At 35.3% G+C, this 72,089-nt stretch overlaps 1 protein-coding gene across 7 annotated transcripts; it reads left to right on the forward strand.

Moving 5' to 3' along the window:
- Window positions 1–13,577: 13,577 nt before the first annotated feature.
- Window positions 13,578–54,522, forward strand: LOC128237055 (adhesion G-protein coupled receptor D1-like). Of its 7 annotated transcripts, none has more exons than XM_052952243.1 (15): window positions 13,578–13,634; window positions 26,552–26,612; window positions 27,131–27,290; window positions 27,623–27,748; window positions 30,242–30,315; window positions 40,897–40,998; window positions 41,300–41,388; window positions 43,253–43,435; window positions 43,562–43,633; window positions 44,131–44,239; window positions 44,542–44,658; window positions 45,409–45,484; window positions 45,736–45,833; window positions 46,282–46,328; window positions 47,299–47,391. In XM_052952243.1, the coding sequence occupies exons 2-13, from the start codon at window positions 26,564–26,566 to the stop codon at window positions 45,830–45,832; spliced, it is 1,254 nt and encodes a 417-aa protein (XP_052808203.1). In that variant the 5' UTR covers window positions 13,578–13,634; window positions 26,552–26,563; the 3' UTR covers window position 45,833; window positions 46,282–46,328; window positions 47,299–47,391. The 7 variants fall into 7 exon arrangements, 5 of the variants coding, with proteins under 5 accessions (XP_052808203.1, XP_052808204.1, XP_052808205.1 ...); XM_052952244.1 differs by having other exon boundaries at window positions 45,775–45,833; XM_052952247.1 differs by lacking the exons at window positions 13,578–13,634; window positions 26,552–26,612; window positions 27,131–27,290; ... (6 more) ...; window positions 44,131–44,239; window positions 44,542–44,658 and adding exons at window positions 45,071–45,088; window positions 47,560–47,663; window positions 47,865–47,967; ... (6 more) ...; window positions 53,081–53,160; window positions 53,346–54,522 and having other exon boundaries at window positions 45,775–45,833; window positions 47,299–47,431.
- Window positions 54,523–72,089: the final 17,567 nt, after the last annotated feature.

A 72,089-nucleotide genomic window follows, 5' to 3' on the forward strand; every position in this document is an offset into this window, starting at 1 on the left:
GTCCAATACGGTTTGGCTTTTCGGTTAAACTTACTTACAGGAAGTTGTGAGACGGCCTGTTTTAAAGCATTGCAAAGCCATGAGTTAATAAAATCAGGGGAGCATCCATCGGTGTTTTCGTTCGTGATGCTATTTAGTTCGCTACTTAGTTGGCTTTGGTAGTTCGATATGTGCCCCTGTGTGCAATTATTCCATGATATACATGTTCTATGCACTGTGGGTTGTGCATTTCTCCCTAGGTCGAGGTTTATAGAAAATAATATTGGCTCATGATCTGAGGTAAGTATGTCTCTTTCAGGTATAACCGAGAATGAGTGAAACATATCTAATGATGAGTTATGGGCTAAGACATGATCTATTGTCGACTTCGTCGGGTGGAAAGTATATTCGTTTGTATTTCCTATGTGCTCTTTCAGCGACGTAAGTTGGTGTTTAGCTACAAACTCTGTAAAAATACGGGATTTTTGGGTGGATGACTGTGTGCCGAATTGAGAGTTTATTTGCGCATTGAAATCTCCGGCCAATATTACATTTCCGATCCGGGAGTAGAAGTTAAAGAGAGCACAGACGTCTTTCAGGGTTTCCTTAAATAGTTCAATGTCGCTACAAGACGGAACCTTTTTGTGAGAAATAATCTCGACCGCTGATATTCTATCATTATATATGGCTGTAATTTACTTATTTTACAACCAATAGTGTTCTTAATCATAATTGCTGTCCCTCCCTTACCACATTTTAAGACGTTAAAGTGGCCTAGCGATTCATCGATAGTGTAATATGAGGTATAATTCGGATGAACGCTATCCAAAAATGCGCTGAGTGAGGTAACAACTTATGCTCAGTAAGAAGGGCGATATCAATTGTATCGTCATCGAGTAACTTAGAGAGAGAGTATGCTGATGACATGATCCCTCTAACATTCCATACTAAAATATTAAGTGACATAGGTACGATGAAAACAATAACAAAATGAGTCCAAAAGGAGTATGACATTATAAAATGATGCTTGTAAGACTGGATCTTGTCAGTTTGTTGTCACTAAATATAATTGTTAGTCCCTCGATGGGTCCCACTCATCAATATCGTGGTAGTCGTCTCTATCAGAGTACCATGGGCTGTTCCTGTCATTGTCACGTGAGCTGGTGTCTTCGACTCTGTGTTGTCGTTTGTTGTAAGAGTCATCGTATCGGTGGTAATGACGGTATGGCTGGTGCCTTAGGTTGTCATGACGTCGCTGACGGGACTCCCCCCGTTCGCGCTCCCACTCTTGTTTGCTGACCCACCGACGCCAAGTTACATTTTCGGGCGAAAATGATTTATCTTCAACTGTTTCTTCGTCTTCCGGATATATGTTTAGTCGTGCGGATGAACCATGACGTCCACGAAATAGTGTAAGACGTTTCACTCGAACTTTCATATCTGTCATGTAATCATGGATATCCTGTTTGACGACGTCTGGGTCAATATTCCCCAAAAAGTATGATGTAGTCTGGCGGTGTTTCACGGCGATAAATCGATTGTTCGAGTGGTGAGTTGTATCGCTTGGTTCCGGCGTAGGATGTTTTGTAAAGTTTGTTCTACATTCCTCGCTTCGATTTTCAGACCTTAGGCTTTGCTTTGAGCAAGAATTGGCAGTGTTTCTGTTATTTCCCGTTGTAGCGTAAGAAGTAGATTGCAAGGTGGTATGCTCTTTTGGAGCGATATGGGTTGGGTTTGCATTGCTATCGGCATTCGTTTTTATTTGTTCGGTAGAAATCGTTTCCATGCTGGGAGTTATAATGTGCGTTTGCATATGGTTTTGAGCTTTAGCATTCGAGTCGTTTGAAATTCGCACGGGAGATGGAGAACTAACGACCTCGCTGTACATTATTGGCTGATAGTCCTTTTTCGGTATACTGACGTTTGTATGCGTTACCTTGATTTGTGAGTCTACGAATCGCTTGTTTATAGTTGTGACTGCTGACTCAAGCTTGTCCATGTCACTTTGGAGTTTAGTTACAATTGCACTTCCGGCCGAAGGCAGAGAGGCAAGAATACTGTTTAACGTTGAAACCGGCGGAATGCTATCGCCATGTTGCAAACGTCTGTGTGCGTCTGCTGAATTATGACGGAATCTTCAGTTTGTTTGCGCGTTATGTCTTCAACACTCGACTGAATACTGAACAAAACTGCCTAGATATCTGGTTTAATAAAGTCATTTTCAGTGTCACATTCGATTACTTCGGCCTCCTGAGTTACTGTCGATGGACATGTAAAAACGTCATTTATTTCGCGTGACCGTTCGCCATCAATGAATGATTGAATAACGTAACAATCGTTAGCACATTTTTTACCTTGCTTGCAGCGGACGAATTTCTCCTGTTAACAAGTCTTGTTTCGGGACACCCTAGAGTTCCACGGGCCATCTCAGCGAGTCGCGATAGGCATTTATTTTGATGAAGTTTTGTTTGCAAATCTTCATTAATTCATCTACATATGATTCTTTTGGTAGATTAAACAAGTTATTATCTAGTTCCTGGTAGAAGCGTTGTGGCAGAATAGAGGGCTGTGATAATTCGACTTCGTTGTTGCATACTTCGTCGTAGTCGTAGTCATCGTCGTCGAGGCTCGAGTTCATTTTACTTTCGTTCATTTCTATTTTTGTTTTGATACGGAGTATGCTTGCATTTATTAAGCGCTTCGGGTCAGTTTCATCAGGATTGCTAGCCGACTGCATAACTGTTAATGATTAATCCCCTTAGGGAACGTTCGTATATATATATATATAGTTTGAGAGATCAAGCGAGTGGTTAGTTAATTGGGCATTTCCATTAACGGTAAATCAAACCAGTCATGCGTGACGATCCGATCTTCAGGGGTTTGTGAGCGTCGCTCACTCTCTCTGTGACAACTTTGACCTCTAAAACATAGCTTCTTATTCATATTTTGAAGACAAAGCGTATATAGTTTGATGTCAAGAAATCAATTTAGCCTTCAAAATTCTTCACGTAACTTGAGTTATATGTTTGTCTACTTACAATAGTCCTAATATCTTTTTTTCACTCAAGTTATAACTAGTTAAACACTATTAAATTCCAAAAACTGATCGGTGATTTAAAGTGCGACTTTATTCAACCGGAAGCGGAAGAAGAAAAAAATGATGAGTTTTATTAAATGATTTTTTAGGACTTTGTTATTTATTGGAATTATTTCAGATTGCTTCTTTTTTAACTAATAACAGTTAAGCAGTATAATGTACATTTCTTCTATCAACTTGCTTTTACATTGATTTTATTTATGTACAACGCCATTGAAAGTATGTAAAAAAGGGCGTTTCACCGAATCAAAATGTTAAAGTTTCATTAGCACTTTTTGACAATCAATACTTAGCTTATCATCATAAATATTTTCTCAGATCCAATTTCAATTAATGTCATGTTGATTGGCATTTTTGTAGCAAGACTAACCCAGAAAAAATAGAAAGGATTCAATACAGAGCTTTGGAAATGTTTTAAATGATTAAACCTCAATCAACTAATAAAAATCTTTTCCATAGAGTTCAATAGCCACAATTTTATCTTACATGGTAAGATGCATCGAAACTTAAAAATGTCTGTACGGTTTATCACCAATATATGTTCAAACGCGTCAGAAATGCAATTTTAATTCTATATATGAAAGCTGTGTATATGTGCCATCAGTAAGCACAATAACTCCTTCCGCTTTGAGGCCAGTTTGGTGTTGAACAACCTTCAAAACAAAATAAGGTTCTCTCAAAACTAACTTGAATTTAGAAGGCTCGTTCGCACCTGGAAATGTCCCTTTTGCAAATGCTCAATGCGCAAAAATCTATATTTATAAGTTATAAATGTGGAAGAATTATGATATGTGTTACTGAATAGTTTTTATTCTTTTTCTTAACGGTAAACTTTTTTTTTAATATGAATATTAATCATCAAAACTAAATATCAAGGGCTCAAGTTTATGTTTATTCTTATTGTATTAAATATTTATATCATTAACATTGATCGAACACATACTACTACTTGTGGGTGTTTTTTCAGCAAGATTGAATTAAAGTGTTACGATTTGGTAATTTCAATAACATTCTTATACAGTGGTAGGTGTTGATATTAAGCAAATTCTAGTAGTATTTAAAGTGACCCTCGTACTAAAAATCAATACATACACATGTAAACATTAATATTCAGTGATAAACCTTGACCTTCTTACTAAATAAGGGATTCATGGAAAATATGAAACACTGATAACAAAATTGTTACCGTGTATAAAGTAGCTGAAAACGCTTCAATATTAATGATTGGTGAGTCCTAACTGTGATCTACCATCGACACAGAACGTAGAAATACCGTGTTTTCTGCACCTTTCTAAAATAAAATAAAACTCGGTATTCTTCAAAAGAACCATTTTTTTACATTTATTCATCTTTTTTAGTAAGTTTAAAAGATTGTATTAATTGTGGTAAATCTTAAGAGTGCATCTAGAAATTACATGATAAAATAAGTACATCCTAGCATTTTTTCAAAATCTTTTATATTAACTAGCTTAAGTAAAAGTAAACTTTTCACGAACTTCACATTACTAGACCAAGCTGCTATTCCCATGATGGTAATGTTATTCTGTTTAAAATTGATATTATTATTATCCTTAATTGGCAAACTCGTATTGACTGGCCGTACAACCGGGTAAACTAGTTGATGTTATCATTGTATAGAGTGCTTTAATCCATCTTACGTTTTGTAATTGTGTGCATGTATATAATAAAAAAAAAAAATTAAAAACTTTTTCAATTATGCATTTAAAACTAGTTTTATTTACAGGTCACCAGTTTATGGCTATGTTTGTTTTGTTATGAATGTTCATTAGTCAGAAAACAGTTCATTGAGTAAAAGCTTCTTATTGGCATATACCCGGCTTTAAAAAAGATTCTTGTATTTCGCATACGGTATCTTGATTGGTTTCGTTATTTTATATATTTTACATGAGTATGCGATGACCTTGTTCGCTTATATACTAGGTATTGTTTCGTACCTGGGGGGAAATAATTGTATTCATTTTTTTCATTTCCCTTACTGTCTAACTTCGACGCAGCTCCAGTTACTATGTCCCCATGTTAATGGCCTGGTCTGATATTTATATTATTTTGTGTTTTGATAAATTACAAAACAAACAATTCATTTTTGCTCTTTATTATTATAATAATATTTTTTATGAAATAAGTTATAACTTGTCCCAGTGTTTCTGTTATATTTGCACCGTACATTGGTCCTGTTTAGATAGGTATTTAAAAATATAGTTCTTATATTTTAGTAACTATTCTTTGGAAAGGTACGAACTATTTTAAGTGTCAACTATTTGTACATTTTAACTTCAGCGAATGTTCAAAACAGCAATTCATATCGACATGAAGGATGTATTTTCTCGTTTTAAAAAAAAACTGTGTAAGTATCCTGCTAGGAACCTGAAACTCACTAACGTCCTTAAGAATTCAGTAAATATCGATATTGTCCGCCTGCAAATAAGATATGTTCATTGACTATTAAGTCAGCCAGGCTGCCGATTTCATTGTTTAGTTAAACATTTCAATACGTGGGTCTGTGTAAGCTTATTTATATTCGCACTCAGGTCTTGCCCATTCGGCGAGTGCTCCGATAAAATTGTTAGTCATTTTAGGTGTTTGGAGCATAGTGCACAGACAGAATGTAACCCTGGTTATAGCTACCCTAGTTCTTTAATGTGTACCTGTGTATGGCTCTGTCACACGGGACCCCCATTGTACGTCCCTCCCGGAAGACGATAATTATTTTAGTAGTGCGGCGGGGAATAGGACTTGCGACCCCTGGATTAACAGACCACTACCACTAGACCACGGATCCGCCGAAAGTCAATGATCATGTCGCGAAAGTATTAATACTTGTTAACGCGCATGCACCAGTTAGCCCACTAAAGGAAACTTTGGCGGACGTATTAATCAGTGTCTTTTAAGACGATTAAATATCAATCTGAAACTAGAAACGCTAGTAATCGTGTCATGCAATACGCCTTTAATTAATAATGTGATTGTTCTCGACGATTCCATCAAGGCTTTTGTATGTGCGTCTTTGAATGTCTAAAAGCGTGCGAAAAAAAGGTTTTAGTTCCCTCAAATGATTTCTAGAAAATCTTAAATTGAGTATCTCTATGACCGGTATCAGGTGCGACTTCTCAAGAGTTTATAACACTGATATAACACTGGACACTACATGCAACGGAACATGTTCATGTTACGTATTTGAATGTTCATGTTATGCACTTGATACATATTAAATTGCTACAAACTAATTAAAGGGCTATGAAACAAAACCACATACCTAAATATAGATCTAAATCAAAACGTGGATTTCTACTGTAATCAGAGACGTGTCCATATAGCAATTCAACGTGTTAAACCAAATTAAAGCGGGTTAACATTTTAACTATTCATATTTAGTCCGGAAGGCACGTGTGCAGTTTGTCACGGTCGTGACGTTTTGAATATTTCCCGCACCAGATGTGTTTTGTCTCACATCCCTGTTATAAAACACCTACTCTCATCTCATAATAATGAATGGTTTGCGAAGTAAATTACATATTATTCTAAAATGCAAGAAAGCGTTAACGGCATGAGCTGAGATTTTGTCACATGGCACAAGATTTATTTCTTTAATGACATCTGTGAGCTCGCTTCTGTTTGATCTATGTAATGGCCAACATCAGTTTTAGAAAACGCTGGAAACTTGGTGACCAAGTTTTCATATATAACCTTCAGTTGTTTTTGATGCCCCCAAAGGTGGGGGATATTAAAACCGAACCGTCCGTCAGTCCGTCCGTCTGGCTTTAACATTTCGTGTCCGGGCTATTACTTACTTATGCATGGATGTAATATAAATTACTTGGTACAAATGTTGTCCTCATTGAGACGATGTGCAGTGACCTTGACCCGGGTCCATACCTCAAAGGTCAAAGTCACAAGAGACATTTAAAGGTCAGAGTACACATGCTCGTGTCCGCGCTATAACTTACTTATGCATTGATGGATTACCATATTACTTGGTACAAATGTTGTCCTCATTAAGACAATGTGCAGTGACCTTGAACTAGGTTCATACCTCAAAAGTCAAGGTCACACGAGACACTTAATTGTCAGTATACGCATTCCCGTGTCCGCGCTAAAACTTACTTATGCATTGATGGATTACCATATTACTGGTTACAAATATTGTCCTCACTGAGACGATGTGCAGTGAACTTGACCCGGGTCCATACCTCAAAGGTCAAGGTCACACGAGACATTTTAAGGTTAGAGTACACATGCTCGTGGCCGCGCTATAACTTACTTATGCATTGATGGATTACCATATTACTTGGTACAAATGTTGTCCTCATTAAGACAATGTGCAGTGACCTTGAACTAGGTTCATATCTCAAAAGTCAAGGTCACACGAGACACTTAATTGTCAGTATACGCATTCCCGTGTCCGCGCTAAAACTTACTTATGCATTGATGGATTACCATATTACTGGTTACAAATATTGTCCTCACTGAGACGATGTGCAGTGAACTTGACCCGGGTCCATACCTCAAAGGTCAATGTCACACGAGACATTTTAAGGTTAGAGTACACATGCTCGTGGCCGTGCTATAACTTACTTATGTATTGATGGATAACCATATTTCTAGGTACAAATGTTGTCCTCATTGAGACGATGTGCAGTGACCTAAAACCGGGTCCATACCTCAAAAGTCAAGGTCACACGAGACATTTAAAAGTTAGAGTAAACATGCTCCTGCCAGCTCTATAACTTACTTATGCATGGATGGATTACCATATTTCTTGGGACTAATGCCGTCCAAATTGAGACAATGTGCAGAGACTTTGACCCGGGTCCAAACAACAAAGGTCAAGGTCACACGAGACATTTAAAGGTCAAAAAACACACGTTCGTGTCGCACTTTAACTTACTTATGCATGGATGGATTACTTGTTACAAATGTTCTCCTCACTGAGACGTTGTGCAGTGACCTTGACCCAGGTCCATTTCTCAAAGGTCAAGGCCACACGAGACATTTAAAGGTCATAATACACATGCTCGTGTCAGCGCTATAACTAACTTATGCATTGATGGATTACCATATTACTGACAACAACAATAACTGAATTGATCCAAGAACTCGAACCAATTGCAATTTGTGCCAGTAATTTATCATTAAGTTTTGGGTCCATATTATGACAATGCTTAATAGAGGATAAGATATAAATGTAATTGGAAGTGTTAAACAAGTTGCACAGATTGATACTTAGCGCACTCTATCAAACATTATCATTATGTGCAACAAGCTTAATATTTAAAAAAAAAAACAATGGACACAAATGTGATAGCATATTTATAACATGTATGTGTTTTCTCGTCAAAAGCAGTAAAACAATGTTATGACGTCACAACAATATATATATATATGTATCACTTTATCGAAAATACTTAAGACTTGCTATTTCATCGATGTTATAAATCAAGGACCCATTTTCCTTCCTATTTTTAGCCAAAATAACCTTGATATTAATCTTACCTACACTACACAAAATATGAAAAACTTTAACAAATATCCTTTTATTATATGTCCAAATATCCAAGAATATTTAGGTTACCGATAAAAAAAAACTTGTATTTACTATATTCCCACTCTTTACCAGTGGTTGTGTACAATTTTGGTCACATTTAACTGTACCAGACAGGTTGCGAGAAAAAACATAATACACTAAAAACACAACGGCGGGGGATATAGCTGTCCTTTGGACTGCCTTGTTATACTAGTTTATGGTGTTCAACAGTCCATATGACCTATTGATAATGAATTGTCCATATATCATAAATAATAAAATACATGTTTTGTGGCTCCAAAACTGTTCACATGTATTTACAATGATTTTGAAGTATCCTGTAAAAGTTTTATAGCATATATGATGGCAACATTTAGAGAAATCGCATTTGTCTTCGGTACTTTCGGACAAATTTGGTATATGTGAAGCAATATTTTTGGTCTCTGTTAAAATGTTAAAACTATTAAGACATATTTAACAAAATTTCATACACAGCACCTTGCTGTCATTGAACAGATAAAAACTATATTAATAAGGTATCATGGAGATGCTGTAGATGATAGACAAAAATATTTAATTTAGATTGTCATGATATAGAACACTGCATTATCACACAATACATCAATGAATTGCACGCAGCCGTTGTTATAAATGAGGGATGACAGCCAGACATTCCATTCATTAATGTGATAACAGCTGCATTGTGCAGGACAGATTGCAATTCTTGAAATAAATCAAATAATGCCATCTCACGACTTCTAAAAATAGACTGGAACTCTGATAAAGTGCAACCGGCCAAGCCTTGGTTGACAATTGACCTTTGACCTTACCTCAAAGTTTAAAGTCACACTTAGAAATTATAAACACACTTTTCATTCCTTTTTTGGCCTAAGCTGCAGTAAAATATTGCTTCTTTAAAATTGTATGATACCCTTGAATAGGACTTGACAAAGGCTATAGCTTCATCCAATAACATACACGCCATATCCCCCGGCGACGGGATAAATCTCCTGCAATTCCGACCCATCCCCTTGTCCTCTGCCAGGGAATCCATATCCCCTGGATTTGTTTTTAAAACTAGCTCAAGGTTGACAGTGGAAAGCAACCGTAATATAATGAGTGTGAAATTCCATTATGAAGTCCAAAAAATATTGTAATTAGAGTATGTTTCTGTATTTATTCTTATATCATAAATGTAGAAATTGCACTAAATTTTGCTTCAAAATTCGACTGGTGTAATATCAAAATCCCCTGGAAATCCGTCCCCTGGAAATCCGACCTAAATCCCCTGGGAAGCATCTCAGAAATATGGCATGTATGCAGTAAATATTTGCATATGCTTTTTGATTTGAGAGTTGAATATCATTAATGATACGATAAAAATGATTTTGTGCGAAATATATCACTGAAAAGAAGAATCAGATTTAATAATTCACTCTTTATGTTAGAGAGTTAGGTTCTGTTCAAATTCATCAAGTTATTGGTTAAATACCAGATGGTATTTACTGTTCAGAAAACATGCATGCATGTGTTTTTAACCTACCATTAAGTTTATATTACTCTTCATCACGTTCATCAAAGAATAAGAAAATACACTTCACTCAGTGAAATACAAAATGATTTCCAATATTTGAATTGGATAAAAAATTAACATGTAGAATCTTATGACTAGTGGAGGTAATTGGCATATCAGTGTAAAAATGGTAAAATCTAAGTTATTCATGCTTTTTAAGCGCACTAGCTGAATAGGAAAAATCAAAGTAATGTAGTTTGCAATAAGATAGCTCAGTAGCTCATAATTTAAGGGTCTGTGTTTCGAGCCCCGCACTTGACACATCTTTTTGTATGGTAAAAGATTTATTTATTATGACATGACATCCATTTGTATTTTGATGAACTGTTATAAGAATTCTGGTTTCTTGCAGGGACACTAAAAGTTATTTTTACTGCTTAATTGTGTTACTCTATGTAAAGGGTATCAAGAATTGGACAACAAATTTTAAGCTCACCAATTTGAGCAGGATGTGTAATCACATCAACCTTTTGAAACTTTATAAATGTTCTCGAAATTGCAAGGCCAAGACCCTTGATATTTGGCAAGCAGCATCATGTAGAAGTCCTTTCAAATTATGTCCCTGGGGTCAAAGCTGGGACCGCCTAGGTAGTTTCAGGTTTTGTTTATGCTTGTATAGTAAAAACTTTGAAAACCTTCTCTGATAACCCAAAGCCAAGATATTTTGTATTAGTATGTAGCCTCATGTAGTGGTCCTTTTCCAAGTTTATTCAAATTATATCCCAGGGGTAAAAGGTGCTCCAGCTCACTGGGTTTAAGGTTGTTTTAACATTTATTTAGTACATGTCTTTAAAAATCTTCATCTTTGAAACCAAAAGGCCAAGACTTTTGATTAGTGGTATTTAGCCCCATGAAGTGACCATGGTTGTTAAAACTTTGTTCATTGGATCAAAGTTTGCCCTGCCCCAGGATTTATATAATATATATATTTATGGTAAATTAAAAAAACAACTTCTTTTCTAAAACTGCAAATCACAGACCTTTGATATTTGGAATGTAACCTTATGTAGTGTTCCTTCATCAAAATTATTCAAATCATGCCGCTTGTGACAAAGCAGTCGACTTATAGAGAAAAGGTACTTCCAAAGTAACTATAGTGACTTCCTAAGCAAGCTCTTTCTTCTAAGCAACTAACTGAATTTCATAGCAATCCATGACTCCATTAGCTACTTATTACTTTCTAAGCAACCACTTACTCACTGAGCAACCAAAGGCTTCCACTGACGTCCTTGTCAACTACTGTCATCAATGGCAACTAACGACGTTCTAAGGAACTAATTATTTTCCTAGCAACCAATGATACCCTTATCGACCACCTCCAGCCATAGCAGCCTATGACTACTATTTTAATTAATGACTTCTTCAGAAACTTCTAATTACCTTAACCACCAACGCCTTTCCTAGCAACAAATGACTTTCTTAGCAACCAATGACTTCCTCAGCTACAAATGACAACCGGTGCAACTACCTACATTCATAGCACCTAATGACTTCCTTTGCAATAAATGACTTTTTTAGCAACCAAATATTACCTTTGGAGAAACTACTTTTATCGATTGCAAACAATGACTTCCTTTTCAACCAAGTACTTCCTTAGCAACACTTGACCAACTTAGCAACCACTTTCTTTCTTAGCAACCAATAACTACCTTAACCATCAATGACTGCTTTAGCTACCATTGGCGTCCATAGCAACAGAGGGCTTCAATGCCATTACATCCATTGTCCACCATCTGACATCGTTTCGACTATAAATCCCTAGAAATACTATTGATTTCCCTTTACAACTATCAACCATTGAATAACTTGACAACCACTTACCCTGTACTCGCTTAGCAAGCAGCAACATCCTTAATTACCACTGGCTTGTTAATCATTTTAATATGATCGTATGATAGGTCAAAATGGAACAATGACTCGTTCTATTGGCAAGGAACTTCAAGTTACGAGAGAGAGAGGTATGATGTACAACTGTAAATATAAGAAAACTGCATTCACTCTAGTGAAATAAGTATTTGAAGTACGCATTGATACACATGAAATTATAGTATACAAATCTCAAGCCATTAAGGGCAACTTGGATGTTGTAACGGGATACGAGTTGCTTTCAAACAGATCTCAAATGACGGTAGAACAGGTACATTGTATTCCATCTTTTAAGTTTCGACTGGTTGAGAAATCGTACAAAGATCTATTGCAGTTTTAGATAATCTTTGGTTATCGTGCGACTAATCTTATGAAGCCCTTTGGTGTTATAATGACTAGTTTACCTAGACTCCTATATCACTCTCAATGACTTTTATTACGAGTTGCCGCGATTTTATTACTTGCCTAGTCAGGAGCGAAAGGGAGAAGTACAAGGTTGATGTCGAATGAAGGTTAACTAATATTATTGTCGTACCTCAAATGCATGTATTGTTTGAAAAGACCCAGAATATTGTTCATTTTTCAGTTCAAGTCTTCAACGACAAAGAAGTTGCTGTTCAAATATCACAACTAACTCGTGCATTATCGTTCAACTGCTGTACACATATCCGTCTATTGCTGCATGCTATCGCATCATTTTAAGGTCAAAAACATGTTGCCGACTCATTACGAAAACACACTACAACAGGCAGATACTATGCGGCTTGTTACATAATGGAGTAAGGGCAAATCTACCACCACATGTATTTGAGTGTAGGCACTACTATTTACGGCGCTGTTTGCATAAATACGACGAGCTATATACATCTGAAGACCAAAATGAGAAATTTGCATTAAGGCGGCCATTTAATTTAGTCGCAGTGAGATGTTCATGCATAAAACACTTGAAACGACGAAATTCGCTTCAACGATAGATACGATTGTTAAAGGCATTCATGGATTTTCGACATCTGCAGCGGCGAGTAGTCTTATGATGTCGTAAGTAATGGATATGTATTTAGGGATTGGACGATGCAGACAATATGGCAAAGAGGACAAAGCATGTACATGTTTTTGAAACAGACCAAACAAGCACATTTTGGCAAAGCGGACACAGGAATTTAGAGTATAGTTTTGTATAATTCTTAAAACAAACAAATACGACATGGTCAAGAATGACTCGAAAACGTGCCATTGCACGTTAAGATAAGCACTGTAAGTATTCTGTAAGGTTTTGAATTTTAGTCAGCCTACATTGACTTTGGAGAACTAAACCAATGCATGCATTTTGCTTAAATATCGTAAGCATTGGTTTATAGTTGATCGCCTGTGTTATAATGTTTTACACATGAACCGAACTATATAAATGGAATGTCATTTTAAAAAGCTTTTTGACGGGTATTTCCTACTTACCTGTTCCATTGTATAGCTTCATCCAGATTTTATGACAAGATATCCTGTTTCGTTTACGGATACAGTTGTAGCGCTTAAGTGTGATCAAATGTTGATTGGCTTTCACAGATTTGGAAGGATAACTCGTGAGTTTGTTCTATTTCATTGTTTAATTTAAAGCTTAATCGGAATATGTGTATTAGTTCTGTTTTTCAATGACGTGATATTTGTCTTCTTTTACAAAATGTTTGTTTTATTTGTCTGAAAACATATTCAAAACATGCATTTTATTTTTGGAAACTCAGTGACACTTATAGGCATGCGCATTTGCTGATGATCTATTGCTGAATGTAAACCAAAATAAAACATACATAAATACAGTCTAGTAGAAAATTGATCAGTCAATATTTGAGCAAACATTTTGAGGGAAAACGAATAATTTGTCATTCATGAAGCTGTTGTGGCATACTTGGAAACAAGTAAGCTCGTAGAGGTGAAATAAAGACATAGTTTGAAAGAAATCGTGACAATAATCATTTGGCGACATGTTATATATACATATAGTGTTATACACAAATTTATTAATTGCTATATTCTATATTGCATTGATGTTCAATAAGTATTTATAATTCAATTCAAACATACTTTTAGGTCATATTTTAACGGCTGTAACGAATAAAGCTTATTTAATATGTTTGCATATAACAATATTATGACTAATCGATGTTCATCATGCACTGTCATATTTGCCAAAACGAAAGTAATTTCCGATCTGTTAGGCAATAAAGGTTTGTTTTTTATCAATCGTTGGCAACCTTTTTCGTCAAGTTTTTTTTCGTAATAACCACGCATCTACCACCAGTTAAGTAACTCGGAAATTCGCAGATTATTATATTAACACATTGTCATCTGTGAAGTTACTCAGAAATTGGCAGTTCGTATTACCAACGCCTTGTCACCGGTGTAATAACTCAGATGTTTGTAAAAAATATTAGCCACGCCTTGTCATCAGTGAAGAAACTGAGAAGTTGGCAATTCGCATTTCCACGCCTTATCACCTGACGAGTAGCTTAGACGTTGGCCGTGCGTATCATCCATGTCTGATCGCTAGTAAAGTCACTCGAATGTTGGCAGTTACGACTAATCACTAGTGAAATTACTTGAAAATTTACAGTTCTAGACTCGGAAGTTAGCATTAAGTATTGGACGCACCTCGACACCTGTAGAGTTCCTCGGAACGTGGCCTTTAGTAGTATACACGCTTTATCACCAGTGAAATATATCAGAAGCTTGCAGATCGTATAATCATCGCCTTAACAAAAGTGACGTAGCCTGGAAGTTAACTCTTTGTCTTATGCAAGTATTATCATTATTGAAAATACTCGGAAGTAGGAAGTTCGTATTATACACGTCTTGTCTGGGATGTTGACAGTTCGTAATATATTCGTCTTATTGTCAGAGTTCGTATTATCCATCCCTTACCACCAGCGAAGTAATTGTTATTAGGAAATTCGTATTATTCATGCCTTACCACCAGTGAACTAACTTAGCACTTCTCAGTAAGATAACTCGGAAGATGGCCGTTCGTATTATTCACGCTCTTTCACCGGTAAAGTAACGCGAAAATAGCCAATTCGTATTAACTACGCCTTATCAATATTGAAGGTTGAGGCTCGTATAATCAACGCATTATCACCAGTGAAGTAGCTCGAAAGTTGACAAATCATTTTACCAAAGCATTATCACCAGTGAAGTAGCTCGAAAGTTGACAGATCATTTTACCAAAGCATTATCACCAGTGAAGTAGCTCGAAAGTTGACAGATCATTTTACCAAAGCTTTTTCACCAGTGAAGTAGCTCGAAAGTTGACAGATCATTTTACCAAAGCTTTATCACCAGTGAAGTAGCTCGAAAGTTGACAGATCATTTTACCAAAGCTTTATCACCAGTGAAGTAACTCGAATGTTGGCCGCTTGTTTTACAATTACCATATGACCCGTGAAGGTTCACAGACGTTTGTATTTTGTTTTATCAGCTCCTTATTATCAATAAAATAAGTTGCAAGCTTGCAGTTCGTATAATCACCTTATTACAAGTTAAATCTAACGCAACTTTGCAGTATTATCTTTTACGCTTTATCATCAGTAAATCAACTTGGATGTAAGAAAATCGTAATGTTCAAGCCATATCAAATATTAAGTAACTCCAATGTTGGCATTTCGTTTGTTCGACGGAATATCTTAAGTGAAGTAACAATATTTGGCAGCTTGTATTATTTTCGCCTTACCACCATTAAAGACATTCGTATTATCCACGCACTATCATAACTAAATTAGCCCGAAAATTAGCCATTCATATTATTCACGCTAATCACCAATTAAGTAGCTCTGAAGTTGGCAGATTGTATAATTTACGCCTTACCACAAGTGAAATTGCTAGAAAGGATGCGTTTCGTATTATCTCTTATACCTATCACTGGTGAAGTATGACGGAAGTATTTAGTTCGTATTATTCACGCCTTATCACTAATGCAGTATGACGGAAGTTTTTAGTTCGTATTATTCACGCCTTATCACTAATGCAGTATGACGGAAATTTTTAGTTCGTATTATTCACGCCTTATCAATGGTGAAGTATGAGGGAAGTTTGCAGTTCGTATTATTCACGCCTTATCACTAATGCGGTATGAAGGAAGTTTGCAGTTCGTCTTATTCACGCCTTATCACTGGTGAAGTATGAGGGAAGTTTGCAGTTCGTATTATTCACGCCTTATCACTAGTGAAGTATGACGGAAGTTTGCAGTACGTATTATTCACGCCTTAGCACTAGTGAAGTATGACGGAAGTTTGCTGTTCGTAATATACACGCCTTAGCATTAGTGAAGTATGACGGAAGTTTGCAGTTCGTATTATTCACGCCTTATCACTAGTGAAATATGACGGAAGTTTGCAGTTCGTATTATTCACGCCTTAGCACTAGTGAAATATGACGGAAGTTTGCAGTTCGTATTATTCACGCCTTAGCACTAGTGAAGTATGACGGAAGTTTGCTGTTCGTAATATACACGCCTTAGCACTAGTGAAGTATGACGGAAGTTTGCAGTTCGTATTATTCACGCCTTATCACTAGTGAAATATGACGGAAGTTTGCAGTTCGTATCATTCACGCCTTAGCACTAGTGAAGTATGACGGAAGTTTGCAGTTCGTATTATTCACGCCTTAGCACTAGTGAAATATGACGGAAGTTTGCAGTTCGTATTATTCACGCCTTAGCACTAGTGAAGTATGACGGAAGTTTGCAGTTCGTATTATTCACGCCTTATCACTAGTGAAATATGACGGAAGTTTGGAGTTCGTATTATACACGCCTTAGCACTAGTGAAGTATGACGGAAGTTTGCAGTTCGTATTATTCACGCCTTAGCACTAGTGAAGTATGACGGAAGTTTGCTGTTCGTAATATACACGCCTTAGCATTAGTGAAGTATGACGGAAGTTTGCAGTTCGTATTATTCACGCCTTATCACTAGTGAAATATGACGGAAGTTTGCAGTTCGTATTATTCACGCCTTAGCACTAGTGAAATATGACGGAAGTTTGCAGTTCGTATTATTCACGCCTTAGCACTAGTGAAGTATGACGGAAGTTTGCTGTTCGTAATATACACGCCTTAGCACTAGTGAAGTATGACGGAAGTTTGCAGTTCGTATTATTCACGCCTTATCACTAGTGAAATATGACGGAAGTTTGCAGTTCGTATCATTCACGCCTTAGCACTAGTGAAGTATGACGGAAGTTTGCAGTTCGTATTATTCACGCCTTAGCACTAGTGAAATATGACGGAAGTTTGGAGTTCGTATTATACACGCCTTAGCACTAGTGAAGTATGACGGAAGTTTGCAGTTCGTATTATTCACGCCTTAGCACTAGTGAAGTATGGCGGAAGTTTGTTTTTCGTAATATACACGCCTTAGCACTAGTGAAATATGACGGAAGTCTGCAGTTCGTATTATTCACGCCTTATCACTAGTGCAGTATTACGGAAGTTTGCAGTTCGTATTATTCACGCCTTATCACTAATAGAATTGTTTCTATTTTGGTCATTTTGATTAAACAAACTTATATATTATTCAAGTACAGACACGCATTGAGGAAAGAGAAAAAATATAGCACAAATATAGCATATTCGCAAATATCTTTCTTTATAAAAAAATATGTTCTATCTAATTAATTTAGGGCGAACAAAATGATGCAACCATTTTTTATGTAATGCATTATTATGTTTATCTCGTTTGACTTTAATGATCAAAACCAAAAAGCATATATTTTGTTTACAGATAAAAATATAAGCCTTTATAAACGTTTTTTACTATTGTTTTGCTCCAACCTATGGTGTGCTACTTTAAAACTTATAAATGCAATACGGAGCGAGACAAGTTAAATAACTTAACTGAAAGACTTCCTTTATAAAATAACGTAATATTGTATGTTTTCTGTTTATGCTTTATAGTTGACGTTGTTTTGCATAGGTGTTGATTACGAATAGCTAAATCGCAATCATAAATATGTCTGTCTGTCTGTCATAAAGGATGCAGGTGCTGTATAGCGATAAATATAGTATTACATTTCATAACAAAGTATCTTAAATTGTGTAAATGAGTACACTCAAAAACAGATGTAGGTTACTAGTAGGCTGTCAAGGTGGTTATATATCGGTCATACAGGATAACATGATATTTTTTCCATTGGATGATATACTTGCTCGCGGAAATAAAACTAAAACTATACATATTAAGGCAGTCCATGTCTTTCTTGTCAGAGTTAAGAACAATCTTTTACAATAAAAATCTAGCATTTTTTAAAAATAATCCGTTTCGAAGTTACAGGGACAAACCAAATAGCCAAAAACTACATTGTACATGCTTAAAAGAAATTTGAGGAATATAAAGATATTTTAGGATGAGAAATTATAAATAGGACCTGAATTCAAAATATATAAAATCTTAACTAGCAATCATGGCATTTCAATTACGGTCCTTTGGCTATAAAAGCAGGTTGTTTTTTTTATGATAAAAAATAACTATATATAATTTTGCATCTAAATTTTGTGGTATAGGTATAGCAATATTAACCCTCGCATATAAAGATGGAATTTACTAATATACGACTTTGATAAATACAATGTCATTAAAACATGTCATCTAATATCTACCAAACACATTTGCATTGTAAAGCCTGACTGGCTGTTTTCAAAAGATTAACTGCTACTGAGACGGGATAATATGCATCCTTTTAATGCAGTTGATACCAAGATCATTATACTCGCTTGTTCATTTAAATAGTTGACAGGGGAAAAAGCATACATTAAGTGTAAGCCACCTGTTTGTTTCACTGTTCATTTTTCAAACGCTAGCCATGTAGATGAATAAATTTGGAAAACAACATTTTTTTAAGTTAATGGTTTAATTACGAATTGAAGAGCAAAGCAATCTGTAGGATTGGAGCTTTTCAAAAAGATTGGTTATAGAAGACAATGACAATGCAAATATGTCAAATAAAAATATAAAATATGCAAATAAAACTTTAGGGATACGTGATAACAATTGTCCTGTATAAAGGACAAACCGACACATATGGAGATACAACAATGAATCAATATATGTTTTACAACGCGACATGTTTTACATTCGTTTAAATTGGACAAAGAGTAAAATGATTCGTTCAGTTAAACAAACGCGTAGCCTGCCAGTGATTCGGTCACTGTGCATTAAAACTTGTTTATATTAAGTAAATAGTTGACATTATTGCATTTTTAAACTTCGTAAACGCTATTGCATGGAACTAAAAGGAAATCCTGAGTTAAGGTAATGAGAAAAAAGTTTTTTTGCAAATGAAAATGATAAGATCAACTGGTTATATTTATAAAAAAATCCGTCAAGGATAGTGATTTTTTCAGTAAATATAAATTATGCTTTCATCAATAGCTCCTGATTCACTATGTTCTTGGCACAAACATATGAATTACCTTAAAAAACAACAGTCTGTGTATCATATCACTTAATGACAACTTGGACAACTGACAGTATCTGCTTTTTATGTTAAAGGTTTGACTATCTAATTTAATTCGAACCATATCTTTAGCATACTGTTTATTGCATTTAAATCGGTTATAAATTTTAACAGAATAATTTGATTACATGACACTAATCAAAAGCAAGCCAGTTGGGGCTATTATTCTATGCAATCATGCTTAAATGGACCCGTAGTCACCAATTCACCTGCAATAGGTGTACAAGTAGTAATTCGTTTAAACCAAATATGTACAAAAAAGTTGGTTCAAAATAGGTTCATTGTGAATAGTAGGTCAGCTGGTTGCCTTTTCTCATAGATAAACAGTTTAACAATGAAAACAATATTACAAGCGATACACAATGTTGTTAACTTCTTACTTTGTAAATTAAACATAATATATAAAGTGCTAATTTTCAGTTATCTTTCATCATCAATATCAAGTTTTAATATTAAATGTGTGTGAGTTTTCTTGGCGATCAAAAACGACGACCATGAAGGAGTTCAATTTGTATTTACATTATTTTGTTTTAATTTATTTTCCAGTTTGTATTATAATTTCATTAATGTTAACTTAATGATTAAAAATGAATGCAGCTTTACTACGATATTATTTTATGTAAAATGCATCATGCAGCACTCATATTTACATTATTGTATTTACTTTCACTAGCTTTGTGTGATTGAGCTGCTACTTGACTTGTCAACAGTATATTATTAAATAATTTTGCAAAACATTTTGCGATCAAAGAACAAACCTCTTAAGTTTGCACTACTACGCAGTCATACAAGATACAGTACAACACAGACATACCGTAAACAGAACAACAGAGACATAGCATATACAAAACAAAACAGACATATTACATACAGAACAACATAGACCACATACTAAACGAAAAAGGCATATCACATACAGAACAACATAGATAGACCACATGCTAAACAAAACTGACATACCACATACAGAACAACATAGATAGACCACATACTAAACGAAAAAGGCATATCACATACAGCACAACATAGATAGACCACATGCTGAACGAAAAAGGCATATCACATATATAACAACATAGATAGACCACATACTAAACGAAAAAGGCATATCACATACAGAACAACATAGATAGACCACATGCTAAACAAAACAGGCATACCACATACAGAACAACATAGATAGACCACAAAGTAAACGAAACAGACATATTACATACAGAACAACAAAGATAGACCATTAAACGAAAAGACATATCACATACAGAACAACATAGATAGACCACATGCTAAGCAAAAAAGACATACCATATACAGAACAACATAGACAGACCACATACTAAACAAAACAGACATACCACATTCAACACAACACAGTCATACCATATTATAAACAACACATACATGCCACATTCAACACAACACAAACATACCACATTTTAAACAACACATACATACAACATTCCAAACAACACATACATACCACATTCTAAACAACACAGATATACCACAGTCTAAACAACACAGACATACCACATACTAAACAACACAGACATACCACAGTCTAAATAACACATACATACCACATTCTAAACAACACAGACATACCACATTCAATTCAACAGATATACCACATTCTAAACGACAAAGTCATACCTCAAACTAAACAGCACAGACATAAAACATACAAACTAACACACATATATAAAATACTTAGCAACACAGACGTACAACATACAAAACAACACAGACATACCACATACAGAACAGCACATACAGAACAGCACAGACATAACACATACAGAAATACACAGATATAACACATACAGAACAGCACAAACATACCACATACAGAACAACACATACATACAACATACAGAACAGCACAAACATACCACATCTAAAACAACACGGGCATACCATATCATAACCAAGCAGACATTTAACATTAAAACAATAACGACATGCATCACATGCATAGTGATTCATCAAATACATCATTAAATTCGATTAAAACTTTTTATTGATTGATCTATGATTCTTTAATAATTGTTAAACAACGCTGGATTTAAATCTTATGATTTACATGGAATACTAACGTTTTTTTCTTATTCAACACCTGCAAAGTGTGTCAAAACAGTTTGAATATTTGTTTAAACTGTGAAGAAGTCAAAAACAATGTCTAAGCCATATTTATGCAACAAGCTACAGAAGCAAGCTCAGTAACATTTTTTTTAAACATAGACCCGGTTTAGTGGCACTGGGTAAACGCCAAAGACATAGAACATAAAATCACAAACAAGAAACATAGAAGAACAGCACAAAACTCCACAAACAGCTCAGTGCATACATACTATATATAAAAAATAGGTATGTTTATCAAGAATTGTTAGGTACCGCCTTGGAATTGTCAGTAAAATGTAAATTTAATGGGGGTTTAAACCAGTTTATGTGCACAAAACTCACTCTTATCCCAACAATCCTTAATAAAGATTAAACGCAACAGGTAAATCTTATCAAAGTATGCATTAACTTGAGGAAACTTATCAATAAAACAAATAATAATAAACGTATAAGTAAACCCCAAGTACTTCTATGATTAGAGATTCCAACTCTATCTGCAGACGGAGGGATACAATTCAGAGCACCTAATACAAAAACTTTTCAAAGATATGATGCAGTCATTGTTTGAAACTATAAACATCACACACAGTCTGCCTTATAAAATAAAAGGTTTAAACTGTGTGATCATAGAGATTCATAATAAAAAACATCATTGTACTAAAACTGGGAACAAATAAGGAAAACATTTTTAAAAATAAAATCGACCTGTATTAGCTAATCTTTCCTTCCAAATAATTTGAAAATGTAAAATATTTGAAGAAAATGGAGTTACATGCCAAAACACTCCGAGTCAGCCAAAAATGTGTTCGCCAAATACGGTTTTAAAGATAATATGAATTAGCAAAATCTTCATAAAAATCAAAGAACTGAAAGTTTAGGTATGAAAGAATGCTATATTCAACCCTATATTTTGTTTCAGGTATTCATTTGCAAAAACTAGAAGGCAAGTGCTCTTCAAAATATTGCCTTTATATCCACGATTTAAATAAAATCCAAGTTATTCATTAAGTCTATCTGCCAAACTACCTGCTGGAAACATTTTAATTTTACGATTTTTTCTTTAAAACATCACCATAAAAATCGGGATGATCAATACTATTAGCACTCAGCGATTTAATACTACTATTGATCTTTGATATAAGATAATAATGACCATTAACAAATTTTGAGAAAGTTTTCCTTAACTTATAATATCTGAAACCCTGTTTTAGAAATTCTTGCGACATTAGTTTTGTGTGACAGCTGATTTTTTTTACATCTGTACATATTCTAGCAAATCTTATCAACTGTGCAATATAAACACCATATGATGGTGAACTAGAACATCACCATCTAAAGAAGGGTAATTAATTATTTTGAAATTAAAATCATCACGTTTATTATATAGATTGATACTCAATATATCTTCTTTCACTTCGAGTTGCAGATCTAAATAAGATGTTTTTAAAACGAATGTATTAGATTTATTAAGTTGCAATTGTGAAGGGTATATCGAATGAATGTTATATGTAAACACAGGATTATCTAAACTTAGAATATCATCAATATATCTAAAAGTGCTATTAAATTTATCAACAAGAGCTATATCTCAAGACTTCGATAATTTCAACATATATTCACTTTCATAGCAGTATAAAAGAGGTCTGCAAGAAAAAGTGCATAATTGGTACCCATTGGAATTCCAATCGTTTGCTTATATAATCATAAGAAAAGAAGCCATAAAACATTTTTCGAACGGAGATATGAATATCTGCGATCTGATCTTTTGTAAGCAGTCTTATATCATTGGTTAACAGAAATTTACCCAAAAATTACTCTTTCAAAGACCAAAACTAAAAAAGTTGTAAAACGGTATATCCGTGAGAGTGCAGCTTTAAGTGAAAACATCAACCCCAAGTAATCTGGGATCCAAAAGTCGCCAGCGGATTTTAGTGGTCCCTTGTTTTTCGTTTACATAATTTTAGCCCATTTTGAAGGATTTACCTACTAAGAATTGTTTCAGGAACAATAGAATCCCACAAATAAGTTCTTCATATGAACAATATATTAATATTTGCAGTCGGACACGTGTAGGAGAGACATTGTGAAACGAATGAGTATGTCTGGAAAACTCAAGTTCGATTTGTAATTAAAATAGTTTATGAAAAGTAGCACAACAGGTAAAGGATTCTCTTCATTAAGTATTTATTAAATTGATGGGAAAACTATGTAAGAACCATTTTTGAACAAATAAAAAAATATAGATTCCTTCTGATACATATTTAAACGAATCTTTGAATCTCAAACGCAATGTTTAAAATAGCTTATGTTTGTTATACATCATCTATCCCCCTTTATGTGTGTTATGCCAAAGTTAAAAAAACAACTATGTATTGAAGTGATTTGCTGTTGAATACACCACGGTTTGTTTTCGGATTCTACTCAAATAATGTCTCGTGCCGTATAATTTTTAATAATGTAATTTCCTTATAAGGGGCGTAGGTTAGAAATGGAACTATCGAAAAGAGGGCAAACCTATGACCTTTATTAGCCACAAAGAATTCGACACAAAGCAGAAGTTGTGCGTCCGCATAAACGATGGAATCAAGAAAAACGGTGTGTGGTCTCGTGACGCTCTGTTCAAATCGGGTCCATGATACGCGGAGAGATGATGTAAAGACATTCTTGGGCTCGAGCCGAGACCTACCGCCTTGAGCGATTGCTGTAGCTTCTTGTCTTTCAGGGCCGCTTTTGCATTTTCTTCCCTATTGTTATCGCTTTTATACCGTATCAAATATTATTGGCAAGTGCAAGTGCACTTTTAAATCCTCTGTTTGGAGTGATAATCTGCACTACATTAATTCAAAAAAATATTTTTCTTAGTGTAATATAAACGTATGGTTTCTGGTGGTTGTTTCTGAAGTGAAATGATACGTTACTGATTTGCTTCGGAGTCATTAATTTCTGAGAAAAACGCCTGACATAATTAAATCCGATGGTTTAACAATCAAACCGATACGAGTGCGACTTAATCAAAATTAGTATGTATTATACATGTTCATAGCATTTCAGCTTTTCAAATTGAAAACATAAAGAGTTTACAATGTATAAGATTTCACTCTTTTTTTAGTTCAAAAATGATTTTGAGAAACGCTCGTGCACTTCGTGTGTCACTTATACTTAACAGAATGCCATAAAGGCAAAGTGTGGTTTCTATTTGTTATTTAAAGAACAGGAACAGCGGGTTCGCAACGACACGTCTGTAAGTACAAAAGAGGAAAACGTATGAAATCGCAGACGACATTTCGGCAGAGACATAGATAAAATCCAATCTCCAATTATTTCTCCAAATATAGGACCATCGGTGTCTGCCCCTCAATCAGACACTCTCTTGTTTGGCATTGGCATAACAGGATTAGGACATCATACACAACAATTTCAAATTTTCGTTTTAAACTATTACTTAAGAGTCGTTCAGACAGCAATTTGTATGTAGTTCTTATAACCTGTTATTTTTATACCCGTTTTATAATTGTAAATGTACTTCCAGCACACGGAAACGTCATAGTTGCAAACAATGCTGATTTTGTTACAAGAGTGATGAAATAATGGAAATGATGGCGTTGTAGCATGTCATTGTACAAACAAAATGTATGTGGTTTGTTAAAAATGGCATAGATTTTGTTGTTATTGTTTATAAAAGTCCATAAACCTTCGTCTAAGTGTGAAATCACAAACTTGCGCGACTTAAAATCAAAATTAGCTTCCAATGTAGTCATGAACACGGCAAACAACTGACCTCTTAATGTTGTCAATAAGGCATTAAGTTAACCGATATTTACCTCTTTAATTCGATCAGGGTCTGCAAGACAATCAGACCGCTCTACAGACTGAGCTAAGCAGGCAAATTGCAATATATATCATATTGAACCTTTGGCGACATCTACAGTACAACCTTTACACTTCTCCCAAAGGTTTTACTTTTTCATGAACAACCGCCGCTTAACCTTTAGGCGACAGTCAACAATTGTATATTCTCGATGGCTAGTATTTTTGTAAAAAAAAACAGCATTAATAATGCTTGATTACATTTATTAATGCATATTTAATTAAGGAATATGCAAAGGATATATTATTATAGGATATATAGCATGTTAATGATATTGTCTTCCAAATGTTGTTCAAACAAGCAATGTATCCCAAAGGTTGAATTTGTATATATTATATATACCAATGGCGACAACGACAATGAAGGGAATGGTAATGAGGCAACGACGACAATAAAACGATTTTGATGACAACGATGCGTTGTTGTTGTTGGCGATTAATGATGAGTATGATGATGATGATGATGATGATGATGATGATGATGATGATGATGATGATGATGAGGATAAGGATGATGATGATGATGATGATGATGATGATGATGATGATGTTGATGACGATTAAGTTATGGAGTAAAGTTAACTTTTTCATGCACTTTAACCAATACTGTAACTGAGTGGTATTGGTCACGTGCTGAACCCATATTTTTCCATATTGGGCAACAAATTTATATCGTACCAAAATGGCGTCTATTTTCCGATTCCAATGAATAAATAAAGCATTTAAACATGTAAACAGGTTGTCGACGTGATATATACGATACGGGGTTAGTAGGTGACCCGATATGGGATATACGGGGCGCAGGAAACCATATCCGGGTTTGAGCTTCGCTTTTACCCGATATGGTTTCTTTTGCACCGTATATCCTATATTGGGTCACCTACTAACCCCGTTATTTATAATCTATTATGGCGTGTTGCTTAAATGTAGACTATAATGAGTAATTATATAATTTTGTCGTTTGTTTTCTGATAGTTCATATCTTCATGTTCTTTATCTTTATGCAGCATTTTCCCAAAATGAAAAGGCTTGGTTGCTGTCACGTACTCATTGTTCTGCTTATTATTTGTAAGTATCAAGCCAGACCATTGAAAAACATCTGTGTTGTATCTAAATAAAAAAAGAACTCATGAGTATTTTATTATCTTGCAAATATATTATTTTGTGGTATCTAGAATAACATTTAATAACTTATCGCATGGTTTCTGCCACTTTTTACAACGCTAGACTTGTTCTGTACTTTTATAAACCAACTTCTAGGAAAAATAACACTGTATCAAATTAGAATTCGAATTAAATATGTAATCAACCATTGACCTTGCCATATGTATGTTGTAAGTATGCGGTTTAGCTGTAGTGGCTAAGTACTGTCTACTGTGTTTCTTCTGCTGTAGACTGAAATAGGAAGACCCGTCAGATGCCAAAATTAAATATTGTTAACGCCGTGGAATAGTGAAATTAATTCGGGCTGTCTAAGATTATCTTCCCGATTCCAAACCTGCGAAGTCATCATATATACTCGTATATTACAACATTTTGTTGAGAAATTGTTTTAAATTAATGAATTGTTGCGGTGTCTTTTACAGTGACCATTGGAATAGATGAAAGTGAGGAAGTCTCCTTCGTCGTCGAAGATAGGGATGGAAATTATGGCACTACAGCCACCGTGGATGTTGACGTTTCAACAGACTGTGATAAGGTCTTCCTTATGGTTGTGACTGGATCAGGACAGTTCTATTACGATGTGTATGTTGTTATTTTAATGAAGAATGTATTAATCACCTTTATACCAATGTGGTATATGTTTATTCATTATTATTGAATGTTATATAAGAAAGTATTTATTTTCATCGAACATATTTATATGTACTGTTTGGGCGGGAAAACACACACTCACACACACAAACACATGTACAGACGCCCTTTTCTCTCTCTCCCCCCCCCCCTCCCCACATATACCTTATTTTATATAATTGTCATTATATTGCCAATACGATTTATCTTCTTTAATAGATGCATTAATCGAACTTTAAAGATATGCTTGCCTAAATGTCTTATTATGTATGTTGTTTTTCTAGAGCTACTGGCAATACAGGTGGTGCCTTTACCACTGCCGTAGATCCGGATAGCGGTGATGAGAAACTACAGTGTAACATGGCAACTATTAGAACCAATGCGATAACGTCGTACAATTTGTCAATAACGTAAGATCTTATTTAGTTATATAAATCATCAGTCAATTACACGACACTGGTTGTAAGTCAGCCATTTGAGTGACAATAAAGGTGCTAAGTATTATATTGAAATATGATCAAGGTTCTAAGTATTTCATTTCGTTAGCTCACTGTTGTATACTCCAATGGTTTCGCTATTTGTTTTCAAACCTGGCATTCTTCGTATTTATGTCTGACATGTGCAAAGGGTCATTTAAGGCAGTGTATTTAACGTACTAAAAGTATTAGCTCTGCTTTCCTTTTAACCCGTTTCAATGTGTCATGTAGATAGTAGTAAAACATTGAATGGTGCGATGTGAGGCTTATAAGCGGGCAGGGTCCAACAAACAGACATGATTCCATCAATAGGATCTGTTTATTTATAGACATTTTCCCTAAGACGAGCATGTTATAAAAATAGATTTACACAAAAGGACATATTTCAACAGTACACAGATTGCGTATGCATAGGATAATAATTTAGTACTAATGCGGATTCTCATAATGAAGATGATATTTTAATGCGAAATAACAGATTGACTTGATTGGATTATTTCGATTCTGATTTTGTTTTTAAATAATTGACTATGCTGCTTAATTTAACCAAAAACAGAGCCCGGCACACTACTTCGTCCACATGTTTAGACATTTTCTAAACTTTATAGTAAAAATGTCGAAGGCTGTAAACAGCGATATTTTGTGCAATCGGAGACATTCCATGCATGCTTCCATTGCTATCATCATATTTATCAATTGTCATTTATAATACATGAAAAGAATAAGAGCAGAATAAGGAACACTACGTATATTTTTGTTTTTGAGTAAAATCTAAACTCTCATAAAACCATTAGCAATGATACGTTTTCACGAGCACAATAATTACGGTATCGGAAATACGTCATTGTATTTGGTCCCCTGCTTTGTCTGTGTAAACGTTTGTTTATAACTGATTCAGTGGGTATCACGGAGATGCGCTTTATGAAGATCAGGTGAAAACCAAACCCTTTCTCGCTCATTATAATTGGACAAAAATAGAACAAAACATGCTCGTTTGTGTGAATCTATATTTGAACATGCCTATGTGTAAGGCTTTAGACCCAAACCATTCCGTTTGTGGAATCATTCGCGTTTGTGGGACCCTACCCGTTTCTATGTCTTACATTGAATAAGTTACGTTTATTTAAGGCCATATACTCACGTACCTTCATGCCAATGAGTACAGTTATCAATATAATGCAGTCCACACTCCCCCTCCTCCTGCCAAGGAGAGAGATCAATAATATGCGGTAACCATATGTAATGTATGAAGACTCTGCATTAAATTCGTGCCAAGGAGAGTAATTAATAAAACGCTGTAATACCCCCCAAAATCACACACACACACACACGCACGCACGCACGCACACACACACACACACACACGCACAAGTTTATCAAGTTAATGTGCTCATGGGGAAGACATTACTAATGTTGTTAAAACTTGTGTCCAACCTATTTGCTTTTTGTATACTCTATATTATTGTTGTAAATACCGATAATGTTGAAAGAAAAAAGGCAATATAATATGTTTAAATCAACACACGCACACAAATCGTGCGAAAAAGATTCATCAATAAAAAAACAAGCTATTTCGATCCACCCACAATATAAGTATATTAAGTAACATCGTGCCGATGAGTGTAATTCATGTAATTCTGAATTATTTTGTTACACCCACATTATTAATATATAAATGTCTTACTCTCCCAATACATGAAGCCAACGAGAGAACTATAATGCTTTTCTATCATGTCAACCACACAACATAGATATATGAAATCTCACAAAATCGTGCTTAAGAGAATTGCCCACATAATGGTGATATATATTGTTTCCCAATAACAACATTAATATAACATTTTATGAATAACTCTTACCATCGTGCCAACGAGAGGTATTCATAAAATGATATAATATCTCTTTTCCCTTAAATACACTCCAGGCTCACAATATAGGTTGATGCAAAAACAATTGTTGTTGTTGTTTTTAGATGGTAATGCACTATCGTGTTTAACGTAAATCATATGTTTTTGTTGTTGTTGTTTCTTTATACATTAAAGCCACATGACAATGAATTTAAATTTAAAACATATCGGGCCCTCACGGATGTTTGGCGCTCAGGGATATTGTGCCCTCGTTGATATTGGGCCCTCATGGATATTGGGCCCTCGTTAACATGTTACTTAAGTTCACAAGGATATTGAGGCCAGAATGGGTATTGTGCTCTCATGAATAGTAAGACATCATGAATAGTGGGGCCTCATGGATATTGTGATCTTATGAATCTCATCAATATTTTGACCTAATGAATATTGAGACTTATGCATAGTTGGCACTCATGGACATTGGCTGCGCATGACCGACTGGACAGGTTTTCAATAAATCGACAAGAGAAAGATTAGTATATTTATTTTCCCATCTTCACATTTCTCGCTATTGTTCCAGTGTCACTGATACTGGCGACTCAACGGCAACCACCAAAAATGTTACCGTGACTGTTGAAAACCTCGTTATACCAAGTAAGTAGATCCTTACATTTTATTTTAGTGCAAATATCCAGCTATTTGGGAAACCACAATGTCTAAGTTTGATGTATGATTATGTATTTCTACATCTGTCTTATATTGTGATTTCTCATGTCAAAGTGTTTAGCTGTCATGTTGTTTTGTCTAACTGACTTGTTATAATGTCAAGCAAACAACATGTTAGTATGTCTAAATGTATAAAAAGTTGTCTTGTGTGATTGATATGTAAACGTGTTATTTGACATGTTATTGTGTCAATTAAAATATTATCAAGTCCAATTGATATGGCAATATTTCTACCAGACGACTTATCCACAGGTCCCTTAATCTTGTTAATACACAGTGGAAGCATGACAAATATTCGTTATTTTGTTGATTTAGTTATTTATAACATGTACGAACAACACTAATTATTTGTAGATAAATATTATATTTACATGATGACCTCTCCTCATACTCTTTTTTTAAAAAAGAAAACATATACAACATAGATTGCAGGGGCAGTATGGGATGGTAATTAAAAGTTAGGTCGACGATATCACATTGTAAAGGTCAAAACTAACAATGAGTCAGTTTAACATAATAGCATAATCAGACATCATAACATGCCACGTGGGCATCATAACAAGCTATGTGGGCATCATCACATGCAATGTAGACATCATAACAAGCCATGTAGACATCATAACATGACATGTATACATCATAACAAGCCTTCTAGACATTATAACATGACATGTAGACATCATAACAAGCCATGTAGACATTATAACATGCCACGTGGGCATCATAACAAGCCATGTAGACATCATAACAAGCCATGTAGACATCATAACATGACATGTAGACATCATAACAAGCCATGTAGACATCATAACTTACCATGTAGACATCATAACATGCCACGTGGGCATCATAACAAGATATGTAGACATCATAAAAAGCCATGTAGACATCATAACATGACATGTAGACATCATAACAAGCCATGTAGACATTATAACATGCCACGTGGGCATCATAACAAGATATGTGGGCATCATAACAAGCCATGTAGACATCATGACAAGCCATGTAGACATCATAACATGACATGTAGACATCATAACAAGCCATGTAGACATCATAACTTGCCACGTGGGCATCATAACAAGATAAGTGGGCATCATCACATGCAATGTAGACATCATAACAAGCCATGTAGACATCATAACTAACATGTAGACATCATAACAAGCCATGTAGACATCATAACATACCATGTAGACATCATCACATGCAATGTAGACATCATAACATGACATGTAGACATCATAACAAGCCATGTAGACATCATAACATACCATGTAGACATCATAACATGATCTTAGAAAATCATAACATGCCATGCAGACATCATAACATGCCATGTACACATCATAATATGACCTTAGGACATCATAACATGTCATGTAGACATCATAAAATACCATGTAGACATCATAACATACCATGTTGACATCATAACATGCCACGTGGGCATCATAACATACCATGTAGACATCATAACATGACATGTGGACATCATAACAAGCCATGTATACATCATAACATGACATGTGGACATCATAACAAGCCATGTAGACATCATCACATGCAATGTAGACATCATAACATGCCACGTGGGCATCATAACAAGATATGTGGGCATCATCACATGCAATGTAGACACCATAACAAGCCATGTAGACATCATAACATACCATGTGGACATCATAACAAGCCATGTAGACATCATAACATACCATGTAAATATCACAACAAGCCATGTAGACATCATAACATGACATGTAGACATCATAACAAGCCATGTAGACATCATAACATGCCATGTAGACATCATAACATGACCTTAGGATATCATAACATGTCATATAGACATCATAACATACCATGTAGACATCATAACATACCATGTTGACATCATAACATGCCACGTGGGCATTATAACATACCATGTAGACATCATAACATGCCACGTGGGCATCATATCATGCAATGAAGACATCATATCATTCCATGTAGACATCATAACATGCCACGTGGGCATCAAAACATGCCACGTGGGCATCATAACATACCATGTAGATATCATACCATGCCACGTGGGCATCATATCATGCAATGTAGACATCATGACATACCATGTAGACATCATAACATGCCAGGTGGGCATCATTACATACTATGTAGACATAATAACATGCCATGTAGACATCATTACATGCCATGTAGACATCATTACATACCATGTAGACATCATAACATACCATGACATCATAACATACCATGTAGACATCATAACATGACATGTAGACATCATCATATGACGTGTAGACATCATAACATTCCATGTAGACATCATAACAAACTATGTAGACATCATAACATGCCATGTAGACATCATAACATACGTAGACATCATAACATACAATGTAGACATCATTACATACTATTTAGACATCATAACAGGCCATGTAGACATCATAACATGCCATGTAGACATCATTACATACCATGTTGACATCATAACATACCATGTAGACATCATAACATGACCTTAGGACATCAAAACATGCCATGTAGACATCATATCATGCCATGTAGGCATCATATCATGCCATGTAGACATCATTACATACCATGTAGACATCATTACATACCATGTAGACATCATAACATACCATGTAGACATCATAACATGACATTAGGACATCAAAACATACCATGTGGGCATCATTACATACTATGTAGACATAATAACATGCCATGTAGACATCATTACATGCCATGTAGACATCATTACATACCATGTAGACATCATAACATACCATGACATCATAACATACCATGTAGACATCATAACATGACATGTAGACATCATCACATGACGAGTAGACATCATAACATTCCATGTAGACATCATAACAAACTATGTAGACATCATAACATGCCATGTAGACATCATAACATACGTAGACATCATAACATACAATGTAGACATCATTACATACTATTTAGACATCATAACAGGCCATGTAGACATCATAACATGCCATGTAGACATCATTACATACCATGTAGACATCATAACATACCATGTAGACATCATAACATGACCTTAGGACATCAAAACATGCAATGTAGACATCATATCATGCCATGTAGGCATCATATCATGCCATGTAGACATCATTACATACCATGTAGACATCATTACATACCATGTAGATATCATAACATACCATGTAGACATCATAACATGACATTAGGACATCAAAACATACCATGTGGACATCATAACATGCAATGTAGACATCATAACATGCCATGTAGACATCATAACATGCCATGTAGACATCATTACATACCATGTAGACATCATAACATACCATGTGGGCATCATAACATACGATGTAGACATCATAACATACCATGTAGACATCATAACATGACCTTAGGAAATCATAACCTGACCTAAGGACATCACTACATGCCATGTAGACATCATAACATACCATGTAGACATCATAACATGACCTTAGGACATCATCACATGCCATATGGGCATCATAACATACCATGTAGACATCATAGCATAGCCTTAGGACATCATAACATGTCATGTGGGCATCATAACATACCATGTAGACATCATAAGATGCCATGTAGACATCATAACATGACCTTAGGACATCATAACATGCCATGTAGATATCATAACTTACCGTGTAGACATCATAACATGCCATGTAGACATCATAACATGACCTTAGGACATCATAACATGTAGATATCATAACATGCCATGTAGACATCATAACATGCTATGTAGACATCATAGCATGCCATGTAGACATCATAACATGACCTTAGGACATCATAACATGCCATGTCGACATCATAACATGCCATGTAGACATCATAACATACCATGTGGACTTCATAACATGCCATGTAGACATCTTAACATGACTTTAGGACATCATAACATGACATGTAGACATCATAACATACCATGTAGACATCATAACATGTCATGTAGACATCATTACATGACCTTAGGATATCATAACATGCCATGTAGATATCATAACATGCCATGTAGACATCATAACATGCTATGTAGACATCTAAACATGACCTTAGGACATCATAACATGACTTTAGGACATCATAACATGCCATGTAAACATCATAACATGCCATGTGGACATCATACCATGCTATTTGGACATCATAATATGACGTTTGTACTTCAAAACATGTCATTTGGACATAATAAAATGGCATGTAGACATCATAACATGCCATGTAGACATTTTAACAGGCCATGTAGACATGTAAGTAAGTGACTGTTCACCCGATTGGCACCAAAAAAGTTTTTTTTTCTTTAACGAATCTAAGGACAATTGTTTAATAAACTATTTTACTCTTTGATATCGTTATTGTAAATAAAATACCAAAATGTAAAAAAATGCAGTGCAGTGTCGAATCCACTATGCTATTCAGACTTACTCTTACTGGGTGGAATTTCCAGATATATACCTTATACTCGCTTAAATCACGTAATAACATCAACGGCAGATTACACATAAGGAATGAATTATACTCGGTAGACATACAATGTACCTAGTTATCTTTTTTAATGGAAAGTCACGAAATAACTGCTATTAATAAATCATTTGTGCATCATGACCTTAGGACATCATAACATGCCATGTGGACATAATAAATTGGCATGTAGACATCATAACATGACATAAAGACATCAAATCATACCATGTAGACATCATAACATGACATAGGGATATCAAAACATGCCATGAAGACATCATAACTTAAATAAGGACATCAAAACATGCCATGTGCCATCAAAACATGCCATGTGTAGAAATAAAATGGCATGTAGACATGATAATATAACATAAAGACATCAAAAACACCATGTAGACATCATTACATGACATAAGGACATCAAGACTTGCCACGTGGACATAAACACATGACATGTGGACATCATGAAATGCCATGTAGACATTAAAACATGCCATCGGTAAGACATGTTGGGATTTCAGGTGTACATTATAAAATATGTGGTATGACATTACAAGATGTTAGACAAACATAATAACATACCAATTGTACATACGGACATAGATGTTGGACAACATATTATATCAGTTAGACATAATCACATACACTGTTACAACATTTTATAGTTGTGGCATTCCGCACATTTGACCAAATGCATTGTTTTATTACAACTAAGTTACAATACCGATTGCAACATGTCAATAAGCTACTGGAAGATATCAGTACTGTCAACATTTCGTATGACCAAAGCGACAGTCCAAAATACTGTCAATTGGTACAGAAATACACGGAGAATACCAGTGTCAGTGCGCATGCGCACTCATCGATATATCAGTACTAACGAACATTTCCTTCTTTAGACAATGAGAAAGCCAGTTCAAGATTCACATTATCTCGAGTAATATTGTAATTCTTTGTGGTGTTTAACTAATAAGTGAACAATTAAACGCAAACAATTTCTTGTAAGGGAAATGTAACCTTCACACGAGTCATTTCACATTTTTCGATATTGTTTTATGTTTTGGGTCGTCAAAGGAATGCCTGGGGATAAAAGAAAAACACCCCTTAATACCATGCACTAAAATATTTCTAAACATTTAATCGATTTTGTACAGTAGATCATATACATATGAAGCACCGAAATGTGATTCACTGTTCGCTCTGAAGTCATACAGTTAAGTCATTGTATGACCAAACACTGCCAAATCAACGTTTTCGTACAACTACCATGGCAAACCTGACATTTGAGATTTATGTGATATTTTCTTTTAAAATATGAAAAAATAGTACCCATGTAATTTAATGTTATGAACTGTTCATTGATACTTTTCGATTCAATGATCGAAATAAGCACAAGCCGGCACGCCTCAAATATACAGGGGCTTGTACAAAAAACTTCTTTAAAGTGGCTGTTTCATTGTATTTAAATGTTTTTATTAGCATTCAAATTTGTTTTATGGATAATATAATAAATACTAGATAGCTGATGAGGTAATAGTAGAATTGTCAACTTCTGGAAATACTGTCAACGTTTGCAAATCAGATATCTAATATTTATAAAATGTAATTTGAAAATATATATACAGGATGTAAATAGTTGTCTTTAAAAGTTGAAAAGTCTCAAGTATGTATATTAGTACTCGCACAAACCAAATTGTACATGCCTTCCATGGCTTGTATGTAAACTCATATGATTGTTCGATTCATAAATTCGCCTTCTCTTTCGTACTGCATTTAGAGAAATGTTTAACAATTCTTTTATAACAAACATTACAAATGATGAAAGTTTAAAACGAAATGTGATAAACAATAGCAATTAATTAACAATCAGTTATTTACTTTTAACAGTTTTATGGAAATCGAAATTTTATAGCCCATATTTGATCCAATGATTCGTCGAATTTGATACTTGTATTAATCAAAACACGCCCAAAACAATCTTGCGAAAATGCAACTGCTCGATATATATATATATATTTATCAATCAACTATTACGTATTTGGCGAGATACAGACAATTGCGGTACCAATACCAGACAATTGAAGACAATATATGCAAGAACTCGCTCAATATCGACCAGACTCGGCCAAAATCAACAAAACTCGTCTAATGTGAGTTTCCTCCGTTTTGATTGGCAAAAAATCTCGCCTAATATTGGGTTTGAGAAATGGGCCATTTTCATTGGCTGTCGAAACTCACCTTATATGAGAAATATGCCGGAAATTATTTTTAAAGGTAGCCATTTTGTTTTTCGTTTTCCGACTGTTTTGAACAATTTCAGGGCTCAGGGAAATGCAGCTAACCTCGGACAAATAACTAGGCCAATATGAAAATACCTAATTAATAACATTATAATATATATATATATATATATATATATATATATATATATATATATATATATATATATATATATATATATATATATATATATATATATATATATATATATATATATATATATATATATATATATATATATATATATATATACACTTAAAATATATTTCGAGAAGTTGCATTTTCGCAAGATTGTTTTTTTTACTTATCTTTGGTACAATGTAAAACACGCTTTGTTAAGTTTTCGCTTTCGAGCTAGATTAACTTTTAGAAGTGTGTGGACATTCTTATGGATTAATCGTTTCCACATACATTACAAGTCCACTTCTACGAATTATTAAAGAAGGACGCTCATATTGTATTGGTACAGTTCAATACAGGTTCTCTAAATACATATAAGGTATGTCGTGCAGACACATTTATAAAATGTTGACGTATTTATGTACTTTGTATAACCTTTGTATATCAAAGTATTATAATATGTATATACATGTAAGTATATCGATAACAGACATGTACCCTGAGTAAATCGCCATAGTTTTGTTGAAATGTTTTTGTTTTTCTTATTTTGATGAGAAATGTTTATTATTCCAGCAAAATTGCAAGGGTCATTCAAGCACATATTCTTATAAAACTGTTCCTAGGCCTGATCGACCCTAGCTGTGCTCACATATTGAATAGAACATCAAAATCATCTGTTGAAAACAAGAAATATTTGAAGAACGGATTATTGCTAACAAATTGCGTAAACACGTAAAAAGGTTATCTATTGAAATTGCACATAACTCGTTATTTTCAATAGCTAATGCCATTTATTACCAATTTTGTTATATCTCATTTCCTCTACCGTTCAGACTTTATGCTTATCAAATCCTGTAGTGTATAATATAATGGGCTATACTGCTCAAAGCTGTAATTTCCAAAACCGGGTCAAATGAAAAACAAATGACAAAACATGTTTTATATAGGAAAAGCCTCGGTATTTTTCTACCAACTGAGGCAATTATCAACCAAAACCTATGGTCAACAATGTATTATTCTATAAAAAAAGTCGGGTATTGTTTTACCATAAGCACCACATAAATAACAATACTGTTAAATAATAAATACTAAGTGCAACGGTAATACATTTTTAAATATGATAGCAGATAAATAAGTACATAATAAAAACATTTTAAAGAAACGGCTTATTATAGAATTAAACAGGGGTCTTTTAGTTTGAAAAAAAACACTAAAATAATACATATCGCAATATACCGACGAAAGCCGCCATGAGGTGTTTATTGAAACCGATAAAATAATATTTAAAAAGATATATATCAAATTTCATTTGTCATTCATTTCCAAACGATTTTTTTAACTTTACAACTAATTCATGGCGCCCTAAAATGCTTTGCGTCAATGGTCTTTCTTGTACATCAATGTAACTCCACATTTTAAAAGCTAGGTATGTTTAGGTTTTAATTTTTGTCTACTTATCTTCAGACATCAGCACACCATGTATGGTGACATCAGACTGCAACACGACAACAGTTTTAATGAAATATATGTTATGTAACTGTGCTGTTTTGTAATGTTGTGTGACTCGTTGAGTATATGCTATAGTGTGCCTCTCAACTGGTTTCACAATGCTTGCCGTGACAGTCGCGACGGCTTCGAAGATGTATATTTGTACCATTCTCTAACACGCAAACCACACCCGATACTTTGTTATCCGATACAGAGAATTGGGAGAAAATGAAAAAAACATTCAGGAAAAAATATTCTTCGGAAACTCAAACTACATTCAAATTTAAAAAACTATTTTTTGGAATGTGTACCCCCACGGCCGAGTTTAAGGCGTCCAACACGGTACTTAAGTGGTATAAATGCGATTTGTGTGAACAGCAATTTACGTCCAAGAAAACTGTCGCAAACCACAAGGGTGTACGTCATATGCCGCATAAGACTTGTCAAGTCTGCCACCACCCATGCCAGCAAGTTACGATTTTAAACTAAATCTATAAGAGAAGATATTTGAATAAAAAGGTTTGATCGGTCTTACATTGCCAATGTTTTGAGATTGGACGTTTATTGCACACTTATTGTTGGACTATCCTTTGAATATGAAATGAATGCAATGAAAACTGCAGGGACATGCACATTTGTCAGAAAATCAAATACAAACCCTGTCTGTGGCACAAGGTAATGGCCTAATGGATTCGTGTTACAGCTCCTTTGACATAAACCTAATACGAATATTTTTTAAGTTTGAAGGATAAATCACTTTGTTTACCAGTATACCATGTATAATTATGTAAATTTATCGTAAGACATGATACTATGAACATACTGTCTGAAAGAAGTATGCATGTGAACTATTGTATGGTTCAACGGTATTTTCCATAGTCATATTTAAAATGTCTATATATGATGGAAACTAAATTAATGTTACAAACATACTTCACAGTTTTGCTTTAAATACATAGAGAATGTCTTTCAATATTGTTTATTTTGTCATTCATTGTTTGATATTTTCGTGATAATTAAAATTATCCGTGGTAATCGTTTTTGTAAATAACCTTAGAGTTGTATATATATGTGTGTGTGTTTGTGTGTGTGTGTGTTTTATTACAACGGTCCAAATACCTTCTATTTAAACATATCCGTACAGGAAACAACTGATATCATAATGTTTATTAGTGAAATATTACAAACATTATCAAAGTAAACAGGTTAGCAGTTGAAAATATTATGGTGAACGTAGTAAGAAAATGATATATGTAAACGCAAATGCACAGGACAGCTGTAGTGAACGAAAGTAACAATATCATGTATGCACTAATGTTTTAACAAATCACAAATCATTTCATTTATCTCTTCTCTTTCCTGTTTAATTTGAGGTATTTTCTCTTTTTTGTTGCATTCTACATTTCTGGAGAATTGAAGTCAAGTCCTAATCCACCGAACGCCTCTCTATTCCTACATATATACAGTTAACATTTGTTTGTTTACCGTGTTGTAGTTTTTAGAGAACAGTCAAACACAAAGTTTGAATCGACTGTATAACCAACCACAAATCTTGCAATTCATGTTAATTATTTGCAAATAAACGATATCCAAACCCTATACCTCAATTCCTAGAGAAAAGAAAATAGTTAGGTTGAATATGTCATTTAATATAATTGTTTTCTTCAAAATATTGTTCTGAAACGCATTATGCGAGCGACCACACAAGAACACTGATGTCGAAGACCAGAATTTATTCTCTATATTATATTACCGTATTCATCTTGGTTTCAGATCACAAGAAAGTAGTGGTAGCATTTCATAGTCGAAACGCAGATACTCATATATAATCACATTAGTGCAGTTTTGATGTTGCTTATTGCGCGAATAACATACTTTAAGAATCAACGAACTTCTGAATCAGATATGTTTTTTTAAGTTAGTTTACAGTAAAGTCTTAAGCAATTACAAACATTGTTATGCTCAATTCTTGCACGACATATTTGTGTCGGACTTTGTAAGATGTTAAAAGTTCTTGTTTACCACCGTTCTTTGTAGCCGATGAGAATTGATCATATGCTTTAATTAACCATTTCTCAACGATTTATTCAGGACCAATCGCTTGCGCTGCATCCACCGAAAATGGAATTGTCTGGCCAGAGGCACCTGATGGACATATATCTCGTAACAAATCATGTCAAAAGGGATACCAAGGTATGAACTTTTGATCCTGGTATAATTAGGGAGTGAATGTTTGTTGTTTACTATTTGAATTGATGTTTTATGCATGATTTTGAAGATGCTCAATAACTGATATTAGTCGCTCTTAATTCTGTTCCATTTGTACTGATGTACTTTTTGAACCCACAACAGGGTTTACTTAATCCAAATGACAACTCTTATTGTCTCGAATGTTTTAAATACAGTAGTTTGGAAAGAATCTTACAAGTATATCTGAATATCTCATATGTTACAATTTCACGTGACAATAAGTACTAGGACAATTGTATTTAAGGCGATATTTATCGTCGTTGTGAGGATGGCATTTATCTGAACCCCGTTAACAATTGTACAAGGAGGGCCATACAGGATTTGCACGCTCAGGTACGCAGAATAATTTTAATTATATCGACATTGTAAGTTGTTATAACTTGCACTTTGTGTGATAATATATATTTAATAACCAATAAATGACATTGTAGGAGTAATTAAAGGTAAACTTTCTCTAAAACAATGAACATTATTTACGGGTAAGATGTTAAATAAAAATGTTCTCTTCATGTAAAGATTAAACAAAGATATAGAGGTGTTGAAAATAATATAAATGATTTCATCGACACCAGAGTGAACTAAGTAACTCTAGATAGCGACATATCCCTTTTGCCAATATGAACAAATATTATACTTTTATACATCCTATACTGGTTGACTGTCCAAACCCGAACTCAAATCCCCAAAGTCTGTTACAACACGCTGTTATCTAGCGTAAACAATTATTCCATGATCTAGATCAATACCGGCGCTTGCGCTTGCCTTAGTGACATGTTTCGTCTTGTTTTTTTGAGTATTTTTCCAAAAAAATGCCGTTCATTGTTCTAACCCGCTTAAAGGTCAAAATGAAGCCCATTAGGGCTGAACGTCACATCTTTGAAACCTCTCAGTTATGTTGACCTAGATTTAACATATTTATTAAAAGAAATCACGCTTGACATTTGCGAATCTTGTGTTTGGATACTATCCTAAACTAAAATATACGTTGGCAGATAAGTAGTAAATAAAGATAGTATACTTGTGAATAAGAATGTGAGATTGTCATGTACATGTTTTATCGCGAGGTTGAAATTTGGCCAATCATGTTTTAGACGTTAATTTATTTTCATTACAGTTTAAACTAAAAACACTCTTCTGTTACTACATTAATTGTCAGTAAAGGTGGTGTATTATTTGTCGATTTTTGCAAGGGTCATGAGCTTGTCATAACAAATGGTAGATCTTCATTTGATAAAGATATAGGCAAATTCACATGTAAAAATGCATCCGTTGTAGACTATACTATAATTTTTAAATGTGCTATTAGTATTTTTTCTGAGTTTGAAGTTTTAGAATGTTGTCCCCTACTCTCTGATGTGCATTGCGCAATAAGATTTAAAAGTAGAGGTTTGCTTAGGTTGAAATACTCCCAGTGTGAATATTGATGATGATAACCTAGATGTGTATCTTAAACTTGTTGTACTTTTATATGCTGATGATACAGTTATCTTTGCAAAAAAAAAACGATTTTATATTGTCAATGGAAAACTTTGTTAACTATAGCAAAATGTGGAAGTTAGATATAAATGTAGATAAAACGAAGATATTAGTATTTGGTGATAGAGCTGGAACGGATAGATACTTTACAGTGTTAGATCAAAGGTTTGAAGTTATAGGAACTTTTAAATACCTTGGTGTTATATTTTCAAAGAATAGAAGATTTGCAAATGCCAGAAAACATGTTGTTGATCAAGCGAGAAAAGCTTTATTTAGTATGTTTGTTAAAATAAGAAATTTAGATTTTCCAATTGATTGCCAATTGAAATTGTTTGATAATACTGTTGCACCAATTTTGTTATGTGGCTGTGAAGTGTGGGGATTTGGAGAACTTAGCACAATTGAAAAAAATCAAACTGATTGTATGAAGCATATTTCAAAAGGAAAGAAAGGCACACCTCATGTTATGCTGTATGGCAACTTAGGTAGATTCCCACTCAGTATTGTTATTAAGAAACGGATTATAGGATTTTGGTATAAACTTACTCACAATAACTACACTTTATCGTCGATATTGTATACACTACTTTATAATGAGTCAATTAAAAACAAGGCATTATAGGTGGCTAGACAATGTTAAGAACATTTTTTATGAATGTGGACTTAGTTTTATATGGCAAAATATGATTATATCGTCACTACCGTTTTTTTCTATCTGTAGGTGTTTAATGGCTCCCTCAACCCCACAGAGGCTTTATCAAAGCTTAAACAGGAAACAAATAACTGGACAGCAGCTAACGAGAATTTGCCAACAACGGGCGATCTACAGACTCTTAACCAAATCCTTGATAAAGTCATTGACGACATCGAACTTAATTCTACCACAGTCGAGAACGTCGCCAACGTATGTGTATTTCATTGCAAGTTACATTTTCTCCCTCGTACACATCATGAATACATTAGAATAACTACGAAACTGTGCGTTTTTATCTGTTTTGTTAATGATGACATAATACCTCATTCGTTTCAGAGTTTCTTTGAAGTTTCGAATAATTTACTGGATGAAAGTTCGACATCGTCATGGAAAAGTTTAATTAATGACGTACGTATGTTTTCTGCCATTGACATGTCAATGAAAGTATGTTAAAATGTTACTATACTTAAATTATATACATAAGGACAATCAGCTCTTTTCCATACTTAATTCTTTTTTTCCACGACTTTTGTCTGATAAATGTACAAAGAGGAGCGCAGCACAAAAACGCCGCGAAAATCATTGTTTGATTTATTATATTACTTATATTTACTCCTTCACACAAAGTTTCATATTTGCTTCATTAAGAAGTCATCTCGTAAGCAGCTGTCAAACATTATAATGACCAATGTTACTTTAATAAACTTAGGCAAAAATTGCCTCCGAACCAATATTTGACTTTTAAGTGACCATTACTAGGAGTGAAGCTAAGCTGCTCAAGCTTACATTGATTAAAGAAGCAGAAAGACTCCCTTTACCTTCCATCCCTCGATTTGCTCTAAGGCATAAGCTCGGTTATTATAAAGCTTGGCTGATAAAGCATTTACATTGTTTCCGAACAACAGAAGGGAGTTGGTGCCGACTCAGTAATAACCACAATCGACCGGTTTATTTCGAAAGTTGTCAACTCGTCTGCTACGGTTTTGAACATGACGTTCGACATGCCAAACTTGTGTAAGATGTTTGTTAAGTAATTAGAAATAGTGCATTTCATATATATCAAACATAAACATGTCCTTATTTTTGTCCTCCTTGAACTCAAAATAATGGACCGGACACTGGTAAAGGTTTCGATACAGGAAAGATCAGATATACATCGCTGTTATAAGCTTACATACTCTGCATATATATGTTACTTATATCTAAAATCTAATCAGAATTGCAGTTAAAATTTATTCGTAAGTTTAACACGACTTTATGTATGAATGTATCTGCTTTGCAAAACGGAACATATAGTATATTTTTTATAATTGTAGTTGCAGAAATTGGGCAAGTGGACAGGTGTGAACACATTATGTTTCCGTCCACTACCAGTAAAGCTAAAAAGGCCAATAACAGTATGGAAGATCTGATCGTCGTTGGCTGTGGACTAGGTTACCCATCCTGTTTAATAATTGGTCAACGTTATTTAAGTTACTATGATTTATAAGATAATTTTATAACGCATGAAATGTTGCGCAAGAGGAAGGAACATTTTGGCAATCTCGGCCGTACGACGAGACTCGGATGTAAAAGTAGTTCTTAGTGAAGTTTACTATGGCATAAATCAATAAGATTCCTAAGATAAAAGTCTCTAGGCTTCATCGCTAAATTGAAATTACTCCGCGATCTACTTACAGCGTAGATAAATGTTAAGAATGATATATTCATCCGAGGTTGTTTCGAAGGAAAATGGCCGATGAGTTTCGGTTCGGAAACGGAGCTCCTGGAATAAAAAAGCACTTGTCCGACATGGTGACCAATCTCATATACGCCCTGGCAAGGAATCGGATACAGTACGCATTGGTGGGAAGTAAGAGCACGGTGTATTATTTTTAATGAGTGTAACTTAACAAATGATCATGACTCAACTGACAATTGGATATTTCATAATCGGTTTGTCAAAGTCGCACTGATTTAAGTTACTTCAATATTTGCGTTCAGTAAATGTGTTCGCGGCGAACGTTTGCTATTTGGTTCCCGCTTGCAGTGTATGCGTTGCGATGCAACGTGGATACAGTCAGTTTGCTAACGTGAGCGGCTGTTAGCTTAACTGAAAACAGGACTAGCAGATGTATTTGTTGCGAATATATTCGCACACTTTCAAATGCTAAAAAATCAGTTATGTTTATATTGATATTTAGGTAAACAAGTATTTAGTGGCGGCTTATTTAAAAACGTGTCGGGAATGCTGCCTTCCACTTCAAAAGATATTGACTCGTACGTATAATTATATTTGTTTATTTTTACGTTTAAAAACATAAATAAATGAACAAAATCAAAGAAATATGTTTAAACCTTGTATGTAGTCAACTTTAAAAAGGGATTGTTACAAAAGAAAAGTTCCACAATGACGTTCCATAATAACTTCCATCCATATCACCACTCAAAGTTAGCCGCTGTTATGCGCTGCCTTGTATGAGGTAGGATATACCATCATCTGCAAATGTTCTAGATTATTTGATTGCCAGATCAGATAGTTCAATCAACGGGCCGGTATTGTCCTTCAGTTTTCACAGACAAGCAATCGAAACAGTGGACGTCAGAATAACCTTCCATGTTTTTTGATGTAGGTTTTCTTTTTAAATACCGACATTCGAAATTTAATCCTTTGAGTAAATTGTGTTTGTTATCTTACGACTTAGTTTATGTTTAACATTCTTGTGCCTTTCAACAATATTGTAGAATTGACTGTTGGACTCGTACTTGTAGTTTCCATTGTATTATTGTATAATTTTGAGTTCATAATTGGTTATCACTGACCTAAGAAATAACGATATGTTTACATTTATGAATGTATATATTTGCGTTTGCTATGACCAGATATATCTCTCGTTTAGTGTTTGTTTGTCCTTGACTATTGTGCCTTTTATTTTGATTTGGTTAATTACCTTGCGCGATGTTAGCACCTTTAGTCATTTGATTTTACATTTTATGTGTGCTCGTTTACAGTGATTGGTCCAACTTTTGCATAGAAATAAACTGATGCACGTCTGATAGTTGTTTATTTCTTTCAGAGAAAGCTAACTGATCCCTCCTGTTCATACTGGGAAACAAATCAAAGGTATATCCTTAAATGTTTGCTTCGGTGATAAATTTTCTTAAGAGAGTAAAACTAAAATCATAGGGCTCACTTCATCTATAAAATTGAATTATTCCATAACAAATTTATTTAAAGTGTATGAACTAGTTTGGGACGTAGTCATTTGGGTCCATATAGTGTGCTCAGTACAATGCAAGGCTATGAATCACCGCAGTACAAAGGTGGCTCTGAATGGCAGACACACAAACCTTTCAAAACGTCAGGGTTCGTGTAATGTTTTTTAAGAACAATACAGTTATTGTTTCGTGCATGTATATGTTTCCTTTGGGGCAGAGAACAGCATTTAGTTCTGAACGCAATTGCATTGATACTCACAAGTGTCACGCGAATAGGAATGTTGGGTGTTTGGAGTCAACAATAAAGAAAACAATAACTGTGCCATTTTGACAATTTTGTATTTTAAGAAAGTTGCTTACTACATTTTTCGTCCTTTCTTATATAAAAATGTATCGTCAAGTGACGCTAATGCTTTGTTGATATGGTAGTGGTAGATAATTTCTAAAGCTCATATTTATATTTGCTAGATAAATGTTCATTTTGATTTTAAAGCTTTTAAACTGTAAGAACATTTTCCATTGTTTCATTTTCTCGAAGTCTTAACACACGGACCATAGAGCAATAGGTGAACGTTTTACCCATGCAAAAGGTTGTACCACAAATTTAAATGAAAATTAAAGTTCCAAAAGTGGTGACATTTTTTGCTTTAACCACTCACTATGTTATTAATGAAAAGCTTAAGTAAGCACTATAAATATGTTGTTACTCCTTGAAGTATATTTTGTTCCGCGCTGACGTTCGATTTAGTAGTGAGATCGCGCTAAACAAATCAAAACAGTGAAATGCCATTTATATTTCACTTATCAATCTCTATAAACCACCGGATAGCATATAATAAATAATTAGCAACCGTAATATGTTGTGTCTTTTGTAGCGGGAAAGGCCATTGGTCCACTGACGGATGCATTTTAGAACAATTTGACGGAGAAAAGGGAACCGTGACCTGCCATTGTAACCATCTGACAAACTTTGCTGTTCTCATGAGCCCCACCAGTATCACTGAAACGGTTGTTATATATTCTTTGAAAATATTTAAATGTGTTTAACAAATTCCCGAAATAGTCTTTCTGAGTGGACGATTTGTAAATTTACTAAAATCATACGTTACTGAATGAAATTTAGATTTTCTACTTAGAAAACTGTTCACCAACGCCGCCTTGGAGTTTTGTCAATCGTGGGATGCAGTATATCTATAATTGGCTTGGTTCTTACCATTACGACCATCGTGTTCTTCTGGAAGTAAGTTGTGTATTGTATAGACATTATATGTGATTGATTTGACAGATGTTTGGAGACAATTCGTGTACATAACTTACACTGGCGAAATTGAACAATGAACTTTTTGAAGTTATCCCAATAAAGTTAAGTATTACAATAATTAACTTTAAAAAATGATCAGTATGTCGCAGAAGAGTTAATTGAGATTGTATAACCGTACAGGGCTTTACGTTCGAGGAGGTCAATTTTGCTGCTAAACTTATGTTCGGTTCTTCTTTTGGCGTATGTCATCTTTCTGGCAGGGGTAGATAAAACTTCACAACACGTAAGTGCATATGTTGTATTACGTTCGAAGAAAACTATAACAAATATATTAAAAGGCCTATAATGTTGGTCTGAATGAATGGCATCAAGACGTTATTCATACACGTTATGTTAACGTTTTATAAATTCGTATTCTAGGTTATGCACCTGTTAAAAATATCAGTGTTTGAGAAACATGTTTAAGCATTTTTTTCTGGATAAAATAAACAGACATGACTGTAATCCTTATCTGACAGGCCGTGTGCACTTCCATTGCTGTTCTCCTCCACTACATATTTTTGACTGCCTTTTTCTTGATGCTCTCAGAAGGATGTATTATTGCGCAAGTGGTGCTTAGACCCTTCGACAAAAGGAACTCTTTGCCAGCACTGCTTGGAACTTCCTACGGTATTTTAGCATTCTTATTAACTGATACACAACAGTTCCAGAAATATTAACGCCCAATGGTTTATTAGAAGGAAATACCTAAATAGTTTATTTAGTGTTTACATCCCAAAAGTAAGTTTGTTAAAACAAAATTTGTAAATGTGATACCTTGTGATCCACTGTAGTAGTGATCTCATTTGAAAACGAGTCGTTCGTTGAAATATTTTATTTATTTAATGTCTATTAAATTGCCGTCTATAATATTGCATGATTTAAACATTAATATGAATAAAGGGACATACTTTTCTAAACCCGTTTCAAACAACTGCATTTTGCGCATGCGCAAATCCTCATCCACAATACTACTACATAGTACAAAGACTGTCAGTCAAATGTGTAGATCTTTAAAAAATACTTAAAAAATACGTCGGATGATCTGTAGGAAAGTATCACTTTTCATTGCTTGCGTAAAGAAACATCGCACTGGAATTGCAGTCTCGTGCGTCATTTTATTTTACCTAAGCAACTGAAAGTGGTACAATCACGCAGATCAGCCGAATAACACGATATTCCCTTGTGTTCGATACACTAACTGGCCACAGATCTGTTAATTACTGCAGGCAATATATCCCCTCCCTTAAACCGTTAGTTATGATGACGATTTCCACTGAATAAAATTGCTTTTGTTTTAACAACGACTGATACCTTTGGCCCTGCACTTCTGTAGCAGTTCCGAGAGGAGATCCACTTTGACCGCCAAACCTTTTGGTTAAGGATCTATGTCATCCAAAAATAGACGTATGAAAAAATATTGCTACATAACCATCATTTATGATATTCACATAAGTCGATTCGTTTAAAAATCAATACATCATGACTGAAAACTATTATATTCATCTGAATCAACAAAACAACAGTTAACTTATTTACTAGTACTGGTAATGTCAACATGAGCTGAATTATTCATCTCTTGCTATGCAGCCATGACTCAGCGATGCGGCATTTTATAACTGTACATGTAGCATTTGTATATGCCGCTTTTAATATCTTTATAATAATTGTATATGTCTGGCGATACCACCACGAACCAGAGATATATATAGCTGTATAACATTTGTATATATTTTTGTAAACAAATCGATTTCTGATAGTATTGATCCTTTAATCTATTTGCGTACGTAAGTAAAACTAATATAGCATTTTAAACATATAGACTCAACCTTATGTTGGCTAAGCCATTTGTTTATAAACTTTCCTAGACAGAAGTCAACAAATTACAAAAACCAATGTTATGCAATATACAAACATATTAGAACACATTTAGGATATCTAGTATTTGGCATATGGAGATGACGTTTGCAGTATTTAATACAGCGCTTTGATGAGTATATATACATGGAGAAATGTCCTAGGTCACCAAGAACATCATCACTACAAGCATTCTGACGAACGTTTAAGGATCTATTGCTGCCTAACATATCTACATTTTAGATTAAAACATCATTGATCAATCCCAAAAAGTATTAGCCATAAAAATAATTTGAATACGTTTTGCATCAATTATATGGTATATAAATATAGTTTTAAAAACAAACTACATTGCAACCTTCAGTATCTCAAATGTTCCATGCATAACACGTTAAATACAGATAGAAAACTATAAATATCATAATTAGAAAGCTTAGATTTCAGTCTTTCTTATTCTAAGATATAAGTTAATGAACGTGTTGGGCTTTGGCCATCATGCTATATATCATTTTGAACTGTTAAAAAAGAAACCAATAATAATAAATGTATCCAAAAAAAGTGTCAAAACAATTATAAGGTATTGAAGCGCATAAGTAACATACGCAATGAATGGTGGTATGAAAGGCATTAAATTGGAGATCATATGCTACCAGTATACTTGTGTTCTATTATTTATCGCCTTCTTATAACAATATAATTAAAGCGCCGGTACACTGACCGGATCGAAGCCTATTAATGAATGATTGTTAAGCTATACAATTAAGCACATGGTGTAGGGATCGGTTAGAATTTGCGCCTATCCCCTAGCCAAATAAGCTAACTATAAGCATTCAACGACATAGTTTTATCTCTATCAAATCCCCAAAACATATGGTTGTGAGTCCCTTCTGGTCAAATGATTATTATATTGCTCAATATTGAAGCCAACATTCTATGTGGTGGGTAAGCAGGCAACAGTATTTCACACATTGTCAGATACTCACTTGCTACCCAGATGCATCGAGTGTAACGGAATCGCACAGTCGTGGGTATCCGACGATGTATTTACGTTCTGAACATTTTCAGGAATTCCCTTGGTCGTTGTGTCCATTTCTGCTGCAGCATCGAAGCTGAATGGTTATGGAAATGATAAATTGTATGTACGCCTGTAGTTTCATTGTATTATAGAGATAAAAGAGTATTAAAATCACTTAAATAACAAATTCAAACTCATGTTTTGCTACAATTTGTTGATTTAAGATGTGTGAAATTTTGATGCCTGGTGATCCAATATTTTTTTGGCATCATTTCAAAAAGTTTTATGTTCTGAAATCAAAAAGTGTAAACATTAGACAGAAACTAATATAACAAACACGCTTTTGGGCCGTGAGCAAAAGCCGATAGGTCTAATCACGTCTGATTTCACTTGAAATGAAGATGAAATATACAAACTGTAATAGAATTTAGAACGATGTACTTGCTCTCATTTATTTAACATACTAGTATTCAGCGAGCAATACCCATCTAAATGATATTAAACTTAAATGGGTCACCATACCAAAAGAGCATTTTGTTTAAAGGGGCTATCAGAGAACTAGGGTTGTGTGGGCCAGATTCCTTAAATTATAAGAAATCAGCATTCTAAAGTGTTTCTTTTCTAGCTGCTGGCTTAGCGTTGATTCGGGACTTTTCTGGGCTTTTGCTGGACCGGCGTTGACAGTCATATTTGTAAGTTATTTCTGTATTAGGTGATTGAACACATCCGTGATTGTACCGTTAAAACCTTTCAACATAATATGTGAAAGGCAACCCTCTCTAAATTCTTGTTGTTGTGGAAACCGTTTAATAATTAATTTAGTGTTTGAGTATATGGAAAAGGATAAATATAAAAACAACGCTCTTAATACGTCACATTCTTTTGAACTGTTTTGTTAGTTATGTGTAATTGCTGTTAGTGATGCGGTATATGTTGATGATTTTACTCATTTGACTTTTGATGTTGTTTTTTTGTGTTACAGGTGAACACAATCATCTCGGTCGCTGTCATCAAAACGATGTTTGGAACTTCCGCTATCTCGAAACGAGGAGACGCTGACAAGATCAAGAGAGTGTCTTTTTTATCGCTACCTTACGTATTATGATTCCACAAACTTAAACACAACTATTTACACCGTCAGTCGAAACATAGTTAACAATCATGCATAGAAACGTTTCACAAAAGTTTTGTTTATTTGCTTTAAAATTTACGGGATGAATGTTTTCAAATTATGGTTATTATCTCTTCTGATCTGTCACAGGACTGGGCTAAGGAGCGTGTGTGTCCTGCTGCCAGTGTTTGGAATCACGTGGCTGTTCGGTGTGTTTGCTGTCAACAGGGATGCTATGGTTTTCCAGTACCTCTTTGTCATCTTCAACAGTCTACAGGTACACGTTTAATATTCTGCATGCACATGTGCAACAACCTGTAGGTACACGTACAACAGCCTTCATGTACACCTACAACACTGTGACGGTACACGGACAATATTATGTAGGTACACGGATAATGTTATGTATGTACACTTGCAAGAATCTAACTGAGCACGAACAACAGCCTACAGGTTCTCATACAGCAGTATGCAGGTACACGTAAAGCAGTTTGTAGGTACACGTGCAACAGTACAAACGTATGCATGGAAACGTACAATAGCTTATAGGCGTGGCAGTCAGCATGTAAACGTAGAAAACGTCTGTAGGTTAACGTACAAACATTAAAATGTTTTTCTCTGAACGAAACATTGCTCAACCTAGTGTGTTAAACAGTTTTGGTAAAGAATACCATAACATAACGGATACTAAATGCTCGTACATTAAAGAGCTTAACTCTTTTTCTTTTTTCAGGGGGTTCTTATCTTCATATTTCAGTGCATTCTGGATTGGAAAGTATGTATGATTACTCACTTTTTCTAAATTAATCCAACAATGCTCACTGGATGTGCAAAGATAAGCACGTGTATTTCTTCAATCGAGAGTTCTTTTGAACTACATGTCCACCTTAAAGCTGCACTCTAACAGATTGAACGTTATGATAACTTTTTAATTTTTTGCCTTGGAACGAGCCAATTTTTGCCAAAATCCATGGAAACCAGTTATATAAGACTGCTGAGAAAAAATCAGATCGCAGATTTTTATACATAAGTTCAAAAATTGATATTTTATGCATTTTTCTTAAACCGTTAGTAACGGTTGAGGCCATAAAACGTTAATTTTCGAACGGAAATATATAAATCTACGATCTGATTTTTGTCTGCAATCTTATATCATTGGTTTGTTGATATTTACGCAAAAATTTGCTCTTTCCAAGACGAAAAATAAAAAAAAAGTTGTTAAAATGGTCAACCTGTGAGAGTGCAGCTTTAAACGTGTATATTACAACATTAAAAATGTATACCAACGTCCATCAACCACACGCATGATAAGGTCGGTGATCACATTGTCTATTGAAGGTTTAAACCATGTTTCTTTTCTTTCTTTTTACTAAGGTGCAGGAGGCGTTCAAAGCCAGGCGAACCTGGTTGTTTGCAACAGAGGTGTCGTTCATTGCTACCGAAATGAAAGCGCGGTAATACATTGTTTTATAGTTTAAAACTATCTTTCTTTTTGTTTACGCTGCTTGGATTTCGAAGCGATATGTTTTCTATTACAACTGATAGATCTGTGGTCATTTAAGTAGTCTTACGAAATTGATTAAATCCAAATAATGGTTCCAGGTTATTAATGTATTGTCCTCTCTGCTTCTTATTCCAGTTTGTAAATAACATTGCATCGACTGAGATGTCCACCAACTGCATATCTGACGATTGTCCGGACTACATGTATATACCAATAATCGAATACAAAAAGCTTATAGTAGACATTCCACTTGTGTGTCCTTCTGAGGTTAGGAACTACACAATTCCATGAGCCTCATAATAATTATCCTTCAATGGAAACTACAACTTCATTCCCTGAAACGATTAAAATTAAACAAATATAAAAAATTATATTTTTTTAAATTTTATTTTCGATACACGTTAAGGATACATTCAGTTAAATGATACCTTATTATGGAGAAATATGAAGTCATAAATATATCTGAGTAAGTTATCGTGTGTATATTTTTAATTAATAAGCACTTCAGAAGTTTTGTCATAACGCAGTTGATAGTAATAGAATCCAACGCCACGTAATATATTCGAATTATCATTAACTCTTTATCATTTTGATATAAAAATCGTATTTATATATGCCTAAGTATATTCTAGTATTTATTTTATGTATAAAGCTTATCGTACTTGTAGTTTGGAATCTAGTTGACTACTAAGTAGTGCACAGTTTGTGTCAGAATATATAGTGAATATTTGTTGATTCCAGAAAACGTATTTTATTTCCTGAGTCTTCTTAGAAGGAAGTTTAAACTGGCACAGCCACGAGTGAAAATATCATTTTTCAACTATGATTAAAATAAAATACCATTTCACACAACGGTGTTTTTTTTATTCGTATGTTTGGATATTTATTAGTAAATTCATTTTTACTTTGTAACGTACCCGCGTGGAGTCTCCAACGCATGCCCTTACGCATATTAATAAGCTTAAACTAAATACATCTTAGCCAGTTGTTTCATCGTATGTCAATAGGATGTTTAAAAAAGCTTTTTAACCTCTTTCTTTTATTTAGTATGTGTCATGCATTTATTAAAATAAAATCTATTAATGGGATTGAGGACGTTTTTACTATTTATGTAATGTCGTAATGAAATAAACAATAATGTTGATTGAAATAATGTTTTTGTATGAAAATGTACATTCGAATTTATGTTATCAAAATATGTTTGAGTTATTGCTTATCTCATATATGCATTAAAATTATATTTTTGTTAATATCATGCATCCTAAACTAGTATTTTCTACGACATATAGTCTTGCTTATTTGGTAATAAATATTAAAGTTCATTTAAGAATTGTTTTAGAATTCCATTTGCGGTATGATTTATGACTGTGTTGGTCGATGATATTGATCGTTTAGAGACGAGGTACTGGGAGGCAGATGGCGAGGGACTGGGAGGCAGAGGGCGAGGGACTGGGAGGCAGAGGGTGAGGGACTGGGAGGCAGAGGGCGAGGGACTGGGAGGCAGATGGCGAGGGACTGGGAGGCAGATGGCGAGGGACTGGGAGGCAGAGGGTGAGGGACTGGGAGGCAGAGGGCGAGGGACTGGGAGGCAGAGGGCGAGGGACTGGGAGGCAGAGGGCGAGGGACTGGGAGGCAGAGGGTGAGGGACTGGGAGGCAGAGGGCGAGGGACTGGGAGGCAGATGGCGAGGGACTGGGAGGCAGAGGGCGAGTGACTGGGAGTCAGAGGGCGAGTGACTGGGAGGCAGATGGCGAGGAACTGGGAGGCAGAGGGCAAGGGACTAGGAGGCAGAGGGCGAGTGACTGGGAGGCAGAGGGCGAGGGACTGGGATGCAGAGGGCGAGGGACTGGGAGGCAGAGGGTGAGGGACTGGGAGGCAGAGGGCGAGTGACTGGCAGGCAGAGGGCAAGGGACTGGGATGCAGAGGGTGAGGGACTAGGAGGCAGAGGGCGAGTGACTGGGAGGCAGAGGGCGAGGGACTGGGAGGCAGAGGGCGAGGGACTGGGAGGCAGAGGGCGAGGGACTGGGAGGCAGAGGGCGAGGGACTGGGATGCAGAGGGCGAGGGACTGGGAGGCAGAGGGCGAGGGACTGGGATGCAGAGGGCGAGGGACTGGGAGGCAGAGGGCGAGGAACTGGGAGGCAGATGGCGAGTGACTGAGAGGCAGAGGGCGAGGGACTGGGATGCAGAGGGTGAGGGACTGGGAGGCAGAGGGCAAGGGACTAGGAGGCAGAGGGCGAGTGACTGGGAGGCAGAGGGCGAGGGACTGAGAGGCAGAGGGCGAGGGACTGGGAGGCAGAGGGTGAGGGACTGGCAGGCAGAGGGTGAGGGACTGGGATGCAGAGGGCGAGGGACTGGGAGGCAGAGAGCGAGAGACTGGGATGCAGAGGGCGAGGGACTGGGAGGCAGAGGGTGAGGGACTGGGAGGCAGAGGGTGAGGGACTGGCAGGCAGAGAGTGAGGGACTGGCAGGCAGAGGGTGAGGGACTGGGAGGCAGAGGGTGAGGGACTGGGAGGCAGCGGGTGAGAGACTGGGAGTCAGAGGGCGAGGGACTGGGAGGCAGAGGTCGAGGGACTGGCAGGCAGAGGTCGAGGGACTGGCAGGCAGAGAGTGAGGGACTGGGAGGCAGAGGGTGAGGGACTGGGAGGCAGAGGGTGAGGGACTGGGAGGCAGAGGGCGAGGGACTGGGAGGCAGAGGGCGAGGGACTGGGAGGCAGAGGGTGAGGGACTGGCAGGCAGAGGGCGAGGGACTGGGATGCAGAGGGCAAGGGACTAGGAGGCAGAGGGTGAGGGACTGGGAGGCAGAGGGTGAGGGACTGGGAGGCAGAGGGCGAGGGACTGGGAGGCAGAGAGTGAGGGACTGGGAGGCAGAGAGTGAGGGACTGGGAGGCAGAGAGTGAGGGACTGGGAGGCAGAGAGTGAGGGACTGAGAGGCAGAGGTCGAGGGACTGGGAGGCAGAGGGTGAGGGACTGGGAGGCAGAGGGTGAGGGACTGGGAGGCAGAGGGTGAGGGACTGGGAGGCAGAGGGTGAGGGACTGGGAGGCAGAGAGTGAGGGACTGGCAGGCAGAGGGTGAGGGACTGGCAGGCAGAGGGTGAGGGACTGGGAGGCAGAGGGTGAGGGACTGGGAGGCAGAGGGTGAGGGACTGGGAGGCAGAGGGTGAGGGACTGGCAGGCAGAGGGTGAGGGACTGGCAGGCAGAGGGTGAGGGACTGGGAGGCAGAAGGTGAGGGACTGGGAGGCAGAGGGCGAGGGACTGGGAGGCAGAGGGCGAGGGACTGGGAGGCAGAGGGCGAGGGACTGGGAGGCAGAGGGTGAGGGACTGGCAGGCAGAGGGTGAGGGACTGGGAGGCAGAGGGTGAGGGACTGGGAGGCAGAGGGCGAGGGACTGGGATGCAGAGGGCGAGGGACTGGGAGGCAGAGGGCGAGGGACTGGGAGGCAGAGGGTGAGGGACTGGGAGGCAGAGGGCGAGGGACTGGGAGGCAGATGGCGAGGGACTGGGAGGCAGAGGGTGAGGGACTGGGAGGCAGAGGGTGAGGGACTGGGAGGCAGAGGGCGAGTGACTGACAGGCAGAGGGCGAGTGACTGGGAGTCAGAGGGCGAGTGACTGGGAGGCAGATGGCGAGGAACTGGGAGGCAGAGGGTGAGGGACTGGGAGGCAGAGGGTGAGGGACTGGCAGGCAGAGGGTGAGGGACTGGGAGGCAGAGGTTGAGGGACTGGGAGGCAGAGGGTGAGGGACTGGGAGGCAGAGGGTGAGGGACTGGGAGGCAGAGGGTGAGGGACTGGGAGGCAGATGGCGAGGGACTGGGAGGCAGATGGCGAGGGACTGGGAGGCAGAGGGCGAGGGACTGGGAGGCAGAGGGTGAGGGACTGGGAGGCAGAGGGTGAGGGACTGGGAGGCAGAGAGTGAGGGACTGGCAGGCAGAGAGTGAGGGACTCGGAGTCAGAGGGCGAGTCACTGGTAGGCAGAGGGCGAAGGAACTGGGAGGCATAGGTCAAAGGACTGGGAGGCAGAAGAAGAGGGACTGGGAGGCATAGGTCGATGGACTGGGAGGCAGAGAGCGAGGGACTGGGAAGCAGAGGGTGAGTGACAGGGAGGCAGAGGGCGAGGGAAATCGGAAATCAGTTCTAGAGAAGGAGAGAGAGCTGTCCTAAAATCCCTTTTAAACCTGCTTTAATCTCTTAATATTGGTATTACTTTTGGCGTTGGTGGTGGCGTCGATGTCGTCGGCTCATTCGTAGTGCCATTTTAAAAGGTTAATTAATTAATTAAGAGAACATGCGCACAAACATTAGCTTTTAAACCTGCTTTAATCTCTTAATATTGGAATTACTTTTGGCGTCGGTGGTGGCGTTGATGTCGTCGGCTAAGCATTTTACAGTCAATACTTGTTCATCATCATGTCATAGTGAATATTGGTGATTGTTTTGTTCGTATAATGTCTGATGCAAGTTCGATTTGACCGTTTTAGTGAACAAACCGATAGTAGATTTGGATATATTTAGACAATAAGTAAGGATTGATTACCCGACCATGATGATAAATTCTGATCGTCAGATAAATCACCCATAGAAGCACCATTGTCACGCCCTTATAATATGAACAAAAATCTCAGAAAATTAGCGCGCTTTTCGGGGGGTAATGGTAAATGGTAAACGTGACAATGACATAACCTATCTTAACATTTTGATTTTTGAGAGTAGGGCTACAGTGGTTAGAATACTGTTTTATAATATAAACTCGGATACCAAAGAAAGCATACAATAGTTCTCAATGTTTTTAAAATAATGTTAAGTTGATGTAGTAAATGCAAATAAATGGAGTGCTTTTTTTCATTGTAAATGTCGTAATAGTGTATTAAACACAGATCGTAAGCTGGGGCAAAAACATTAAACAATTTCTATTCGAAAATGGTGCATTTTGATCGTATTCTATGATTTTTTTTCTCCTATATTGATTTATAAAGTAAACTTGGACGAGGGTTCGCCCCGGGTCCCCTGCTCGATCCGCTAGTGATATAAATCTACAATAAATAGTTCAACTTTCCGAACGCACTTTCTGTATAATAGCATCATGATAATTACAGGGGCAACCCAAAAGGCAATTATATCTTAAAAAATAATAAGAGAGTTTCCATTTCATTTCCATAATAACACAGCAATTGTATATTTCCTTCTTTTCCCGTTATTGACGAGTGGTAAGGAAACATAATTAGTTGCTATTAAATGTTATTCTAAAAACGTCACAACAGGATTTTTATATAGCTCATGAGGTTTTGTTTGATCCGTTCATAAGCCACAAGGACAAATTGAGATAAAATATCATTTAGTAATAAAACAGTTTTATTCAACCACCTTAACCTGTCTGAAAGAATGCATAGCTTATGCTTGCGAAAGATTCAGCTTCAAGAATACAGAAAACTCGACATTTTGTAAATGTTGTGCGTTTTTGCTTCAAACCCGACATTGCATAAGGTCGCGGCTCCTTTTTTGCATGTACTATTATGCTCTTATAAGAATGCGACACGATTAATCCCGGGTTGATTTCAACAGAGGCAAAGTCTTTGTAACATTGGAAACATGAATGCCAAAATTTATTGCATAACACATATATTGTATGCATCTAGCAAAACAACGACACAATATACTGTCATCTTACATTTTAGAATATTATCTAATGCTACGAGTTACAGCGTAGGCGAAGACGCCCCAGTGACTATAATATAGACCTTAATATTAATAAAAAGAAGACTTACGTATAGTTTTAACGTAGATAAAGACTGAATCAAATAATTTTGAGTGAAATATATAGAGGATACTTGTTTGTTTCAGTGCAATCTAGAGTACAATGCAATGCAGTATAGTACGCATCTTTTGAAACTTATACTAGATCGTTTAACCAACAACAGCAAGACAATGACTAGGGCGCTGATATTAATGAATGCGGTGCCATTGACTTCAAATGAGAAAGTTTTAATGAATGCGATGCCATTGACTTCAAATGAGAATGTTAATGAGATAAATGAGAGGAACTGTATATTGCGACTTGATGTTTCTCCATGAGATGATTGAAAACCACTTTAACGATTTGTATGAATTTGTCAGACATCAAAGGTTCCAAAGATACATGTTTAGTTATTGGTTATTTGTATACAAGGGTGTTTCAAAATCTAATTTATGACTTTCAATCTTAAATTGTAAATATTATCCTCTGCAGCATCAATATCGTTTAGGACCATGTCTTTAATGACCCGATATGCGCAAAAAGAGACCCTATAAATAATAGCTATAAACTTTCCAAAACTGGTTTTTATGTTTTAAAACTGTGTTTGAAGAAAGAATTACTTTATCCTTTCTCGTGACAGTAAAAACATAGATAATCGTTAGCTAAGCAGACATAATACCGTTTGGTTCCTTAACCAGTCATTTGGCGCCATTTATTAGACGAGAGCGGGCAAGTTTTTTAACCAAGTTTAATGAAATTGTTATAAAACTAGTCTTCCCATGTAATTACGAATACACTATTAATTCATAAGAAAAAAGATAATTTCGAAAAGGGCAAATCAACAAAGGTTTTGCTATTTATTTCACTAAAAACTCAAACACAACACAACTGAACACTATGGCAATGACATTTCTTTTTGAAATACTGTTTAAAATTTAATCAATTTCAAATCGCTAGAATCGAAATATATGCAAAAAAGGTACAAAAACATCCTCAGTAGCAAAAAGTTTAAACATAAACCCGGTTTAGTGGCAATGGGCAACGCCAAAGACATAGAACACAAATTCACAAACAAGAAACGTAGAACAGCACACAACTCTACAAACAGCATAGTGCATAAGTACTAAATATATATATATATATAAATAATGGTATGTTTATCAAGAATTGATAGGTACCGCGAACGGTCAGTAAAATGTAAATTTAATGGGGGTTTAAACCAGTTTATGTGCACAAACCTCACTCTTATCCCAACAATTCTTAATAAAGATAAAACGCAAAAGATAAATCTTATCAAAGTATACATATATATATATATATATATATATATATATATATATATATATATATATATATATATATATATATATATATATATACTTTTAATAAACACAACTTAAAGGAAAACAGTTGAAAAGTCACAGGACAATGTTGAAGACGCAGATGACTTTGTGTTGTGTTCAACAGTGAAGAAGATAATCACAATAATCTTCAATGGTGCCAAGATTGTAATAGCGCAGACAATAACCTTGAAGTGGGTAGTTTGAACGCAATGTATTGAAATTAAGTTGAAAGATTGCGAAATAAGTACTTTACCATATCCGTGCCCTTTAATTGAGACATGATTCACTAATGTATGATGTATTGTTGAAGTTAGGATTATTTTGAGACCCTACATGGCAGTATTAACTCTGAACAGAGAAGAATATTTATTCTCATATACAACATAAAGCAATCACAATTCAACTTTAAAATGCTATAATGTGCATTTAATTATAAAATATGAAAATAACAGGGACAAACCAACAGGCAAACAATCTAAGAAAATACTGTTGAAAGGCTCAAGGTCAAAGCCCAACTGACGTCTAACAAGCACACAGAATGTTCAAAACATTATAGTCATGGCACATACAACACACCACAGATATATATAACACATGCATTGAAGGTCATTTAGAAGCCATATTAATAATTAAGGTACGGTTTTGTCCATGGTGACCTTATCCTTTAAAACTGTCTTCATCAAGATGTCTGTTTTATCTGCGTTATATTGTCTGAAATGGAACAAAATGGATATAAACGATGTGTCTCAGGAACAGGACATAATTCATTCCCCAAGTCATTTGTCAATGCAGTAAATTTTCTTTTATGAAAAATCAAATTATCATAGACTTTTGTAACATACCTGCAGACAAAACTATTAATATATTTTATCAAATGTTGTCAGAATCAAAAATTTTGCTTCACAATCAAGGGGATGAAGACAATAACAGAAAGAAAAACACACAATGCCAACAGTTTTCTCTTTGAAAAATACATTGTTACATGAGCGCATATCACTGTTTTATCCTTTGTGGCCAGGATTGTCAGTCTCAATATTTATGCGAAATATTACAGAAACAAGCTCAGTAGCAAATAGTTTAAACATAAACCCGGTTTAATGGCACTGGGTAAACGCCAAAGACAGAGAACATAAGAACTAAAAATCACAAACAAGAAACAGTTCATACATACTATATATTAAAAACTAGGTATGTTTATTAAGGATTGTTATGTACCGCCTTGGAACGGTCAGTGAAAAGTAAATCTACTGGGGATTTAAACCAGTTTGCGTGCACAACCTCACTCTTATCCCAACAACTCTGAATACAGTACTAACATAAATGGTTGAATGTTAAACTTCTTGGTGTTTCTTTCACATTTGATTTCCTAGTTTTTGCTATGATCTCGTTTAAAATAGGACCTCTTTAATTTTACATTCATATATAAAAAAACAAGTGTTTTTATCAAGGATGGTAAGGTACCGCCTTGGAACGGTCAGTTAAATGTAAATTAACTGAGGGTTTAAACCAGTTTAAACCAGTTTAAGTGCACAAACCTCACTCTTATCCAAACAATCTTAAATAAAGAAAAAACGTAAAAGGTTGAAACATGAGAATCACACAGAGTCGGCCTTATAAAATAAAAGGTTTAAAACTGTGTGATCATAATAAAACGCATCATTGTACAAAAACTGGGAACAAATAAAGAAAACATTATCATCAAATAAAAGCGACATATATTAGCTAATCTTTCCTTCAAAATGATTACCTATGTAAAATAGTTGAAGAAAATGACATCACATGCCAAAACACTCCGAGTCAGCCAAAAAGGTTTTAAACAAGTCTACGTCCAAGGGCCACAATGACCAACATCTCGCAGTGTTTGCACGGTGGTTAACCCCGGGTAACAACAGATACCTAACTATTATACATGAACAAAGGCTCACACCATATATACTCAGTAATGTAAAGTTGTTATTATTATAGTAATATTGGTTATAGTATGGTAGCATATTACTGCCGTAAGATTACCTAATAGCGTTCGCGAATTGTTTCGTGTTAACCACTTAATTTTCGCGATAATTATCTATCTATCAAGTTAATGTTCGCGTAACTTTTTTGGCAACTCGAATCTTATCTATTTAACCAATTAGTATGTAACTTATTAAGTAGAATTCCAAAACAATAACTAGTGAACCTGTTTATGTTGTACAGCTAAAAGAGGTAACAGGCGGCAGTTCTTGGCACTTTCATGCCTGTTTTTAGTCAAAGTATATTCATCTTACAGAAAAGAACTAAGTGGTTAACACAAAACAACTCGCAAGCGTTAACAGGTGGTTGTCTTACGGCAGTTATATGCTACCATATTATAGTTATTTGACAAAGCTATACATCATTGTCAGTGCTATTACCTACTAATATGTTAGTTATTCTTTAGTTGAGTTATATATTTCGTCTGCAATTTATTGCTGCTTACCAACAACAAAGAAAATATTACATTATACGCCCATTTTTAAAGTCAAATTATATCATAGTATATACCTTTTAGGAAGTACCTAAAAAGTCCAAGCATACGTCTTTCTCTTTTTTTGGAATTCTTATCATTAAATGACATGACATTAGGACAAGTTCAAGGAGAAAATTCTCAAGGATGTATCATTAGCTACCTAGATTAGCAGTACCGGTAGTCCTAAAAGGAAATACACACTAATGTACTGCAATGCGAAAATAACATACTTTTATATTTTTTCTATCACAAGGCTTAGCTTTGACGAATCCAGATTCAAGAAAAACGATAACATTTATAGAGCCCCCTATTTGATATCAAACCTCTTAGAAAATTTAATTCAAATAAAAACATGGATAATTATATTTATATTTTTGTTTGAAAACACATATCAATATGAAGTCTGCAATTACAAAACTGGAAGCAATCACTGAATCTGTTCCCGCAATATTTCTTTTCGATGATTTATCAGACGAACATAATATTAGAAATGAAATGATACTTTACAAACATCAGTTACGGTATCTTTAAACAAATGTATTGCATTTAAGTTGTAGTTATATCATCCTTGATTTATTTTCAATGAAAGAAATACTGTATAGTATAGATCTAGTCTTAAAAAAAGTATCCGAATACATTAATAATTTGTATAAACAAGATGGTCTATATCGCCCTATATCGATCACCTGATTAAAATGATCAACAAGTCAGTGGTCATTAAGGATGTTGCTGCTTGCTAAGCGAGTACAGGGTAAGTGGTTGATTTATTTTAAAATCCGTCTGACAAAGTTTCATCCAATATGCACAGATAAAATATTCAAAAAAAATATATTGTCAAAAGGCAATAAAAATAGTGTAAGTGCAAAAAACAGGAGTAGACCAGGAAACAAGAAGCCTTATGAATTAAATGAACATCTACTGTCAACCAAGGCTTGACTTTAATCACAGTTCCAGCCTCTTATTAGAAGTCATGAGATGGCATTATTTGATTTATTTCAAGAATTGCAATCCGTCCTGCACGATACAGCTGTTATCAAATTAATAAATGGATTGTCTGGCTGTCATCCCTCATTTATAACAACGGCTGCGTGCAATTCAGTGATGTTTTGTGTGATAATGTAGTGTTCTAGTATATCATGATGATCTAAATTAAATCTTTGTCTATCATCTACAGTATCTCCATGATATCTTATTATATTTCTTATCTGTTCAATGGTAGCAAGGTGCGGTGTATGACATTTTGTTAAACAGAGACGACCCAAACTATTGCTTAGCATATACCAAATTAACAAAGACAAATGTGATTTCCCAAAATGTTGCCATCCAGTATATGCTATAAAACCTTTACAGGATTTTTCAATATAATTCGTTAATACATATGAACCGTTTGGAAGCCACAGAGCGTATAGTTTATGATTTATGATTTATGGACCATTCATTATCAACAGGTCATATGGACTATTGAACACCATAAAGTTCTGCCTAGTACTAAATAGTTAATTTTGGTTTTGTTTATTTCAGCAGATGGTTGCTACTTCGTTAAATAATTTTCTGGATGTTTACATTATTATTTAAAAAAATATGATGCAAAGATTAATTTATCTGAAATGACAGTTATGCATTCTACACTGTCTTTATTAACAGAAAACAAAACTGAAAACATCAAACAAAGAAGATGTCAGGAGATTGGGCAGCAGATAAAATATATATCATAAAAAAATCTGTGTAAAATAGCTTGTTATAAGTGAGGGCATTAAATTATCAACTACAAAAACACAACAGTTGTATATTCACTTGCAACTACAAGTAAAACTAGAGCCGTCACAAAATGACGAATGCCCCCGAATGTGACATTGAGCTTTGAACAATGGCAGTACATTAAAATGGAAGAAAAAGGCACTGAAATGTACGGCAATTTCTCTTAAATTGCCTCTAAACATAAAAATATCACCCAACTTAACACTCTTATGTCCTAATACACAGCATTCCATGGTAAACAAACACTAAGTGTGACCTTCACATTAGAGGGTGTGACCTTCACCTTAGAGGTCGGAACACGGGTCTTGCACGCGACACGTCGTCTCGATATGTCGAAAACATTTGGCAAGTTTTTTTTTTAATTTGTCCATACCAGAGAAACTTACAACCAGGCCAGAGCCAACTATTCTCTATGTCCTTAAATGTAGTTTTCTATAGAATTCAAGTTAGTGAGACCTTGACCTTAAAGATAGGAACACAGGTCGTGTACGCGACACATCATCTTTATATGTTGAACACATGTGGCAAGTTTTGTTTTAAATATGTCCATACAAGAGAATGTAACAGCCCCGACAAGAGAACGACCGGACGGACGGACTGGCGGATGGACGGACTGTGCGATTTTAATTTGCTCACCTTTGGTGGCACTCATTCCGAGAGTCCTTAGGATCAGGGAAATAATATATCCATTCGTTCAATATGTCTACTGGTGTTTTAAGAGCCGGATTTGGTTTATTTGTTCATCTACCAACTAGATTCAAACAGCCATTACACTTTCATTGACAGTTTTAAACAAATTATTTCACATTTCACAAAAGACAATAGTAGTTCAATTAATAGCTTAATGATTTAATTAATTTTCGACAACTGTACTTGTCCCTGTTTTCATTGTATCACCAAGTTTAGACAATGTCAATAAGTTTTAGCCTCGTTTGAAGACTTTTATATATCAATTTTTAAATGTTCCCTGACTTTCACTATGAAAATAATAAATACATACAAACGTACTTGGGGTGGAAATCAAATGGATCCTCCGGGTGCAATGAATAGATATAGCCTTTAGCCATGAAACATATATGAGTTATCACAAGATAAATTAAAATGAGATTTTAGGATATTGGGTATATCCCAATGAAGGACACATAATGGAGATTTTGTAAGAGAAAATGAATTAAAGTAACAAAGCACAAACGCAATATACTTACTGTAATCACAATATCTTGAAGGTCGCAAATACAAAACCCACACAATTATTTTGTTGCAGACGTTCCCTTGCTTATTACATTATGTTCTGTAAATGCTGGCTAGATGATGATTGAATGCAAACAAAAGATGCCCAATATGGAATAGAGACCTTGGTCTGAGCTAGACTGTTTGTTGACACTAATGGAAAAAACTACACCGTCTAGGCCAACAAACAGTGGCGGAAACAGCATTTAATTTTAATGAATTCTCTGAGTGATCTTGAACTGCCAGAAAATGTTCGAATGTAACTACACAGGTGACGAAATACGGGCGCACGTTTTAGCCTTTAACGGGATCTGTACACACATATAGTGACATATTGATAGAATAAACAAACCCTCAGAAGCAAATAATCTCTATAGACAGACAAAAACTACTATTCAGTCGAACATTCATTTTTCATTTTTTTTGTATATGATATTTTTCGCATATTAATAAAGATTCTGTTTCAAAATTCATTTAGTTAGCAGAACAGGATGTTTTTAGAATCAGAATTTAATGTAAGGCAGTCCTAATTTACAAGATACTCCGTGAAAAAAGATAATATGAACTTCGGGATCAACGTTTTCAATACGAATCAACATACATACAGTAGAACTACGTTAGCCCTCATTGGCTCGAAATGGATTCAAAGGACTGACTTTTTATACTGAGATCCCACTTGGCTCGAAATTTCCGAGGCTCGAGGTATCTTCGACGGTCTCTGGGAGTTCGAGCCAATGGGGGTTCGACTGTATAACCCTTTAATGTGTACATTCTAGTCATCGTTTCAATTCGATACATGTTGAACAAGCACAATGTCGTTGTATTAAAATCATTATTAAACATTTATATTTCGTACCCCTCTGCATTTTATCGTCGTTATGAACAAGCAGTTCTCCGTAAGAAATAAATAAAACTTTTGGATGTCTTATTCAACTTAGTTGTCGAAAAGGGGCGGTTTTCCATGATGTATTGTTGTCATGTTTTGAACCCAAAAGTTAATTGAAAAATCCGCATACTGCTCTTTGGCATTTACATGGAAAACATGAAGGCCCAGGGACTTATACATGGCATGCATAGAGAAACTGTCAAGAGTCGTCATATAATGCAAAATTTCCGTCAACGAGTTCAGAAAATGTGTTGGTAAATCTTTGAGATTGGGCGATCCTACTTACATATTTCCTGAACAAGGTGAGTAAATTTGTTTAATTTATAATAACGAGTGTGAGATTTTTTTTACCACATGTCTTTTTCCAGTAAAAAAGCATAACAAAAAAGTTCACTAATTGACCTGCGCTACTAGTTAACCGAATACCACAAATTGAGAAAACAATGACATTCCCCGCGCTACATGCATTGTATAAATGAAGAACCCGGAAGAATTATAATCAATTTATAGGTACTATCGTTTTAAATTCCGCTTATAGCCAGAGTGAACACTGAGATGATATCCAGTAAGAAACACAACATAAACACTAAACCTTAATTTTTTTTTGCTTTCTTTCAAATTGTGACGTATAGATGACCTGAGCATATGTTTATGACGACATTTCCTGTTTTAAATACGTTTTCATTACATAGATTACATGTATAATGTGACTGTAATTTAAAATTGGTTTATTTTTCAAAACCCCAAGGTAATTACTAAATTTATTTCTTGCATCTAGAACATTTTTACCGTTTATTTCAACAATGCATTCAGGTTAATTATGCACCTTAACTCAGGCTATAGAATATACGAATATAATCCATACAATTATTTAGAATGCGAACATTTCAATCAAAAACAAGTACAAATAGAACATATTATGGGTAGAGACAAATTAAAGACAACAATCTGTATAGGATGCACAACAATCAGAAATATTTGTCTATTGAGAATAGTAATTTTAAATTTTGAGCTTGAACTTAAACAGATCCAGGGTTAACAGAATGGAGAATGTTTGCGGAATTGAGAGTTGAACAAATAATAAATTTTTCCTAGCACCTCTTTTTTAACCTTCTTACAAAAGGAATCTCTCAACGAATCATTTCTCTTAGTTATCCTCTTAACGCCGTTTGCAGCTAATGATTAAGCCCGTTGTTAACATAGTCTGATACCGATTTGTCATTGTCGGCCAATGGTTTTTGAGTCTGGGTAATATGTGACGAATATTCAGGAACGTATCTGGCAAGCTTTACGACAAAAACAGTGCATTGTACAAATTCACAATAAAATGTCAAGTGATTAACAATTTGCTTTACCCCTTACAGGCCACACTCGCACAAATAAACAAACTCCAAACGAAGTTATTAATATTCGTTTAATAATACAATAAAAGTACAGGGACAAGCCCATTAGCTGAAATATCACTAAAACCCCTGTTAAGAGGCACAAGGCAAACAAATCTTATTCATATTAATAGTAAAAATTATTTTGATGAGAACTATATTTCTGCCGACGGCTAAAATGTTTCACGAATGAGAATTACAATTTACAAACCAATGATGTAAATGATGTAAAGGCATGCACTGACGTCCAAAGTGAAAAGTCAATGGCCATGTTTACGATACCCTTAAGTGACATCGTAATGTGATAATTGTTCCAACTTTTATTTTATATCTTTACCTAACAAACTACATCAAAGCGATGTACAGCAATTAATACTTCGTCACAGTAAAACAGTGGCTGTTTAATATGAAGAAAACTGTTTATTTAGAAAAAAGGTGCAGAAAACACGTGATTTTTTACCTTATGGTAAAATGATGGTATTGTTTGTCAAACGTTAATCAATAACTCTATAGCTAATAGCGTGTGGTAAAATAATAACAATATAAATGATATGCTAGAGTTTTATTGATTTTACGCGTTTGTTGCCACTAATTGAGGTAACACATTTAATGATACTATTGCACGAGATTTTAGCACGCAATCTATTTCATTTGAAAACTTGCAACTGTCGACACAATGCTAACAGTTCAATGAAAGAGTTTCTATTTATGTCAACCAATACTTATGTGAAAAACTACAAAAACAAGCTCAGTAGCCAAACGTTAAAACATGAACTCCGTTTCATGGCACAGGGTGCACAGGGTAACCGCCAAAGACAATGAAAACAAAAATAAAACAAAATTCACAAACAAAAAAACATGGAACAACAACACAAAACTCGACAAACAACACAGTGCATATATACTATATACAAAACTAGGTTTGTTTATCAATGATTGTAAGGTACTTGGAACGGTCAGTAATACACATATAAACTGGAAAAAGACAAGGCATAGCAAATCCCGGATTAAAAACCCAGATTTGAAGGAAGATGTTGTTAAAATACCAGTTATCAATGCTACATTTTTGATGTAATAAAATTAGGAATTCTAGTCTGAGAAAAAATATGTCGAGTAATGTTCACGCATGGGCAAACTTGTTGAAATTTTAAATTTTGCTGTTCATGTAATTCGTATATGGACTTTTAGTGATCGGTTTGAACAACTGGACATGATGTGAATAAACTTTAAAGACGAAACTTTGCAAAAGTTTGATTTCTTATTAAAACATAATATATATATTTCCCTTTGAATATAACCCATTGATGTGTATGTTATAATTAAGCCCATACGTTAAATGATAAAAAAAATGATTTTAGATTCGTTGTCGAGCACTCGACAACACTATTGAATCTGTCAATTTTCTAACCAGTTCAGCTTATATCAATTTATTTTAGCTCATCTGGGGCGAGGGTTGCATCAGGCTCGGTATTGCAAGAAACATGCACGTAGCCATGAGAGTATGCCTTTAACTAAAATAATTAACTATTTGGTTAAAACGAACAATTCATTCCACTTCAACGTAGTATCCGCTGCTTTCAATGGGCCGAATAGCTAGCTATAAGTGTATAATATATTGACTTCTGCTACAATTAACCTGGTAGATGTTAATACAACTAGTGTATAAAACGTACATTTCTGGGCAGATACAATCCCGTAGATCTTAGACCTTGTTTCATTACTCATCTTATACAAGCCATCACTTTACATTTAATATATTTTTATCTAGATAGAAACATGCGAATATTCTACTTGTTTTTCAGTTTATATATAAAATGGACAAGTTATACATATCATTTTTTATATGAACAAACTACAGAAACAAGTCAATTAGTCGATAGTTTAAGCACAAATACCGTTCAATGGCACAGGGTCAATGCCAATAAAACAGAACAGCACAACAAACATCCACATACCTCAAACACGGAACAACAACACACATTCCATAAACAACACACTACATATTCATTACATAAAACTAAAGATGTCTTTCAAGGATTACACTTATCTATATATTAATATGTTGTAAATAGATGTCTATGATCGCTTTTATTTTAAAATTTCAATCTACAAAATGAGTCTCTTCTGCGTCAATGATAAAATATTTCATAACATGTGTTCACAAAAGGAAAATGTTTAGAATAACTTTTAAATATGCTTTATGTTTAAATTTGTATTCCTTTGTGTATGTTTTTGTTTTAAATAAATATCCAAAGATATTTTTTAATGAACTTACCCTTATGTCAGTAGAACATTTTCTGCAGGTTTCATGACATATAAACTTGGTTGTTCCAAGTCCTCACTCTTATTAACAGTGAAAGTTTGCATATTTCCTAAATGTATAAGTGCTGTCATGTTGTCCAGTAAGTACGATTGCTTCTCAACTAGGCGACCCGGTTCGGTTGTTGATGGGTGTTTTCATGAATGTATATTCAATGATGCACCAATAGGAGACAGTTAGCTAACAGCATAATATTATGCACACATGGTTGAGAGAGACTGTATAAAAACAGCGAATACAACATGTGATTTGCAATGAAAAGTTGTTGTCGACAACTTGAGACACATTCACAAGTTCTTTTTTATACAGGTCGTTATCTTTCCATTTAGTAAGTCGATGTAACATTTTGAACACACAGCTTCGGCACATCTGCTATTTTGTTTCAAACAAGTTTTACAGTATGACAGTTTCATTTACGCCTTTACAAATCCACATATATCCGATCTGGAGTAGAGATTAATCATGCCTAAGTTTGATTATATTCCAACACTATCAAGAAAAGATCAGGTTCGTCTTGGCCTGTTCTATTACTTCGACACTCTTTTCATAAGGCTAATATTCTTTAAATTGTATGGATGTTTTGACAGTTCAAAATGTATCCGAAGTATAAAAATAGCAATCTTGGTCTAATTTAGACTGTATATTGACTATTGGAAAATCAAACACTGTATATCCCTAATAGCAACGGCTTTTGTATTAGATTAAATTAATTTAAAATAGTGCAAAAATGATTTCAAATGGCCAAACATTATTCGAAAAAAAAATCAATTCCTAAAAAGATCGTTGTTAACCTTGTTTTATACTACTTTTGTCATTCCCGTGTCTGGGTTATATCGTTCGAACAGTGAACAACGTATTTCTCCATAAAATATGATTTACAGTGCAGACAAAATATGAGGTACTGTACGTGTATGTTTGTTTTAAACAGTTGTAATAAACTATATTTCTTTCATGCTTTATGATGACATATGGGGTTTTAACAGTAAAATAACAACAGTGAAAATATCAACTTGATATTTTCACTGAAAAATTATTTTAAAAGTATTTTATTTCACGAGTGTCATAGAAAATGTAGTTTTTTATGATCACGAGTGAAAATTAAAAACAAATAAAATATCCTCATATATAAACAAATATCCTCTATTTATTTTATAGTTTATTCTACTACAAAGCTTAGCCTTGACAAATAAGTAAGAGGTGAATTGTATGGTAAAACATATTAAGATCAAACATCCTAGTCGAAAAAATAAGGGCAATGGTTTGCCTTAAAACTTACCGCGGGTTATGCTACTCTATGGTCTGATATAATCAAGCCAACAGAAATAATATATGACAGAGTCTTTCCTACAACACATTTCACAGAATGTTGAAAATATGGCAATAGAAATGTTCAAACAACTATAATTATTCAAATTGCTCTGTTGTCAAGACAAATCACAAACTTCCCCAACGTAATTTCTTTGATTTCACCGATCTCGTAAAGATCAACGAAGTGTATTCGTAACCACAATTATCGTAATTATGTAGAAATATTGCAGATGTCTGCAGATGACTACTTACAATCAAATTGGCTTCACTTCTCGAACATTTTTTTTCAAATAAACTACTGTCTGCACTTCAATTCACACGAATATACAGCAGAATAACCGAAATATTACATGATTTCAATTTAGCCTACACTCTGTCATAAAATTGAGCTCAGGTACGAGTGATGATAAACAATCCGTAGAATTTATCAAACCTGTGTATAT

Source organism: Mya arenaria, chromosome 6 (assembly GCF_026914265.1).
Source record: "Mya arenaria isolate MELC-2E11 chromosome 6, ASM2691426v1".
Lineage (NCBI taxonomy): Eukaryota > Metazoa > Mollusca > Bivalvia > Myida > Myidae > Mya > Mya arenaria.

Excerpts from the sequence above, each read along its gene's own strand:
- LOC128237055 (XM_052952243.1), top strand. The coding sequence starts at position 26,564 with ATGAAAAGGCTTGGTTGCTGTCACGTACTCATTGTTCTGCTTATTATT. Across the intron at positions 40,999-41,299 it reads ATGTCAAAAGGGATACCAAG|GCGATATTTATCGTCGTTGT; the intron begins GTATGAACTTTT and ends ATTGTATTTAAG. Across the intron at positions 43,634-44,130 it reads GGAAAAGTTTAATTAATGAC|AAGGGAGTTGGTGCCGACTC; the intron begins GTACGTATGTTT and ends TCCGAACAACAG.